Here is a 64,874-nt window from a genome sequence, read left to right on the forward strand (position 1 = left end):
AAGCAAGTCCTCAGAGTCAGTATAAGATCTGACTGAATATGAGAAAAGCTTCTGGATCATAAGAGACTGGATTACTGGTTGGGGCTTGGAGGGGAGGTTACAGAGAATTCCCTGGGAACTCTCTGAAATGAAGCCTCTCCTTTCTCCAGTACATTCTCTATCTGGATAAATTTCAGAGGCTCCTTATTACTTCAGGGTCAAATATATAGTCTGGTATTTAAAGCTCTTCATAACCCGCCCCTTCTTATCCTTCCAGTTTTCTCATGCTCCACCTCCTCCATGAATTCTTTGATCTGGCCCCACTTGCATCCTTGTTATTCCTCATGCACACAAAGCATCATCTCTTGTTCCTGTCCTTTCACTGATTTCTAGAATTATCTCCTGATTTTCCCATCTTCCTTCAGGTTCAAATGCAAACTTCATTAGGAGGCCTTTGCCAGTGATTCTTACCCCAATTCTGGCTTCATTCAATTATCATCTCCAATTTATCCTGAGTATCTTGTGTTTGTACATAGTTGTTCTCATGTTCTCTCTACCATCAGATTCTTCCAAATTCCTCTTTGAGAGCAGAGACTGTATTTGTCTTTTTTTCTTATTTCCAGCTCTTAGAACTGTGTCTGGAACACAGTAAGCATTTGATTAATATTTATTGATTAACTGTGCTTCCCTCTGAGATTATTTATCTTGTAGACATCATTTTTTGGCATGTTTTCTTCTCCATTGTAATGGGAACTGCTTGAGGGCAGTGATGGTATTTTTGACTATCTCTATATTGGTGCAATAGTTGGCAAGAAGGAAGATCCTAATAAATGCTTGTAAAATGACTTATTGTCAAGCTCTCTTGAGACTTACATGGCCTTTTGCTTCAAGGGCTCTCTACCGACACCAACAATGTATGTCCTTCCTCTTCACCCCCACAGCTGTGGTGTTTTAGAGGGCCAACCTTTTATGGCAAAACAATTAAATAGCACAATGCCTTTACTAGCAAGGGGAAAGACTGAAAAACAAATATGATCCAAGATGGTCAGCCCCCTCACTGAAAGCTTGGTAAGGGATGAACCAAACAGGAAAAAAACATATTTTCCCACAGCTTGAGTCTTTGCCATTCCCTCTGACTGCTACAAGTACACAGGAGAAGGGCTGGGCCTCTCCCTTCAGGAACAGGGGTCAGTGACTTCCTCAGAAACTGAAGCCAGCAGCTCAGAGCATTAGGAGTGTTTTTTCCTTCCCCTGAAGCATTGGTCTGCCTTACAATACCCTGGGCAGCTGGAGAATAAACACTGTAGCTTTTTCATCTCTAAGGATTCAGATGCAAGCAAAGTACAACAGTACACTGGACATGCTGGATGATGATGGGGAAACCACCCTAAGTCTGCATTCACAAGCCCTAACCATTGCTCAGAAACCAGGGAGCAAGAACACAGGTATTATCAGCCCCTGCGGTCAGTATGTTTCTTATTAAATAGGCCAGAGATGTTGATACAACATTGTTTATCACTTGGCCAATGCAAAAGAAGAATAGGGAATTCTTGGTGTATATAACCTGGGGAGAGGAAGAAGAAAAGCTTTTGTGAACAGTCATGTTACTATGAGTTCTCTGAAGATGTTGTTAAGAGTTTACTGCTATATGTATTGTTTATGAACCAGTGACATTTTGATTTATATATATATATATGTTCATGTTCATATATGCACATATTCTCATATGATAAAAAATGTAGAACTGGAAGGCATCACTGGGTCAGTTATGTATTTCAGTGAGTGCTTTTTCTCTTTTGATATACTGTGATTTATGTGTATTTGTGCATGTGTATATGTGACTGAGAGAGATGAGGATGATCATATGTCCCATAGTCTGAATTGGTAGAAACTTTTTTGTTTTTCTTACATGAAAACCAAACATTTGATGTCTTATAATGTGAATAACTTGCAAATTATATTTTGAAAGCCACCTCCTACCTGACTTTTTTATCCATTTGGCTTAATAGTTTCAAAATGGAAACATTATCTTTAGCTTTGAAGATAAAAGTAATGTCTTCTAAATCTGGTTCTGCCCTCCCAATTTATAGGCACACCAGATCTGCTAAATGTCTTAATGCTATCAGAATAGGAGCATTTATTCAAGACTCTCTTTCCTTTAAAATGTTAGATTAGTTCTTTTCATCATGTTATTGCTCTTTTCTATTTTTCTAAAATCAAAGATTTCATTTCATTCTTAATTTTATAAAAGAAAAATTGAGATAGGAGAAATTTTATTCTCTACTAGTTTGTGCCACTAACATGAACTTGTCACTTTAATTTCTAGTCTACTTTCAAATATTTCATGCTTAAAGCTAAAATTTTCTTCCATTTTGTAATTTATATTTTCCATTACATTGCAGTTTGCCAAAACCCCCATTTTCCCCCCTTCTCCCATTTCATCCAACTCCCAACCTCATCTCTTCATTTAAAATATCTTCTCCATTCCCTTTATAGCCCTGAAACTTATCCATTTTTGTCCCATAATAATAAAAGTACTTTGGGAGGAATTGGTCCTTTTTTGGGCTCTAGTTGAAATTTCTCCTTTCTCTTCCTGCACTGAATTATTCACTTTTTTATATGCTGTAATGTTATTCCTGGTGTCCCATTTGTAGAAAAATCTCTACACAAGAGCTTCTTCAATACCAATTCCAATTTCCTTTTTTTCTTGAAATGACCTTTGGGGATTTCCAGTCCTCTAGACATTAGGGTGGGGGCCTACTTGATGATAGTTTCTTCAATCATAGGATATGAATGATAGAGTAAGATATTTTTTTTCCCCTTGTAGATCTTACACAGAATTAGATCTGTGGGGAATACTACTATTACTTCTGCTGTTGTTGTTGCTGAAATGGGAAAGTAAGATAGGCCAGTTAGCTCATTTCTTTTGAGCATAGACAACATGATTAAGTGATATAATATCCATGTGAAGTTTGGAGTATTCATAGACTTTCTGTAATTGGTTCTAGTCTCTATGGTGAAAAGAAACTTTTTTAAGTTGGCTATGAAATCAGAAATAGGGTGCATTCAAAAGATACTAACTTGCCAGAGTGATTTATCTTCCTATCTGATGTGTCTTAAAGTCCCATCTATTTACTTTAATGGTAGCTGGATAGGAAAGAGGAAAAGAACTCACTTTGACCAGTTAATGCCTTTTTTTATTAAATTGTTTTGTTATTAAAGATATTATTTGAGTTTTACAATTTTCCCCCCAATCTTATTTCCCTCCCCTCACCTCCCCACGGAAAGCAATCTGTCAGTCTTTACTTTGTTTCCATGTTGTACATTGATCCAAATTGAGTGTGATGAGAGAGAAATCATATCCTTAAGGAAGACACAAGAAGTCTAAGAGGTAACAAGATCAGACAATAAGATATCTATTTTTTTTTTTAATTAAAGGGAATAGTCCTTGTACTTTGTTCAAACTCCACGGCTCTTTATCTGGATACAGATGGCACTCTCCTTTGCAGACAGCCCAAAATTGTTCCTGATTGTTGCACTGATGGAATGAGCAAGTCCTTCAAGATTGAACATCACCCCCATGTTCCTGTTAGGGTATACAGTGTTTTTTCTGGTTCTGCTCATCTCACTCAGCATCAGTTCATGCAAATCCCTCCAGGCTTCCCTGAAATCCCATCCCTCCTGGTATCTAAGAGAACAATAGTGTTCCATGGCATACATATACCATAGTTTGCTAAGCCATTCCCCAATTGAAGGACATTTACTGGATTTCCAATTCTTTGCCACCACAAACAGGGCTGCTATAAATATTTTTGTACAAGTGATGTTTTTAGCCTTTTTCATCATCTCTTCAGGGTATAGACCCAGTAGTGGTATTGCTGGGTTAAAGGGTATGCACATTTTTGTTGCCTTTTGGGCATAGTTCCAAATAGCTCTCCAGAAAGATTGGATGAGTTCACAGCCCCACCAACAGTGTAATAGTGTCCCAGATTTCCCACAACTCTTCCAACAATGATCATTATCCTTTCTGGTCATATTGGCAAATCTGAGAGGTGTGAGGTGGTACCTCAGAGAAGCTTTAATTTGGGTTCTCTAATATTTAATGATTTAGAGCAATTTTTCATATGGCTATGGATTGCTTTGATCTCCTCATTTGTAAATTGCCTTTACATATCCTTTGACCATTTGTCAATTGGGGAATGGATTTTTGTTTTAAAAATATGACTCAGTTTCATATTTCAGAAATGAGTCCTTTGTCAAAATGATTAGTTGTAAAGATTGTTTCCCAATTTACTACATTTCTTTTGATCTTGGTTACAGTAGTTTTATCTGTGCAAAAGCTTTTTAATTTAATGTAATCAAAATCATCTAGCTGGTTTTTGGTGATATTCTCCAACTCTTCTTTAGTCACAAACTGCTCCCCTTTCCATAGATCTGACAGGTAAACTAGTCCTTGATCTTCTAATTTGCTTATAGTATTGTGTTTTTTTATGTCTAAGTCCTGTAATCAAGGAGATCTTATCGTGGTAAAGGGTGTGAGGTGCTGGTCTAATCTAAGTTTGTTCCATACTAACTTCCAATTATCCCAGCAGCTTTTATCAAAGAGGGAGTTTTTATCCCAATGGCCTGACTCTTTGGGTTTATCAAACAGCAGATTACTATAATCATCTCTTGCTTTTGCACATAGTCTATTCCACTGGTTTACCACTCTATTTCTTAGCCACTACCAAACAGTTTTGATGACTGATGCTTTATAATATAATTTTAGATCAGGTAGGGCTAAGCCACCTTCTTTTGCACTTTTTTTCATTAAGGTCCTGGCAATTCTTGACTTTTTATTTCTCCATATGAATTTAGTTACAATTTTTTCTAACTCGTTAAAGTAATTTTTTGGAATTTTGATTGGTAGAGCACTAAAAAGATAGTTTAGTTTTGGTAGAATTGTCATTTTTATTATATTAGCTCTACCTATCCATGAGCAGTTGATATTTGCCCAGTTATTTAAATCTGATTTAATTTGTGTGAGAAGTGTTTTATAATTGTTTTCAAAAAGATTCTGAGTCTATCTTGGCAAATAGACTCCCAAATATATTATATTGTCTGAATGGGATTTCTCTTTCTAGCTCTTCCTGCTGTTTCTTGCTAGACATATATAGAAAAGTTGAGCATTTATGAGGGTTTATTTTATCACCTGCAACTTTGCTAAAATTGCTAATTGTTTCCAGTAGTTTTTTGGATGATTTCTTGGGATTCTCTAGGTAGACCATCATGTCATCTGCAAAGAGTGAGAGTTTTGTCTCTTCCTTCCCAATTCTAATTCCTTCAATTTCTTTTTCTTCTCTAATTGCTGAAGCTAACATTTCTAATACAATATTGAATAGTAGTGGTGATAATGGACATCTTTGTTTCACCCCTGATCTTATTGGGAATGCCTCTAGCCTCTCCCCATTGAATATAATGCTTGTTGATGGTTTCAGATAGCTACTGCTAATTATTTTAAGGAACAGTCCATTTATTCCTACACTCTCTAGTGTTTTTACTAAGAATGGATGCTGTTGGGGCAGCTAGGTGGCATAGTGGATAAAGCTTCAGCTCTGGCCATTCCAGCAGGAACATTTGAAATTCCCCTGGTTCATTGAAAGTCCATCTTTTTCCCTAGAAGAGGACATTCAGCCTTGCTAGCTAGTTGATTCTCGGTTGCATTCCAAGCTCTTTTGCCTTCCGGTATATTATATTCCAAGACCTACAAGCTTCCAATGTAGTTGCTGCTAAGTCCAGTGAGATCCTGACTGTAGCTCCATAATATTTGACTGTGTTCTTCTGGCTGCTTGTCATATTTTCTCTTTGACTTGGGAGTTCTGGAACTTGGCTATAATATTCCTAGGGGTTGTTTTTTTGGGATCTCTTTGTCAGGGGGGGATCAGTGGATCCTCTCCATTCCTATTTTGCCCTCTGCTTCTAGAATATCAGGGCAATTTTCCTGTTGTAATTCTTTGAAAATGATGTCAAGGCTCTTTTCCTGATCATGATTTTCAGGTATTCCAATAATTTTTAAATTGTCTTTCCTAAGTCTGTTTTCCATAGCAGTTGTTTTTTCAATGAGATATTTCACATTTTCTTCTAACTTTTCATTTTTTTTGGTTTTGAAGTATTGATTCCTGATTTCTGGTAAATTCGTCAATCTCCCTGAATTCTATTCTTTGTCTGAAGGATTTGTTCTCCTCAGAGAGTTTTCTTATCTCTTTTTCCATCTGGCCAATTTTGCTTTTTAAAGCATTCTTCTCCTCAATAACTTTTGAACTGTTTTATCCATTTGACCTAAGTTGGTTTTTAGTTTTCTTCAGCATTTTTTGGATTTCCTTGACTAGGCTGCTGACTTCATTTTCATGTTTTTCCTGCATCTCTCTCCTTTCTTTTCCCAGTTTTTCTTCTAACTCCCTCATTTGATTTTCAAAGTCTTTTTTGAGCTGTGTCATAGCCTGAGCCCAATTTCTGTTTTTCTTGGAGTCTTTAGATGCAGGAGCTTGTGCTTCCTCATCTTCAGACTGAGTGTTTTGATCCTTCTTGGGCTCATAGGCAAAATATTTCTCAATGGTGTTCCTCTTTTTCCTCTGCTTACTCATTTTCCCAGCCTAAGCCTGTTTTTGGGGTGCTTCCTGAGCTTTTGGGACACTCCCACAAGGGTCTCAGTGTGTGAGGCTCTGTCCTCCCTCCTGGTCTGTGAATGACTATATGCGACCCCTCTGCCATGAAGCTGAGGTGGGGGGTATCCTGCTGTTCTATGGGGGGGACCCTAGACTGCAATCAGGATCTGAATGTGTTTAGAACCCCGGAGTCCTTTTCCAGGGGCAGAGGACAGAGCTCTGCAGTCTCTCTCTCTTCACTCCCCTCCCTCAGCTCAATGGGCTCATGCCCTGGGGGCTCCTGCTTACTGGCTCTGCCTGCTTATGTTTCCTGGATCTGGACTGTGGTGGCCATGCTGCTAGCTGTGTGCCCTAAGGGCTGGGCTCCAGGTGCTTGCTCTGGCAGAGGTTCCCCCTCACTGTTCCCCCAATTTATGCCTGGTGCTCCCTGGGGTGTAGCTCAGGAAACTCCCCTGCTGCTGTGAGTTGCAGCAGCTCCCAGCTCTCTGGAGCTGCCTCCAGGAGGCTGAAGTTCTTTCACTCTGGTGGGCTACCCCTCTGGCCATCTTGGCTCTGCCTGATTACTAAATCTTTATTGCCCTCCATACTTTCTTCCTTCTGTTTGTATTTTCCCCCTTCCTCCCTTTATCCATATTCCCCAGTATTTTGTTTCTGAATACCACCCCCTGCAGTGTGTTTGCCCTCCTATATCACCCCCTCCCCTTTCTTTCCCCTTTCTCTTTTTCCCTTTTCCCTTCCCTTCCTTTTGTTAGTTCTCCTTTCCCCCCACTCCCCCTCCCTTTCTCCATCCCCCCTCCCATTTTCCCCTTTTAATCCTTGAAAGGTTAGATGTTTTTTAAGTTAACTAAGTATGTGTAAATTGACTTTAAGCCAAGTCTGATGAGAAGAAGATTCAGGTGTTTTTCATCTCCTCCCTTCTTCCCCTCTATTACCATAGGTATTTTGTACCTCTTAGTGTAATGAGATTTACCCCATTCAATCCCCTCCCTGCTCCCATCTCCTTCCTGTCCCCCTTTTTAATGAGGTAGTGTTTTTTAGATCTTTCTATCTGAGTCATAGGAAATTCTGAGTATCTGTCACTTCTAGCTAAGTACATTCTGTCTAATAGAGTTAAAATTCTTGAGAATTATTAGAGTCTTTCTCCCAAGTGGGGTTAAAGCCGGTTACATCCCATTGGATAGCAGTCTTATGGATAGGTCATGAATGTCCATCACTTCTGGCTAGGTATATTCTCTCTGTTAGAGTTAAAATTCTCAAGATCTATGAGAATCTTTTTCCCCATGCTGGAATATAGCCATTTTCCACTTATTGGATAGCAATTTTTTTTACTCCCTCCCCCCCCCTTTTTTAACCTTTTCATGTGTCTCTTGAACCTCCTGTTTGATGTCCAAATTTTCTATTTAGCTCTGGTCTTTTTGTTAGGAACTTTTGGAATTCTTCCATTTCATTAAATGTCCATCTTTTTCCCTGGAAGAGAAGGTTCAGTTTTGTGGGCTAGTAGATTCTTGGCTGCATTCCAAGCTCCCTTGCTCTTCAAAATATCTCGTTCCAGGACCTTCGATCCCTTAATGTTGATGCAGCCAGGTCCTGCATAATATTTTAATTGTTTCTTTCTGGCTGCTTGCAGGATTTTCTCTTTTATTTGATAGTTCTGGAATTTGGCCACAACATTTCTTGATGTTTTCATTTTAGGATCTTTTTCTGGAGGGGATCAATGAATTCTTTCAATAACTACTTTGCCCTCTGGTTCCATGATATCAGGGCAGTTTTCCATCACTAGATCCTGTAATATTAAGTCCAGGCTTTTTTTGCTCTTCAGTGTTTTCAGGAAGTCCAGTAATTCTCCGGTTGCCCCTCCTCGATCTATTCTCAAGGTCAGTGGTTTTGCTGATGAGGTATTTTACATTTTCTTCTATTTTTTCTATTTTTTGGTTTTGTTTAACTGGCTCTTGCTGTCTCATGGAGTCATTAGTTTCTGCAGACTCCATTCTTTTTTTTAGAGAGGAGTTTTCTTCATTAACCTTTTGCAACTCCTTTTCCAATTCTACTTTTGCAACTCCTTTTCCAATTCTACTTTTTTTTAAATTTATTTTTTTATTCTCATTTTGTACAATTTTTTTTACATTAATAAAATATTCTTGTTTACAAGTAAACAAAATACTCCTCCTCCCCCATGAATATAGATAGACTTGCTTGGGCAAAAAAAGTAAAGGGGAGAGAAAAAAATTAAAATTAAAAAAAAAGTAATAGTAATAATTGTAGGTATGGCCAAGTGGTGCAATGGATGAAGCACCCGCCCTGGAGCCACGAGCACCCGAGCCCATATCCAGCCTCAGAAACCCAACAATCACCCAGCCGTGTGACATGCAAGCCACCCCAACCCCACTGCCCTGCAAAAACCTAAAAAAAGAAAAAAAAAGACCCAAAATAAAATAAAATAGCAATAATAGTAGGGGTGGCTGGGTGGCAGACAGAGCATTGGCCCTTGAGCCAGGAACACCTGGGTCCAAATCCGGCCCCCTGACACACAAAGATCACCCAGCCCCACTTGCCCTGCACCCTCCCCCAAATAATAACAAAAAATGTGCTTGAGTCTTTGTTCCAACACCAACAACTCTGTCATGTGTGGATGTCATTCTTTATGGTAAGTCCATCACAAAAGTTACTTCCATATTTTTCCACTGTTGCCATTGCTGATTGCAACTCCCTCCTTTCTTATTTCCTCACTACCATGTACTCTATTTTCTCTCTCCTTTCACTCTGACTCTGCTGTAGGGTCATTGATTGGCTCAGCAGACAGATCCCTTGTCCTGGGGCCAAGAAGCCCTGAGCCCCCATACCACCCCTTAGGCCCAGAATCCACCTGGCCCCATGGTCCTGGGCAGGCCTCCAATCCCAGCCCCTTGCAAGAAGTAAGAAAGAAAATGAATTATATCTGACCACTCTCCCCCCATGGTCTATCCTCTCCTCCTTTATTCACATCCCCACCCCTTCCCCCTGCTCCTCCCTCCTTCTTACTCCAGATGCCTATACCCCATTGAGTATATATGCTATTTCCTCTCCTAGCCATCTCTGATGACAGCAAAGGTTCCCTCATTCCCCCTTGCTTCCCCCCTTCCATATCATTGCAATAGCTCATTGTAATAAAAAAAATCTTACGTGAAATATCTTGGACTATTCCCCCTCTCCTTTTTCTTTCTCCCATTCCATTTCCCTTTTTTCTATTGACTCCATTTTTACACCATATTTTATCTTCGAATTCAGCTTTCTCCTGAGCTTCAACTATAAAAGCTCTCTCTACCTGCTCTATTAACTGAGAAGGTTCATATGAGTATTATCAGTGTCATTTTTCTATGCAGGAATGCATGCAGTTCATCCTCATTAAGTCCCTCATATTTCCCCCCTCTCCTCCAATCTCCATGCTTCACCTGAGTCCTGTATCTGAAGATCAAACCTTCTGTTCAGCTCTGGCCATTCCAGCAGGAACATTTGAAATTCCCCTGGTTCATTGAAAGTCCATCTTTTTCCCTAGAAGAGGACATTCAGCCTTGCTAGCTAGTTGATTCTTGGTTGCATTCCAAGCTCTTTTGCCTTCCGGTATATTATATTCCAAGACCTACAAGCTTCCAATGTAGTTGCTGCTAAGTCCAGTGAGATCCTGACTGTAGCTCCATAATATTTGACTGTGTTCTTCTGGCTGCTTGTCATATTTTCTCTTTGACTTGGGAGTTCTGGAACTTGGCTATAATATTCCTAGGGGTTGTTTTTTTGGGATCTCTTTCTCAGGGGGGGATCAGTGGATCCTCTCCATTCCTATTTTGCCCTCTGCTTCTAGAATATCAGGGCAATTTTCCTGTTGTAATTCTTTGAAAATGATGTCAAGGCTCTTTTCCTGATCATGATTTTCAGGTATTCCAATAATTTTTAAATTGTCTTTCCTAAGTCTGTTTTCTATAGCAGTTGTTTTTTCAATGAGATATTTCACATTTTCTTCTAACTTTTCATTTTTTTGGTTTTGAAGTATTTATTCCTGATTTCTGGTAAATTCATCAATCTCCCTGAATTCTATTCTTTGTCTGAAGGATTTGTTCTCCTCAGAGAGTTTTCTTATCTCTTTTTCCATCTGGACAATTTTGCTTTTTAAAGCATTCTTCTCCTCAATAACTTTTGAACTGTTTTATCCATTTGACTTAAGCTGGTTTTTAGTTTTCTTCAACATTTTTTGGATTTCCTTGACTAGGCTTGCTGACTTCATTTTCATGTTTTTCCTGCATCTCTCTCCTTTCTTTTCCCAGTTTTTCTTCTAACTCCCTCATTTGATTTTCAAAGTCTTTTTTGAGCTGTGTCATAGCCTGAGCCCAATTTCTGTTTTTCTTGGAGTCTTTAGATGCAGGAGCTTGTGCTTCCTCATCTTCAGACTGAGTGTTTTGATCCTTCTTGGGCTCATAGGCAAAATATTTCTCAATGGTGTTCCTCTTTTTCCTCTGCTTACTCATTTTCCCAGCCTAAGCCTGTTTTTGGGGTGCTTCCTGAGCTTTTGGGACACTCCCACAAGGGTCTCAGTGTGTGAGGCTCTGTCCTCCCTCCTGGTCTGTGAATGACTATATGCGACCCCTCTGCCATGAAGCTGAGGTGGGGGGTATCCTGCTGTTCTATGGGGGGGGGGGCCCTAGACTGTAATCAGGATCTGAATGTGTTTAGAACCCCGGAGTACTTTTCCAGGGGCAGAGGACCGAGCTCTGCAGTCTCTCTCTTCATTCCCCTCCCTCAGCTCAATGGGCTCATGCCCTGGGGGCTCCTGCTTACTGGCTCTGCCTGCTTCTGTTTCTGGCTCTGGGCTGCAGAAAGACCAAGCTGCTCCCTGTGTGCCCTGAGGGCTGGGCTCCCCATACTCGCTCTGGCAGAGGTCCCCTGCTGTTCCCCCACTTTGTGCCCGGTGCTCCTCGGGGTGCAGCTCAGGAGACTCCTCCGCTGCTGTGAGCTGAGACTCCCAGCACCCTGGGGCTGCCTTCGGGAGGCTGAAGATCTTTGCCTCTGGCGGGCCCCCCCTCTGGTGGGCCGTCCCTCCGACCCGGGGGAGCAGAGCCTTTCTGCTCTTTTCCAGGTTACCTTGGGTAGGAGAACTGCCTCACTGGGTCCCTTTGTGGGTTCTGTCTCTTGAAAGTTTAGTTAGAGTCCTTAGCTGATGAGTTTTATCAGAGAGCTCCTAAGACTTGATCCCTTCTTGGGCCATCTTGGCTCCGCCCCCAATTCTACTTTTGAAAGAGCTTTCCATTTGCCCAATTGAGGTTTTGAGAGAATTATTCTCATTTTGTTTTTGTCCAGTTGATGATCTGAGAGATTTGCTCTCATTTTGTATTTGTCCAATTGTATTTTTTAAGGATTTGTTTTCTTGTTGCAAGGTATTAATTGTCTCTCCCAAATTTTCCAGTTGATTTTTAAACTCCTTCCTTATTTCTTCAAGGAAGTCTTTCTGTGTTGAAGACCAGGTCGCATTCTCCTCAGAGATTCTAGGTCTCTTTGAGTTAGGGTCTTTCCCTTCCAAGAATTTTTCTATGGATCCACCTTTCTGCTGACCCTTCTTCGTTTTGTTAAGACCTTGAGTTGGGGAGTGGCTGGTTCCCAGGGAGCTTGTGATCAATAGAGGCTTTACTCACTGTGTGCAATTTCTCTGGCTGGTCAGTAGGAGGTGCTGGTCACTTTCTCTGGAGTGTCTGCGACCTTGATTGAGGCCTTCTCCCTTAGCTTGAAGGGAGGAGTTGAAGCTAATGAATCCTGCAATGGAGGCATGGACTCAGAGTTTCTCAGACCAGAGGAGCCCAGGGATGGTGTCCATAGCTCTCCTGCACCAGAACTCTCCCCCAGCCCTGTTGGCAAGCTCCAGGTTTCAGCACACCCCTGCTCCCTGACTCAAGCCCCCACTGTCTAGCCCCATGACTGATCCAGTGGGTCTGGCTCTCAGGCCCTCAGACTCCCCAGCTCCAATTCAGCTGCTAATCTGGCTCATCCGGGGCTGATCTGCCCTCTGTGCCCAGACTCACCCCCCAGAATTCTTCCAGTGCTGCTGAGGGAGACAAATCCTGAGGTAGATGTTCTTTCTCCTGGCTTTTCTTTCTGGGTTTTGTGGGTTGAATTTCTTTTAAGAGGTTTGTTTCATATGCTAGATGGGGAAAGATCAGGAGACTTCAGAACTGTGCCTGTCCTCTCTCTGCCATCTTGGCCAGAAGTCCCAGTTAATGCCTTTTAAATGCAACCTACTTTATTTCTACAACTACAAAAAGTCTCATCTAAATCAGATGGTTAGCACACCTTCTAGAATCACTTACACCAAATTTGTACATGCCCCAAAATCTATACTGGGATTTCATCAACTGGGCATATCATGGTCCTTATAAGGACTCATTTTCAATTGGTGAATCCCACTCCCATTTATAATAGGAAAAACAAAAATATAACAAGAGGGCAATTCAGCTCAATGGATAGAGAACTGACCTTGAAATAGAATTCAAGTCTTGCCCCTGATACACATTAGCTATGTGACCTTAGTTAAGCCACTAAGTCTGTGCTCTTGGCAGATTTCTGTGACTATGACTTGCAGAAGCAGTAGCAGGCTGCAATGAATTTCCTCAAGTGGGAGTTCTCTATGCTGATAAAATCACAAATCCAGTCCCCATTCCTAGAACAATGATTGGTATTTAAAGCATGCTTTAATGTTTAAAAAGCACTTTACATAGATTATCTTATTTGAGACTCACAATAACCTTACAAAATAGGAACTACAGCTATCCTATTTTACAGTTTTATCAATAGTTGCAATAGTATCAGAGGAATATGAATTCAGAGCTTTATGCTTTCAAATCTACTACTGAAAAGAATTAGAATCTCCTGTTATTGAAGGGAAGCATTAGCATTATGAGAGAACATTATGTTCAAATTCCTGGTACTGGGATGACAGGGGTAGAGCAGTAGGAGTAGCAGGGTAGGATATCAGTCCCATTTGAAGGAAAAGGCTAATGAGTCAGGGAGTGGAGGCTAGGGAACATATCTTGAAGACAAACAAACATCTGGACATAAAAACCTCACCCTTGTGTGCCAACAATGAATAATTATATTTCTAAGCTTAGACAATAGTAGAACTATTTGAAGGAAATGATATAAATTTTTTAAAAACTGAAAAAGAAAACAGAATCTAGAAAGAATTTTTGATAAATTTTTTAAAATAAATATATATAAAAAAGAATCAGTTATAAAAATAAGGTTCAGGGATTTCTCTGGGGAACTGAGTATTTATAATAGAACTATTATTTCTGAACAGTTTAAATGCATTATTCAGGATTAGTGTAAAAATTAATTGTAATAGTAATAGAATGAAGTGGTACTTATTCCTTTTGTCATTTAAAAACCAGTAGCTAGCACTTTAAGGCTTGGGAAATACTTTACATGTGTTATCTCATTTAGCCCTTGAAACATCCCTATGATGAAGTTGTTATAATTATTCTCATTTTACAGATGAAGAAATTGAGGGAGGCTGAGATAAGACCAGAAAGTAGACTATACCATGTGGATATCTCATATATTTAGTTATTTGAATTCCTTCATAGGTTCACACATCCCAGTAAAGTAATATTTTTATGATTAATAACTATTTTCCAAATTACAAAAAGTTCAGTGTGAAAGGTAGCATTGTTTCATATAGTTTTGCAAGTCTCTTTAATGACTGGCTTAACAGAAGATAGCTTAATTCTCATATCTGCTTTCTGTGTCTGGTGTGATATGTCATTTTGGTTGAAGTATATGAACAAAATCTCACCTTATGCAAATATGTAGTTGGCAAAGAGAGTATTTTATTAGACAGTGGTGTGCTGGAGCCAGTTCAAATTTAACAAAACTGTTCAGTTGTTAGTATGAATATTTACTTCCCAGAAATTGGCAAATACTACAAATCAGGACTTGACTTATTGCTTTGCTAATTGTCTAGACTTTTAAAAATTATGGAAAAAAATCTTAGTAATACAGATTGAACTCAAAACTGTGGAATCACATCTATTCTTTAATGGTTGTTAAATATTTGACAACCTATCATTTTTAATAGATAAACATCTTAGTATTATGGAAATAATTTTGATTTCACAGATTCCTTGAATGGGTCTTAGAGATCCTCAGGGGTCCATGGACCATACTGTGACAACTGTTGGTTTAGGGAAATAAGAGGAGGAACCATCTGATTTCAAGAAGACAGTTTACACTGGTTGTAGATAAAACTAGTTTGAGATTCAGGCTCAAAAATAATAAATGTATGTACTAGTTTTCCTCTCCATCTCTTCCACTTCTCTCTTTCCACATCTGTCTGTCCTATCAATCTGTGTCCAGGTGAACCCAGTCGTTTTTGTTTCTTTTTTTGAAGTATGGATGTCAAGAAGAAAAGATAGGAAAAAAGATGAAGTTGTTACAAAGTTCAACCAGTATATTTTGCACCTATTGCAAGATTTCTGCCCCTACTTGCAAACAGGTGGCTTATTGAGACTCTAGATGGGGAAGACAGGTGAGGAGGAAATCAATTTCTTCCTTATTAGAATCATCAGAAATTTAAACCTAGAGGAAACAATTAAAACCAAAGCACAACAAAAAAAGGACAAGCTGAGGTCAAAGATTCCTCTGTGTAATGTTAAGCTAATCACTTTAATCTTTCAGTGCCTCATCTCTAAAAAAGAGAATGGGGAATAATAATAATAATAATAATAATAATAATAATAATTAATAATAATAATGACAATAATGATACTAAATAGTATTAGTTTTGCAAAGTTTTGCAAAGCATTTGACATATTTTCTCTCATTGGAGCCTCCTTGCTATGGATTAGGAAAATGAATTAGAATAAAATTAGGAAAACAGCTGGAATTTTTTCTGACTTCAATTCCCATCCTTTATCTTCTATATCGTGATTTCTCTTTTAATTTTTAGATGAGTTCTAATGGTATTTTCAGCTTCAAAAATCATGTGATCTATGAGAAGCTGGTCATATATTGGAACCTTTTTATAACTTTGTCATTGTCATCTATTTAATGGATGTTTTAAGAGGTAAAACCAGATTTATGCTAGCGAATATTTAACAACTGGCTCTCCAGAAAAAATGTACATATGATACACTTTGAAATTTAATTTCCATATTAATATTTTCTGCATCATTTTCTTAGACCATCAGCAAAATAATAATAAAGTTTCTGTAGGCCTTTTTTTCCCAAATCTAGTTCCAGTATGCCTACTGAATAAAAATCACCAAAATGTGAGATAACTTTAGTGCTTTAGAAAATAATTTTGTTTTTATATTTAATTAATTAAATTTATTTGAAAGGAAACCCAAATTGGCATATCTTATAAAATAAATGTCAGTTGAATGAATGAATAATAAAATTGGCTTTGAGGTGAAACATTGGTATGGAGTTTTTGGTTTCTTCCAGATTACAGAAACTGAATCAGGAGCAACCATGGAGGTCATCTAGTTCAATCTTTACAGGGACAGAAATTCCTTTGTCAACATCCCAAATGAGTGGTCATCTAACCTTGTCTTGAAGATCTCTAGGGAGGGGAAAACTCACTACTGCCTAAACAGATCATTTCATTTTTAAAAATGGTCCTAACATTGCTCCTCTGCATTGTTCCTAGGTCTGCCCTCCAGAACCCATCTAACATCTCTTCCACAAAATAATCCCTGCCTTTGGCCCTCTTCTTTTTCCTTTTCCCTATATTATATAAGTCATGGAGGAATTCTTCTATAAGCAATACAAACTTTTTAGATAGAATTTTATGCTTTATTTAGAAGCATATAGAAAGAATGATGATTTGAAACCAAATTTTGATCAGTCTGCTTGTGAGAGCTCAGTGAGACTTGGAGTATATTCACTATATTCCACATATACAGATCAATCTATTACAGAAACATCTTCACTTAGTATAGAATCTATAGGAAATTGTGCTTTACCTGAATGATCTTCTCAAGGTCTCCTTGGTGAATCATGGTGAATATCAGAGTCAGTGGGACTTTGATGAAGAACAATGAGGAAGACCATGAGCATTTCTCCCCATTGCTTTGCAGGCCCAGGTGAACTCTAATGAGAATTGACTACTCAGTTATCAGAAATCTATTAAAATAGTATGTCTTCTATGTCTAACAACTGGACCTTTGAAAGTTTGGAGAATTCTAACTCTGGAATCCTTTATTAATTTTCCCAGATGAACTTTTTTTCATAAATTTATATAAAATAAGATCCAAGCCTCCACCTGTGCAATATTTTTTATTTATAGCATAGGTGGGTAATCTTGCTTTTGCCATGGCCATTTGAATATTTATAACATCATTAGAGGGAGAAACAAAATTAAAAACTTAAAAATTAGTCTACTATATTTGGTCAAACATTTAATTAATTCACCCCTAAAATACTCCTAGATTTATTGAATATCAAGTCCCACCTGAGGTTGCCATGGCACACCAGACCAAATGATTTTGCAGGCTTCATATGGTCACAGGCCAGATGTTCCCTGCCCAGATTTACAGATCTTGCAAGAAACACAAATCACAAAAGCATTTAATGGAGTCAAAAATAAAGAGGGCAGATTCAAGTAACTCTGTCAATCTCTCCTTCCACAACTGTCCATATGCAGATAAGCTAAATTTTCTGATTTCCTGATATAGGCTGGGGGTGGGGGTGGGGGGAACCAACCAAGCAAACCCTTCTGGGGAAAACTTTGGGAGGGATAAATAAACTCAATGTATAGGTAAGTGGGATGGACTAGAGTCCTAGTGATGGACTCTGAAGTTTATTGTAAACCTTTAATTGGCTTTGATTTCAGGTTTGTGCTGCCATCTTTTCCCAGGCATAGCAGAGCTTATGGATCCTTTATTTCTGAAATCTTTGTAACTTGGATAAACTAAGTGCATGTCATGTCAGTATCTCCTGTCCAATGGAACAGTCCTTTAATGTCAAATCATCCCATTATTGTGCTACTATTACAACAATTCAAGATCCCCACCTCCCCTTTCCATATGATTCTTGATTTTATTTCAGCTTCTTAGTCAAATTTTCAGCTTCTAAAGGAATCCTTGTATAAAGGCATCAGTCTGCATAGAATTCTAACATTCTAAATCTTCCTCTATTGAATAGCAGCCTCCTCTTAGATTTCCTATTGTGGTTATTTGAAGATAGTCTGCGGAGGGGCAATGTTGCAAGCTTTTATTATAAAATACAAAATAAGTACACTTCTAAAATTCAAATGCTATTCATTATTTAAAACCTGGGGAAATTATTATACAATATTTAGGCAGAGAGTTCAGATATTCTCATGGTCTTTCACATAGTCCTTCCTTTACTAATATCCCACTCACTCTGCTGCTTACTGATGTATGGAAGTGACCTTGAGAATCCTATGTCAGGAGAAAACAATATTTGTAAGCCCTAAAAAAAAGTGGAAATATTTTTAATTTTGGACCAATGATAGATTTTTTTTAAAGTAATGAGATACAGGAAAGAATTATTTATCTATATCTGTTATTCTTCTTTGGAATGTTTATACCATTTTTAGACCTATCCATATCTCCTTGCCAAACATGCTTCAAGTAAACAGTATGGGAGTTTCCTTCTAAAAAATAAAATCCAATTAAAGCCAAGCCAAACAGAGGCACCTCCCAGGCAGTTTTAGCACATAAAAAGGTGCTTTGTTCCAGGATGAAACCCCTTGAGAGAGAGACCTCATTAAAGTCGAGGGCATTTGGAACAATCTTGAAGAACATTAAATTCAGCCTAAGGAGAAAACACAGAAGGAATTAAAACCATTGTGGGGAGGGGGGAGAAAAATATCAGAGAAATTCTGATCCTAAACTTCTTTCCAAAGACAAAAAAGGTTCTAACCTGAACTAGTATTAAGTCAACTTTGGAAAGCTTCTAAAGGTCATAATGATGAAATTTTTTTAATTGCAACAAAAAGTAGAATGTACTCCAGTTGTAATTAGAGAAAGATGGTTCCCTCCAAATGATCCTGGAAAGTTTTAACCCTCTATGGATAGAACCATAAGATATCCTTTTAACTATCCCAGAGGAAATTCTAAGAAGGGGAATTGTTACTATTGTGGAACATAAATTAAAGATTCCAAGCATCAAGGTTTCATTGCAAAGTAGAAAATTAATATAAATTTCTAGGAAAATTAGGGCAAAATTCTATAATATCAATATTGATCAAATTATATAAATCATTTTGTGTGGTCCTTAAACTGGGATATATGTCTAGCTGGATCAATCTTGAAATGGATGGTCTCCTTCCCTAACTCTAAATTATTGTCTTCTTTGCTCCCAAAGTGATTTTTCCTAAAATCCAAGCATCATAATATGAGTGAACCTTCCTCCCAATTCACTAAACTCCACTGGCTCCCTAATAACTCCATGGTCAAATTTTTTTAAGTCTGCTATTTGATATTTAAAACCCTTCACAACGGAAAAATTCTACTTTTTCAGTCTTCTCACTTTTTATTCTCTTCCATATATGGTACAATCCATTATACTAAGATACTTATTTTTTTTCATATAGTAAACCATTTTTGTCTATGCATTTGCACTATCTTTTCCCCATGTCTGGAATGCTTTCCCTCCTCACCTCTGGTTCCTTACCTTCCCTAGCTTCCTTGAAGACTTAAGTCAAAGCTACCATTTTTTCAAGATTCATTTTCCATCCCCTTCCTCCCTTCCCCCTCTTATCCTCACCATTAGTATCTTCTGTCCAAGATTACCTCACATTTACAATGCAAAAAAAGTATCTTGTCCAAACCAAGTTATCTAGCTATCTCCATGTACCTATGACATGGGATGGTACAAATCTCATGTACTTCTCACTCTCTCCCATGAGAAGGTGAAATCCTTGAGGACAAGGACCTATTTGTATTTTTTACCTTTCTTTGCTGCTGTATCCCTAGACCTTACTTAGCATAAGTATTCCAGTCTATAAGAAATACTTTTCAACTACACTGCCTGGAAAAAAAATTATGAAAGAAAGCTTCAAGTCCTATTGTTGATTTGCATTTCAAAAATTCCAGTATTTTTTGCAATATTTGCAAAGATAATAATAATTCCATTATTGGAACTCAAGAAGCTTGACATACTAACTGAACTAATCGCTATTGAAAGTAATAGATCTTTTTATTTCATTCAAATTATTTCCTTTTTCTTTATTTATTTTTCTTTTAAATTTTTGAAAAATATTTTATTTATATCCTTTTCTAATTGTTTTATTTAGGAAGAATGCCATATGCCTTAAGTACAGACATCCAAAGGATCATGGTATAAGAGGCAAGTGTAACAAGGGAAAAGCATGAGAGTCACAGTTGGCACATTTGAAACTATGATAGATGAACAATCTCTCTCCCTGGGTTCAAGAATGCTAGTGGGAGAGGAAAAAAAAACAGGGAAAGGAGTCACACAGAGAACCCTGGGCATGATGGCTTTCCAGCCATAGTAGAAGAAAGGAATCCATTTGGTTGGTGAATTAGAATTTATTAATACCTACTGTGTGTCAGATACTGTAATAAGCACAATGATCTTTCTAAAGGCTACTGACATTGACACCCTAGTCTCATTCTAAGACTTCTGAGTCCACATTTTTAAAATAAATCAAGAACTGAGTCAAATTTATAAGAATACAAATCATTCCCCCATTGATAAATGGTCAAAGGATATGAATAGGCAGTTCTCAGACAAAGAAATTAAATTAAATTTAAATTTAAATAAATTAAAATAATTTTAAGGTACCTCCTCATACCTATCAGATTGGCTAATATGACAAAAAAGGAAAATGATCAATGTCAGAGGGGATAGGGGAAAACTGGAACACTACTGCACTACTGCATTGTTGGTGGAGTGGTGAACTGATTCAACCTTTCTGGAGAACAATTTGGAATATGCCTGAAGGACAATCCAGCAATACCACTACTAAGTCTATATGCCAAAAAGATCATAAGAAAGTATAAAAATCCCACAAGTACAAGAATATTTATAGCAATTCTTTTTGTAATGGCAAAGAATTAGAAAATTGAGAGAATATCTACCAATTGGGGAATGTCTGCACAAATTGTGGGATATGAATGTGATGGAAATTGTGAGCGATCAGACTTTGGTAAAGCCTGGAAAGACTTGCATGAATTGATACTGAGTGAAGTGAGCAGAATCAGGAGAATATGGCACAATAACAGCAATATTATGTGGTAATCAATTATGATGAATTTGTTCTGGCCAGCTGTACAATGATCAATGACAATTCTAAAAGATTTGTGATGGAAAATGTCAGCCAAATCCAGAGAAGGAACTATGGAGTCTGAATGCAGACTAAAACATATAATTTTCAATTTTTAAAATTTGCTTTATGTTTTGTGTTTTTTCCCCTCCCATGGTTTTTATTCCTTTTTGTTCTGATTCTCCTTTCACAATATAATTAATATGGAAATATGTTTAACATAATTATCCATGTATATTCTATATTAGATTATTTGCTGGCAAGGGATGAGGGGGAGGGAAGGGAGGGAGGAAAAGGTGGAACTCAAAACCTGATAAAAATAATTGTTGAAAACTACCTATGCATGTAGTTGGAAAAATAAATAAATAAATTTATTTCATTTTTTAAAAATCCACTTCTGAGTTCACAGTTAATTATTCATTGCAGACTTTCAGGAATTCAGATAACACTAGTGTTTTAGAGGGAAGGATTGTGTCATTTCATTGGATTTTTTTTTTCTTTGCCTCTGTTGTCACAGCTAAGAAACTGGAAAGTTAGACATTTCTTCTTTGGAAGCTATGAGACATTAGAAAACTCCAGATGTGGAAAGTTTCAGAAAAGAGTCAGGAAGAAGGGAGGAAAAACTAGGAAGGAGGAAGTATAACTAGGGCACATAAGAAAGGTTATACCTTAAAAGATAGAGATCCCCCCCACCCAGTTAATACAATTAAGTTGTTTTTGTACAGTTAAATTCCAGATTCTCAAAGGACAGGAATAATGGCTGCCATTTATTTTGTGAAAGTGTAAGTGAAAACTTACTCCACCCCACTAAAACCAAGCAAGCACAATCTTTGAACAAATCACTTCACTTTCTCCTAATATTTAAGGTCAGATTCACCCTAGGTTCAATTGATTATCAAGCCTCTTAATTCCACTACAACTGACATCCTTCATCCCCTTTCCTTTATCCCTACTCATAGCAGAACCACCCTAGATTAGGCCCTCATTACCCCTTTTCTGTATTATTGTAATGATTTCAACATTTGTCTGGAAATATATACCCTCCCTCTCCAATGTGTTCATACGGCAAGTTAACAAATTTATATTCTTAATGTACAGGAAGCTCAAGAAGCTTCAGTTGTTCTCCATTGCCTTTACATTAAAATATAAACTTCTCAGTTACAGCTTGACCCCAGTCTAATTTTCTAGGCTGATTATATATTGTTCTATTTCATATGCTCTATCTCCCCAACCAAGCCATCCCACTTGCTATTCTTTGCACACAATATTCTGTTTACAGTCTCTTACTTTGCAACAGGATGCCTTCCATACCTGTAATACCCTCTCCTGACTCTAACCTTCCTTGTAAAAGTTACCACTCAAGTTCGATCACTTTCAAGAGATCTCTTCTTATTCCCACCACTTTCAAATTTCCAGTCCTCCCCCACCAATGTATTTTTTTTAGTACTCAATTTATCTGTGAGTCTGAAGAATCCTTCAAATAAAATATAAACTCCCAGTAATCTGGAACCCATTCATTTTTAAATTAGTATTTTCTTTCTCTAATTTAGTTGGGCTTTACCTCAGTGGAACTGAGACCTGTTAAAGACCTTAACTGAAAAATATCAGTCATTCCAATCCATAACTGGCCACTGGGCACAGAAAGTGAGGCTAGTGAATTTGCACAATCCTTCCTCACTTAAATTCAACTCACTTGCATGTCATGGTTCTCTTAGAGAATGAAGGAGAGACAACAGCAACAATAACAACAGCCAGGAATGTAGGAGGCATTTAATAAATGCTTATTGACAGAGCTCTTGTTCTTGAGCCTGTGATCACAGGGCTATGATTAAGTATACAATGTCAGTTTAATTAATGCCATGGAAAGATTTAGCTTTTTGCAGGACTGAAAATGTGTTTGTGTTAGCCTCACTGTACTGAAGCCAGACAATCCAATTACAAAGTCTGTGTCAATATTACTGATGGTTGAGTACCAATTCTACTTCCATTTGTGTTTTTATGTTCCTGACTTTACCAGTGCCTGGCACCTAATAAGTTTGTTGTTTGATTGAGTTTGATTATTGCTGAGGTAGTTCCAGGGCAAAAAGAAAGGTCGACTTTCTTGAACATTGATTCTTTTTTTTAAGTTTTTTTTGGGGCAAGGGTTAAGTGACTTGCCCAAGGTCACATAGGTATGTTAAGTATCTGAGGTCATATTTGAACTCAGGTCCTCCTGACTCCAGGGCCAGTGCTCTATCCACTTTGCCCCCTAGCTACCCTGATTCTTTTTAATATTTAATTTAAATTTTTCCAACTACATGCAAGCATACTGTTTAACAGCCATTTATTGGCAAGGTTTTGAGTTTTCGTTTTCTACCTTCCTCATTTCCTTCCCTTCCCTCTAGAAACTAATCCTGATATAGACTCTACATATATAATCATACTAAACATAGTTGATCATCGATTCTTCTTGCTTCCTTAGGATACCCAACCACTTCTACATCGTGGCGTTTATTTGCTCTAATTCTGTTGACTTTGTGCCTGTTGTTGCTGATTGGTCTGGGAATATTAGGGCTTGAATGTAAGTATATACTCAAACTCAAGCTAGTACTGGAGGTCAAGGGTTTGCCCTGAAATGGGAATGATAATGATTTTTTAGCCTTACTCAGCACCACAGTCCAAGGGGTTTATATTTTTAGATTAATTGTTAAAATTTTAACATAAACATTTATACCTGGGAAATCAGCAAACTTCATTGTTTTATTGATTATATAGACTATCTCAAATTCGGTGTCCAGTAGACACTTAATATGACTAATATGAAAATATGTTTAACATGATTGTGCATATATAACTTATATCAGATTCCTTACTGTCTTGGGGAGGGGAGGAAAGAAGGGAAGGAGAGAGACAAATTTGTTTTTTTGCAAGGCAACAGGGTAAAGTGATATCCCCAAGGTCACAAATCTAGGTAATTATTAAGTGTCTGAAGCCAGATTTGAACTTAAGTCCTCTTGACTCCAGGGTCAGTGTTCTATCTACTGTACCACCTAGCTGCCCTGGAGAAAAAAAATTGGAATCCAAAATTTTATGTTGAACAAAAAAAATGTTGAAAGATATCTTTACATGTAATTGGGAAAAATAAAATACTATTGAGAGAAAAAGTTCATAATATCCAAAACTCATTGCCTTTCTCCCTAAACTCTTTTCCTCAAGCTCCCACCTTCCCTAGTATTGCAAAGAGTAGCACCAACTTCCAAGTTCCTCATACTCCCAACCTAGAAGCCATCCTGGAATCCTCACTATCTTCCCAATATCCAATCTATTTATAAGGCCCAGCAATTTAACCTTTGCAACATCTATCAAATGTGCCCCCTTCTAGACTATTAGAGTAACCTGCAGGTGGTTCTGCCAGCCTCAGGTGTCTCTTCATTCCAATCCATCCTCCATTCAGCCACTAAAGTGATTTTCCTATAGAGTAGATCCAATCATTTTAAATCCTCTTTCCACATCCACCCCCCATATTCAGTAAACTCCAGTAGTTCCCAAATGCAAAATGTTCTATTTGTCATTCAAAGTTCTTCATAACCTAGCCCCCGTGACTTTTCAATTTTAAACCTTACTCCCCAACACATATTCTATCTAAATGATTCCAGCCCCACCACAAACAGGATACTCTTATCTCTCTGTTCTGGGCATTTCCCTCCTTCATTCTCATGACTTCCTGACTTCCCTTGCTCCTTTAAATCCCATCTAAAATCTCATCTTTTACTAAAAGCCTTCCCCAAACCTTTTTTTTTTTGCAAGGCAAATGGGGTTAAGTGGCCTGCCCAAGGCCACACAGCTGGGCAATTACTAAGTGTCGGAGACCAAATTTGAACCCAGGTACTCCTGACTCCAGGGCTGGTGCTTTATCCACTGCACCACCTAGCCGCCCCCCCAAACCTTCTTAATTCTAGAGTTTTCTCTTTACTAATTATTTCCCTTTTATATAGTTTGCTTTGAATATAGTGTCTGCTTGGTGTCCCAAGTTCCTTGAGCACAGGGACTGTCTTCTTTCTTTTTTTTATTCATAGCTTAGTATAGTACTTGTACACAATAGGCATTTAGTAATTGTTTATTGACTTTATTTCTGGATAATGTAATTTTATTTTGTTTTGTTCCAGTTACACATTATGAAAGCTTTTAATATTCATCCTTTTGCATATTTATATAACTCTTCCTTCTCTCCCCTCTCCCCTCAGCGGCAGTCCAGTAAATAACTTGTTCAGCCATTCCCCAATTGTTGGGCATCCCTCAATTCCCAGTTCTTTGCCACTATAAAAAGAGTAGCTATAAATATTTTTGAACACATATTGATTGATTTTTTTTAAAGGAAGTGATATAGAAAAGTGTTGTATGTAAAAATGCAGATTAAATTTAAAAGTGTGCCATGTATTGCAGAAAGTTTTTTATTTAATATTTACCAGTACACCCCTGCCCCAATCACAAATCCACTCTAGAGCACAGGGGGCATTTACTGAAAACCTGAGTCATGCTGGTTGGTAGACAGTACAATATGGAAAACAGAACAAGAAAGCCTATATATATATATGTTTATATATATGTACATAGATATAGATATATGAATACATATCTATAAATATTTATCTATTTATCTATCTAGTGATATGATATTTCTACCACATTTTCTGACCATGTTATTGGATTAGTTTTTCAGATCAACCAACTCTCAAACACCCAGAGAAATATTCTCTCTCAAAAGGAGGAAAGGCTTGGAAACTTTTCTAGACAGCTGCATTCTCTCCAGGCTCAGAACAGGAAGCTCACAGACAGGCTGCAGCACCTGGCTAAAAAACTCTGTCGGGAGCTCTATAATAAAACTGGAGGTAAGTCCCCGGTTATTTGTTGGCCTGATAGAGCTTTAGCTAAAGAAAGTGGTGGGTCCTCTTTAGAATTTCACATGTTGCAAAGGCTTAGCTTGGTGTGGGACTTGGAAGGAAGAATCTTGAAACTTTTTTCCTTCGCCAGTCTCCAAAAGAGACTTTTGTGCCTGCCTAGAGGGGATGCAGGAAGTTGGGGACAAAGAGACTTCTCAAAGATAATGGGACTATGAGCTAGAATTGTATCTATCTGCTCCCTTAAATATTGTTCCTCTACTCTAAAGGATGTAATTGGGTTTCATCTAACATCTGGATTGCTTGGTTATTTTGAATGGGAAGGGAAGCTCTGACCCATTTCCTACTTAAGATAAGTTTCACAGTGAACACAGATAATAGAAAAAAAGTCCAAAATTATCCATATCTTAGAAAAACAGAAATCAGAGAATGTATATTTAGAAGAATATATACCCCATAATATAGAAAAAAGGAGTTTAGCACAGTGTCCCAGTGCTTAGGTTCATAGAAGAACTTAAATTTTTATTAATTATTTGTTGATTGGTCAACCCTCCTTCTCTTGTCTTGTCTTTTAGTTGGAGAGAAGAGTACACTGGAACCATCATCTTCCATGTTTGGAAGTCTTTGTCTTTGCAACAATTTTGTACTGTTTAGCTATTAATGCAGTCTACTTGCAATTCACTAAAACCCAGAGGTTTTTTTTCATATTAATTGTTCCTTCATTTCTTACTAGTTCTAATTTGAAATCAGGAAATTTAATATATTTCTATTAAAATTATTTGTTTTGATTTGACCCATTATTCTAACCTGCTAAGAAATTTTTTTGGATCCTAATTTTTTTATCAACACATTCTTTTGGATTTCTTCCATCTGTAAAGTTACAATCACCTTTATGCAAGCCACTGATAAAAAGGTTTAGTAGTATAAGACCATTATCACCTATACATGCCAGGCATTTTTTTAAGCTCTAGAGGATACAAAGAAAATAATGACCGCCTATGACCTTCAAAACAAAAACAAAAAACTAAAAAAGGGGCAGGGGGAAAGGGAGCATAAGCAACAGAAGAGGAAGGTTAACTGGCTCCAGGTCAAATCAAGTCCTGCAGCTTGCAGAATGATGAGGTTTTGAATATCAGGAAGAATCGGAAGGAAGCAGGTATGAAGTGATGGGGGAATGGAGAGGGTGTTATCTAAGAACTTCTTAGAATGTAATTTCCTTGAGGGCAGGTCCTATTTCACTTATAACTTTGTATCCATAGTGATTATTCACAATAAATAATAAAAACTTGTTAGATTGATTGATTATCCTATTGAGACACTATTTAATTTTGAGAGGTAAGAGACAATCACTTAGTGGAGGAGGAACTTCCTAACATATTTTTTTTCTAAAAAGAAAAAGAAAACCTCTTCCTCCTCCCGCCTCCCTAGAAAACTCCACTGTTAAAAAAAAATGAGGAGTATAATTAAATAAATCAAATCAATACAATGTCTGAATTTTTTCCCAGAGCACAGTTGCAGCCCCTGCCCAAAGAAATGGAAGTGGCACAAGGATAGTTGCTACTGTTTCTCTAAGGAAAGCAATACTTGGCAGGGCTGTGAATACTTTTGCAATACTGAGAACTCCACCCTTCTGAAGATAGAGTCACAAGATGTTCTGGTAAGGTGTGCTTATCTGGGATTTTTTATTCCTAATATCTTTTGAGACAGGAAGAGAAGCAAAGCCTTGAGTTTCAAACCCCATTCCTTTGGGCAGCTTTCACTGAGGGCATCTAAGAGAGACTTTCTAGCCCAGCACCTCAACACAATCCAAATAATATAGTTCCCATGAGGCCTGGAGAAGTCTAGTAAATCTCTATTTCAACCCAAGATCAGATAGCTGGAAGAATGTCTAAGTTTCAAATGTCAGTGGTTTGTTTTTAAGGAAGAAAGAGAATCATAGAATGTGGTAAAAAAGGCAGAATTGTTGACTGTTCTATAAATGCCCACAGCTGTCTTCTCAAATACAAAATTATTGACTTTAAAATATAGACTATAATTGTGAACAATGTAATCATCAAAATATGAATATGATGTTATTAACACTAAATATGGCTTAAGGGGAAAAGTGAGTACAGTTCTGAGAGATTCTTAGGTTGCATACCAGAACAACTGGAAAAATGGTCTCATCTAGGAATTTATAATCTAAAACAGATAGCATTCATATGTGCTAACATAAAGGTATACTGAAAACTGAAAAGATTGGCAAAAAAATAACATTTTTAGAGTTTCTTATTACAAAACATTACTTTTTTTTAATAATGTTCCTTTTCCTTGAGATTCATACCTTTATTTTCTCCTCATGTTTAAGGTCTACAATTCTTTCAAGTCATAGGTCAAATACCACTACTTTTATAAAACTGAGACAAAAAGACAAAACAACATAGCCTGTTTCATTTGCTTTTGTCTGTTATCTTAGAGTCTACTTATATATGTTACTTTTAAGCTCTAATACAGAAGTTCTCTAATTTTTTAGTCTTTGGATCCCTTTTATACTCTTAAAATTTATCAAGGGCTCCCAAAGGTTGTTTATGTAGGTTATTCCTATTGCTATTTATCATATTAGAATTTAAAATAGTATTACTATTTTAAAAGTAATTTTGACCTTGCAGACTTTCAAAAGGATCTTAGGAATCTCCAAAGGTCATGAAGTCAGACTTCGAGAACTACTACTTCAATATATCTACAGATCTTTCAATGTAATGTCATTAATGTGGAAACTTCTAACTGTGCAAAGAGCAAATCATCTATATTTTTTTATTCTGTATGACATGTCTATATCCTCCTCTAAATCCTTCATAGAAAATCACCCAACATGATTTCCTTTCATCTTCTTGTTATATTACATGGGTAACAATCTTTTGCTTTCTATTCACAAATCTGTTTGATGATTTATTTTTTGATCTCCTATGCACAATTCCTCATTATCTTGTATTGTGGGGGGGGGGTTGCAAGGCAATGGGGTTAAGTGACTTGCCCAAGGCCACACAGCTAGGTAATTATTAAATGTCTGAGGCCAGATTTGAACTCAGGTACTCCTGACTCCAAGGCCAGTACTCTATCCATCGCACCACCTAGCTGCCCCCACAATTCTTGAGCTTAACCACATTCATCAATCATTTCTCTAATGTCTTTGGGACATTGATTCTTCTAAGATGATTTCATTAACATTACTATTGACTGTATAGTATTAGTTGAATGTTGATGGTACCATGTTGGTTTTTTGGTTTCAGGAAGAGACTTGGGGCATTAAAAGAACAGTGCAATTCCCCAAATGCAATCTATCCATATGTTTTTCTCCTATTCAATTCTCAGCCCAGTTCATCATCCATATGCAATAACTGTTTGAGATATATATACCCATGGATAAAATCTGTAGGTTGTAAATGTAAGGTACTATTCATCCAACTGCATATTATAGTCTGGACTATAGACATTTTTCATCCACTTAGGTTTTTTCTAGGTGAATAGTAGTTAGGTTAAACATTTTTGAGTGACTATGGATTTCATTTAGGAGGCCCTGCAATGTGTTGAGGTTTGACACAAGTCATCTGGAGGATCTCATCACCTATAGGGAATTTCTCATCTACTTAGTCTCTGAACCATTCTACATGACAGTGACAAACACCTTTGGTGAGCATACATCTCTGTTTTTTTGTCTCATTTGATATTAATAACCAAAAGATCATTGAGCAAAACTATCTCTACTGTTCCATTTCACAAGGAATCTTAAATAATTTTTACATGCATCAGAGACATCTTATTGAAAGAGAGTGACATTTTATAATCCCAAACCAAAAGTTTTATAAAAAAATTAATAATGACAAATAAATCTTATAGTTTTTGCACTAGTCAGCAAATTGTGTGATTGTTAAAAAATCAATTTCTATAAAATATTATGAAAGTCTGTCTAATAAGGGTGCTCTTGATACTTGGGCAAAATTTTCTTGTTTTTGTTTTGTTTTGTTTTAGTTTTTGCAAGGCAGTGGGGTTGAGTGGCATGCCCAAGGCAACACAGCTAGGTAATTATAGTCTGAGGCCAGATTTGAACTCAGGTACTCCTGACTCCAAGGCCAGTGCTCTATCCACTGCGCAACCTAGCCACCCCCATGGGCAAAATATTCTTATAAAGATTTTGTAGAGTTGGGAAAATAGAGTTGGTAACTGTTGCTATTTTTACAATTACACTTTTCAAAAAGAAATATTTGGTAGAAAAGGTAGTCTACATTCATTACTTTGACTATCATACCTCCTCCTACTCATTCTCAATGCTTCACAACCTAGCTTTAGAGCCACTACTTGATTGAACATTAAGCAGCATCTTACACTATTGATTATCCTCTCTCTACACCAGGATATTCTTGACTGGATTTCTCTCTTGGGTCTCCTCCTACCTGTCTGTCTAATCTTCAATGTCTTTTGAAGGATCATCATCTATACTTGGCACCTTATATATTGTAAAGATATGATAAGGGCACTAATCTAGGTCTTCTTTTTATACTTTACAATGTTTCTTTATTATCTCATTATCTCCCAAGGGTTTAAATATCACCTCCTTTTAGGTGATTCCTATATCTATATGCCAAGCCCTCATAGAAGTTTCCTTCTAGATAGCTCTATCTGGCAGTACTACATGCATTTCAAATTCAACATACCTTTAACTTTAATTATCTTTCCTTCTTTGTCCATCCTTTCTCCTATCTTTCTTTTCCTATTAACAACATCACCATTCTTCTAGTTACCTAGATTCATAGTCTATGAACTTATACTTTCCTTTGGCTGTATATGGTTACTTGCAAAACTTGCCAATCTACTTCCACAACTTCATCCTTTGCTCTTCATTCAAGTAACCACCACTTGCTTCAAGCCCTTCTCATCATTTACCTAGATTATTGAAGTATTCTACTATTCATCATTCTATATTCAACCTCTTCTCTTTCCCATCCATCTTACACAAAAATAATTAAAATGATATGATTGGTATGAATATAGTGCTTCCTTATGCAAGAAACTTAATTGAATCTTTATTGCCTTTAGGATAAAAGATAAACTAATATCTTTGGAATATCAAGCCTTTCTCAGTCTAATTCCAGCCCATATTTGAAGGCTCATGCTTATCATATCTTCATACACTTAATATTTCAGTTAAGCTATTTTACTCAACATGCCCATATTTAACTTTTTTCTGTCCCATTCATGCCTTTGCATAATCCTACCTGTCTATCTTTAAAATAAATCTCCCTCTTTACCTCTTGTCATCTCTAGTCTTGGCTCAAATGTTACCTTGGGTAAAAGATCTTTTCTGATTCCGCAGGATGGTAATGTTCCCACTTCAGATTACTTTGTGTTTATTTTGCATATTTCAAATTTATTTATCTATATAAATACATATATATTATCTACATATTATTGTTTTCTACTAGTATATATAAACTCCTTGAAGGCAGGATTATTTTCTTAAGATGCTTGTATATCTTATGTCAAGTATGCTGGTTTTCACCTAAGAAATGCTTGTTGAATTGAGTTAAAATGTTATTTTCATTATTTACTGTTGATATGATGGTTTACTTGGAAAATCTTAGGGATGCTAATTGAGATAGCAATTGAGACAATAGCTTCGGCAAAGTTGCAAGCTACAAAACAATATCATAAGAATAAATAGTTTTTCTATACAATACTAATAAAGCACAAGAAGCAACAAAATGAAAAATTCTGGGAATTGATAAGTACTTAAAAAACTTAAATAAATTCAATTATAAAGTGCTCTTTAAAGAAATGAAGAATAACTTAAATAACTGGAGGAATCTCATAAGTGATCCATGCCAATATAACAAAAATTACACTGTTACCAAAATTTATTTATACCATTATCAAAATTTATAAATTTTAAAGTTGTGCCTCAAATTATCAAGAACATAATTTACAGATCTTGGTAAAATAATAAAAAATTCATATGGGAAAGAAAAAGATCTAAAATAGCAATGATGAAAAGAAGTAGGGAAAAAAGGAAATATGATTTGCAGACCTCAAACCACATTATAAAGTAGAGGTCATGAAAATCACCTAATACTGGTTAAGAAATGGAGAGATAAATCAGAAGAATAGACCAGAGAAGGGAGGATCAGAAAAAATAGAACTTAATAACCCAGCATTTGATAAAGTATTAAATATAAATTTCCTACTTAAAAACAAACAAAATCTATTTGCTTAATTAAAAAGACTACTGGCTAAACTAGATAGTAGTCTGATAAAAATTAGGCTCACTAATACCTTACCCTTTAATCTATAATACATTCTAAATAATAGATTACAATATTAAAGATTATACTATAAAAAATTAGGCAAGAATATATCATATATTTCTCAAAACTATGAATAGAAGATGTATACTTAATCAAATGAGAGATGGAAGCAACTATGAAACTAAAACTTGAAACTTGAAACTAAAAAGCTACTGCTAAATTAATATATCCAGTATTAAGAAAGAAATGGAGGAAATATTTTAAGTTGTATTTTTATTTAATTCATAAATATTTTCAAATTGCATTAAACATTTTTTAAAACATACATCTTTAAGAATCTTGAGTTCCACATTCTCTCCTGCCTCTCACCCCTTCCATACTTCTTCCACTCATTCTGAATCATACAAAACATATTTCCATTTTAGTCCTTTTGCTATACACCTAAACATACACATAAGCACAAAAAATGCAAATAAAGAAAGTGAAAAAAAATATGCTTTAATCATCACTTGGACTTCATAAGTTCTTTCCCTGGAGATGGATGACATTTTTCTTCATGGGTCTTTTGCAATTGTTTTGGATTGTTGTCTTGATAGAGTAACTAAGTCTTTCACAGTTGATTGCAGCTACTACGTGTCATATTCTTCTGATTTTGCTCCTACTCACTTTACTTTTTATCATTTCATATAAGTCTTCTGAGATTTTTCTGAAGCCATCCTTTTCATCATTTTTTATAAAGCACAATAGAATACCATCATAATCATATACCACGACTGGTTCAACAACTTTCCAATTAATGAGCATCCCCTCAATTTCCAATTCTTTGTCATCACAAAAAAAAAGCTGCTATAAATAATTTGTTTTTTAGAAATAGGACTTTTTCCCTTCTCTTTGATTTCTTTGGGATACAGATTTAGAGGTGTATTACTGGGTCAAAAGGTATCCACATTTTTTAACCCTTCGAGGATAGCACCAAATTGTTCTCCAGAATTATTAGACCAGTTCACAATTCCACAACAATGTAATAATGTCCTTATTTTTTTCACATTCCCTCCTGCATGTATCATTTTCCTTTACTGTCATGTTAGCCAATTTGATAGATATGAGATGGTACCTCACAGTTGTTTTAATTTTCATTTGTATAATCTTAGTGATTTAGGACATTTTTTTCAAGTAATTATTGATAGCTGCTGGTTTCTATCCCTTGACCATATATCACTCGAGGAGTGGGTTGTATTTTTTATAAATTTGGCTCAGTTTCTTATATATTTGAGAAATGAAACCTTTATCAAGGAAGCTTATTTTGTTCCCCTTACCCCCATCTCTTAAAACTCTCTATCTCATGATTGGACATAAATTCTTCCCATATCTATAGATCTGACAGGTAAAATTTTCTGTGCTTCCTTAGATTACTTATGATAGCACCTTTTATGTCTAAATACTCATTTTGACCTTATTTTGGTATATAGTAAGAGATATTGATCTGTGCCTAGTTTCTGCCAAACTGCTTTCCAGTTTTCCAACAATTTTTGTCAAACAGTAAATTTTTGTCCCCAAAACTAAATTACCATGGTCATTTTCTACTATGTTCTACTATATTCAATCATTTCAGTCATGTCAAAAACTTTTTAAAGATATTAATGTGGTTTGCCATTTCCTTCTTATAGATGAGGAACTGAGCTAAACATGGTTAAATGATTAGCACAAGGTCACACAGATTAGTAAATGTCTAAGGTCAGATTTGAACTCAGGTAGATGAATCTTCCTGACTCCAGGATTGGTGCTCTCTCTACCATACCACTTAGTTGCCTTTTTCTACTATAAATTGTGTAGCAAATATATTTTATCCATCTACCATTCTATTTCTTAGCCAGTACCAGATTATTTTGATGATTACTGCTTTGTAATATAGTTTGAGATCTTACGTGGGAAAAAATCTTTGAATCAAATTTTCTGCAAAGATTGGATATCTTAGATATGGTAAACTATACACACACACACACACACACACACACACACACACATATGAATAATAGTCACTTCCCACTTTCCAATAGTCAAAGGATATAAACAAACAATCTTCAAAAGAACTACATAGTATTCATAACTAATAATAAGAAATACAAATTAAAACAATCTTCTGGTTTTACTTCACACATAGCAAATTGTCAAAAATAACAAAAATTGACAACAATCCATGTTGAAAGTGTTGTAGAAGGATTAGCCCACTGAGCTGTGAAATAGTACAATTATTTTAGAAAGCAATTTGGAACTGAACCAGAGATTCCCTTTCTGGGATTACATCCTAAGGAAGTGATCAGTAAGAAAAAAGTCCTTACATACTCCAAAATATTTATACCAGAACCTTTTATGATAGCTGAGAATTGAAAACAAATTAATTGCCTATCAATTGAGAAATAGCTAAACAAATTGGGGTATCTAAATGTAATAGAATATAAGTGCTATAAGAAATACTACAACTATGTAATGGAAAACATAACTACACACCAGAAAATTGAAGGTAAAGACAACAAAATTATAAAAATCAACAAGACACCATGAAGAGATATGAGGAGCCATCCCAATTACTTTGAGGAAGTGGGAGGTCCACAGGTGTTACACACTGTATATATTTTATTTTTTTCAATGTATTTATCTGTGGTGCTGATTTTTCTTCCTTTCTATTGGTCATTAAGATATCTTGCCTTTTCTGGGCAAGAAATTACTATGGTGATGTAAGAAATAGAAATTATCAATAAAAACTTTTTGCTTCCTCCCTCCCTTAAAATAAGTTATTTTTCTCTCAGTAAATATGAGAATAGTTCTCACTAAGTCTTCACAATAGTGTTGGGGATAGGATAGATTTTTTTTTCTATCTATACTTGGTTTGATACAGTTGTTCTTGTCTTTGTTTTCTTTCATTCCATTTCTACTTGTTCATGTAAAAAAAATCAGGAATTATGACACTCTTTGCTTTTGCATTAGCCATTCCACAAGAATGGAATGCAAGACTTCCTTGCCTCCTCACAGAATCAGACTCTTCCATTAAGATGCTGCTAAAGCACCATTTTCCACATGAAACCTTTTCTAGTCCCTCAATTACTAATTTCTTTTTTAGTAAACTACCTTGTACTTAGCTACTTCATATATATCTTTTTTTTTATTAAACATATTTATTTTTCATGTGTTCCCCTCCTCCCACTTAGAATGCGATCTACTTGAAAACAGGAGTTTCTTTTCATTTTTTGTATTTTATCCTCATTGCCTAGCTCAGTGTTTGGTGTATAGTAGTTGCTTTAAAAGTACTTATTATTTACTTATAGTCCAAATGTGGTAGTTCAAGTGACATTATTAGAGATTCTTTTATTAGTACATTGCCTTCCTTGCATGATTGATATGCTCTATCAGCACCAAGAGAAGATAAAGAACAACCCAAACTTTCTTTGTCTCCCATATAGGAATTTGTGATGCCTCAGAGCTACTCTCAATTTTTCTACTCCTATTGGACAGGGCTGTCCCGCAATGGCAGTGGCAATCCCTGGCTGTGGATAGATGGCTCTCTTCATACCTCTAACTTGTAAGATTCCAGCCCCCCAAAGACATGGGGAAGGGTGAAGGGAGGAGGGAGAATTCATTGTGAAATGAAAATCTAAGTTTAGGGAAAATGATTATTGAAGAAAGAATATGAAGTTTTGAAATCATTTTATAATATTTTTGCACACTTAAAATAGATGACTTTTACTTCATTTGTTAGAGACTGACATAACTCCTTTCTGGTTGAGAGAATGTTGGTTAATGATGAGCTGGAGACTGGGTTTTGAAGACTTTGTGAGAAGTGATCATAAGAGGCAAACTCAGTCTTTCGAATGGAAAAAAAAAGATCTCCTCTGGAACTTCAGTTTAGTAGGGAAGTGGGCCCCAACATAATCCTTTAGTTTCTATTGCTCTCAACTTAGCAACAGCTAAAAGCAGACTGCCTTTGGTGATGTTCTATTTCTTTTGTGAACCAAGATCTTATCATACTCCCAGGTGAAGAATTCTTACTCTCTGGAGTATTGTCTGTTCTGTTCAATATAACATTACAGATTTCTGTTTCCTGTTTACTTTAATAAATAGGAATATTTTTTTGAAATATCAGTCTGTGCAATCAGATAAAATGATCCTGGGCTTCTCAAAGTATTTACCTCCAGAATACTGTCGTTTAAGGAGTAATGAATATAACTCTAGTCCAGTTCCTCTCTTGAAGTCAAGTGAAGGAAGGGCAAAAGGCTCAGTCACAGTACTTTTCATGCTTTCTACAAAAGCAGAAATTAAAGTCTCCCTAGAAAGTGGTTGGACTCAGTTCTTATGGATATTCTTGCCATTCACAGGTCAAATCACCTTTCTGTTACATTAGTCAACCACATATTTTCTACAAGGGAGAGCTTGTCTGCAGAAATATTTTCACCCTGGTGTTTGCTGGTCATTTCTTTTGTAAGAAATTTTCTTTTCCTTTTGATTAAAAGAAATCGTTTTGTTAATGATGACCTGAGATTGGGTTCTCTGAAACAAAGTGCTTCTAGTGCCACTTTCACTGATAGCTCTCAAGTGGAACCTAGTTCCCTCCCACCAAACACTGATTATACAAATGACCATCATGAATAGCTAGCAAAACTCTTTATCAAAGTAAGCAGTAAATGAAAATTGGAAAAGTTATACAGATTAGACTACACCAAAGACTTTTGTAGCTGTGAGGAAAAGAACTCAATTCACCAAAGAGAAGCTAGGAGGTATAGAGAGTGCCAAGTCTGAAATCAGGAAGAACTAGTGCAAATCTGACCTCAGTTCCCTTTTCTGTCAAATGAGCCAGAGAAAGAAATGGCAAACCATTTCAATATCTTGCCAAGAAAACCTATATGGGGTTATGAAGAGTCAGATATGACTGAAACAACTGAACAACAATATCAAAGAGAAAAATTATCTTAACCAAGTAGAATCTGCTCTTAGTAATATAGAATTGCAAAGGCTAGAAATCAAGAGACATGTTGGGTCCCATCTTCATAAAACCATCAGGGAAGGTTTTATACTGAATTGTCATATTTTATGTTTTGAGGGGATAGAAAGAATAAATGTTCAATCATTCCCATTTTATAGACAAGAAAACTGAACTACAGAGAATTAGTTGATGTCATAGGTCATACAGAAGAAGATGCTGATTCATCTCTTGATTTCAATAGCTAATTCTAACTTATTTTACCTAGGCATAAAGAGAGGATTTGATAAGTGAAATGTGGCAGAAAGTAGAGCTTTCAGCCTTAACCTTTGTGGACTCCATCAGGGTAGTAAGATTGTTTAGGACAGAGATTCTTCTCTATGATTATTTTGCCCTCAAATTCCCCTTCAGTGGAATATTCAAGACTCTATTCAAAGAAGAGGTCTAATAATAATAAATAATACCAAATCAAAGTGGGACACTTACAATAGGGCACATTGGTATGGTGGTCAGATAACAATTCTGAATTCCTTCACAGACCCGCCCCCCCCCCACAAAAAAAAGACACCCTCCCAGTAATGATAGAAATCAGACAAAGGGAAGAGGAGTTATTGTTTGGGCTAGAACTCCAGGCATGCAAAACTATGGACTAAACATAAACCAGTTGGGTCCTGGATGTGTCCTGGTCAGTGTGTTTTCTTTTGGTTTCCATTAATTTTGAATAACATTAAATTTGAATAAAATGGTTTTCATTGATAGGGGTTCCATATTATAATTATGATGATGATGATGATGATGATGATGATGATGATGACTTTCACTCATAGAAATTTTTTCTAGGAAGTCCTCATTATTGATAGTTTTTACTGCTTAAGGGGCTCACATTATGGCTTTTACCAATAGGGACCCCATAATGATCTTAATTCTTTTTGCATGTGTGTGTGTGTGTGTGTGTGTGTGTGTGTGTGTGTGTTTTGCAAGGCAATGGTGTTAAGTAACTTGCCCCAGGTCACACAGGTAATTAATTAAGTATCCAAGGACAGATTTTAACTCAGGTTCTCCTGACTCCAGGACTGGTGCTCTATTCATTGAACTATCGAACTGCTCCTTTAACTCTTTTTTGATCATGATAGTGATTGATTCTTTTTTTTCAGGTTTGATATTGCTATTGACTTCAGCAGCTTAAGGAACTGGGATTGTGTAACAATATTAAATGGAAGGGCTTTCTCAAAGGACTGTAAGGAGCTGAGACGCTGTGCCTGTCAGAAAACAGCAGCTATGGTGATGCCAGAATGGTTGGAATAGTCTTTCTAAAGAATGGATAGAGATAAATGAACCTTCACACATATCTACAAACCAAAAAGGATGTAAGCCAAGCAGAGAAAGGACAAGAATCTCTGAATCAGTGGGATCACTGTGATTAGAAGAGCAGGTCTCTCTGGTCACTTTAAAAAAAGGGGTTCATTTTTATGGAAACTGTCACGGAGTATCAACATCATATACCTGGGTTTAAGCACAAACTTTTCAGTCACAGAGAAATTCAATTTCTATACTTCACCCTGGCCTAGATTCATAATCTTTATAACCTGGACTTGTTTTGAATTCTACATACCCTAATTTTCCCCCATTTATACTGGTTGTTCACATTCCTCTGTTGTTATTCCTACTTCTTTTGAAAGGAAAATGAGAAATTTTTGCAAAAACATTATGCAACTTACAGAAAGTTCTGTGCTCCAAAGAATGACACCCCATCCTTTTTGTTTTGTTTTGTTTTTATTTTATAACACCTGAATATTTTCTTCCTTTGACTATTGCAGTTCTTTAAATTCCTAATGGATTCCAAGAATTTTTCCTCTACCCCAATAATCTCTAAAGAGAAAAGTTTATCTGAGGTCTACAGCAGCCAAGGAAAATTATTTTAGATCACTATGGGAAGGAATAAGACTCATTTCCTCCTTTTGGTAGACTTGGGAGTCTAGAGAAAAGGAAGGCTTCAGATGTCTGTACTTAAAGGGGATTGGTGACTTTTAAGCTCCTTTTCCCACTAAATAATCACCTTCAGTCCTTTCAGGCACTTGTACAAGAATAAATGTGTGTATGTTTGTGTGTAGGCTATCTGCAAGGTGTGTTTGCAGTTGTATTCAGTGCTCAATGCCAAGACCTCTGCTGTGAGGGAAGGGGGGTCCCATGACAGAGTATCAGGGACATTGTAGATGAATTAACTTAGACGCAAAGGGAGTAAATGGTTTTTTTTTTGCCTAGCTCATAGGAAAGGTAAAAAGAATCCTTGAGAATGAAGACCAAGGTCCTACATGAACAGCATAGAAGGTCACATGTAGAGGCAAGTCAAAGGACCTTGATCATGGTCTCAAAAGGACCACTTACAGCCCTGGGTATTTCAGGTCAATTTTCAGTAAAAATGTTGAATGGTGGTAAGAACTCCATAACTTACTTAGAACTCAGTCAACAACTTCTTTGTGTTTACCTGGTGATTGCTGGTTATGGTATTACCTAGAATGATGAACACAGAACAATTTGCAATATCAGCACTATTATACTAACTGTTCAGATATATACTGGAGCAACAGATTGAAATTCTGAGGGAAGGGTTAAAATAAATATTTTAGCCCCCATAGGATCTCCTGAGACATTGGTAGAGGTAAAGAAGCTACAGAAATGTGGGGAAAGTCCTCCCCAAAGGACTTGTAGACACCTCAACAATTTTTGAAGTACCTAGATTTTTTGGTTAAGGATCAATGAAATTGCCAGGACATGGGTTGATGCATGTAAATAATAGCATCCTACAAATGTGAATTGGATGTGATTATCCTAAGAGAAAAGTTTAATTGTGAATTAAAATAAACTTAAACCTACCTGAAGAAAGTATGGAGAGTTAATTTAAGGAAGCCAGGAGAGTTTGTATAATGATTTGCAAAACAGAGATATGATATTTATTCTTACCTCAGTCACTGACATTTTCTTTGACCTTGCACTAGTTACTCTTCTTTATTGTAATTAACATTTAATAAGAGGACTCACAATATTAGCCTGTGTCCTGAAGGATAGAGGAGGAAAAAGAGAGTAATTTTTTCTTCAAATAAATTCTGATAAGATTAGGGAAAAGTTGGCTTAGCAAGAGTAAACCTCAGTAGAAAATACAGAGAAGTAACAACTAACTGGAATTAGTTTTAAGACCTCTGCTTCTCTGAGAGCTTCCTGTCATCATTTGTGAAGATAACTTTGAAGAAATTGCAAGGGAACAGAATTACTTCTGAAAGACTAAATATATAATACAAGCTCTTTCTTTTTCTTAGGACACAGAACCAGTAATTAGGTTTTATCAGCAGGATACAGGAGGTAAACATGGCAATAGCAGGAAATGTGCTATGGTTCTTTGACCGTAGATACAAACTGACTCAGAAAAAGTAGGAGGGATCTAGACCAGTTTATCTGAAAGAGGCATTGAACAAGGAGATCTTAGCATTATCAAAAAAAAGGTTGGCCCAAAGCACTCCTTTTTTTTTTAAGTTTTTTTTTTTACAAGTCAGTATGGTTAAGTGACTTGTGACAAGTTCACACAGCTAGATAATTATTATGTCTGAGACTGGATTTGAACTCAGAAGCCCCTGACTCCAGGGTCAGTGCTCTATTCACTGTGACACCTTGCTGCCCCCAAAGCACTCTTAAGGGATTTTTATATTCTTAAAATTAGTATTTAATGTTGTTTGTCTTTTGATTTTGAAGAAGGCCAATGCCATACAAGGTGACATCTTGACTCATGCATGGATTAGATTTAAATGAGTCAGAGTTGCACAAAGTTTTCAGCTTCACTCTTTTTTTCACTAGCAAGGCAAAAGTCAAGATGACTGGAAAAAGTGGCTGACCTTGCTGTCTTCAATGTTTGACCAAACTCCAGTTGCCTTCCAGTTGGAATGAATTGTCCTTATTTTCCTGTTCTGCCAAGGGAAGCCTTCATATTCTTGGCCTATATATTCACCTAATTCACTGAAAAGTCTGAGGTCTGTAAATTACTCTCAACTTCTCTGTTGAGATGGTTTTACCTGGGTATGATACAGCTTCTTGGAGCCACAGATGAGATTTGGATGGCAGAGAGATGAGCAGCCCTAAAAAGGACTTGGCAAGCCTTCACATCAGAAGTGCCAGTCCTTCCTGAATACCCCCCACACCCCAGGGTTTAGTATACTAAGAAATAGAATGATATTTCCAATATTCAGTATTTTGTGGTTCCTTAGAGAGAGGTCCATTGGCAGAAGTTGCTAACATTCACTTTTCCGGCACATCTTGACTACTGACAAAGGCAAGCAAATATATGTATATGTATATATATGCAAGCAAAAACAAATATATGTATATATATTATATGTATACATCTGTATATATAATTAAGGGAACTCCACATTCCCTTACCTCATGCTGATCAATATAGCTGTGAAGTTTTAAACGTATAAACAAGATGATCTCTTTAAACAAAGGTCTTTGGCTCAGCAAAGAAGTCAACTAGTATTTGGGGAAATTTAAAAGTAGCTCAAGGACTTTCACCAGTGGAAGCAGTGAAATCAAATTAGCCAATGATTCCAAGTTCAGGAAATGAGGATCCCTGGAATGAGATCAATCTTGGAGGGAGGAAAGTGTTTTTATTCCTATCCCCTCCTCACTCCCTTCTCTATTACCCTCCTGTCTCCTTTTTCCTCACACAGAATATTAACTATAGTTAGGTGTCACAGTAGATAGAGTGCCTGGCCTGAATTCAGTAATGTCAGAATTCAAATCTGACTTCATACATAGGCAAGTCACTAAATCTTGTTTGCCTCAGCTTCCTCGTGTGAAAATGAACTAGAGAAGGAAATGACAAACCATTCCAGTATCTTTGCCAAGAAAATCCCAAATGGAGATATTCAATCCATGACTGGATTGAAATGACTCAACAACAACAACAACAACATCAGCACATTATCCATGTCATCAGGGAATCAGTAGCAAAAAGAGGAAAAAGAGAAACTAGTAAGAGTCAGAATATCTAGTCAGGGAAAGATAATCATTAAAGGAGACAGCAGGTTTCAGGAGTGTGACACCTATGATCAAAGAAGATTGCTGGCTATGAAATCCAAGAAGGTCTTGGAGAATATTAAAAAAAACATTCATTGTAAGTTGCTTTCTTGCTATTAGAGTAAGTATATCTTATGAATATGCTTCACTGCTACCATACTCTGTGAGTTGACTCTTCCCATGGACCTATATGTATTTGTAGTGTACTATACACTAAGATTATGGAAGGAATTTTTTTTAACTTAATATATCATCTTAGTAAATATATTTTCTAAAAGTTAATTGATCAAGGGGTGGCTAGGTGGTGCAGTGGATAAAGCACCAGCCCTGGAGTCAGGAGTACCTGGGTTCAAATCCCATCTCAGATATTTAATAATTACCTAGCTGTGTGGCCTTGGGCAAGCCACTTAACCCCATTTGCCTTGCAAAAAAACCTAAAAAAAAGTTAATTGATCAAACTGATTGTTCATAAGAATATAGATTTAAGGTTAGGAGGGACTTAGAGACCATCCAATCCACTTTCTAATTTAATAAATAAAGAAACTGAAACTGAGATTAAGTAACTTGCCCAAGTCAGTTGGTAAGTGTCAATGACAGGATTTGAACTCAAGTCTTCTGACTTTGGAACTCATGTTACTTCTACTGTAGTAGGCTGCCCTAGGTCAGGAGATTAGGGGACTATGAATAAAAGTACTAGAAATCAAATCCTACTTTTATAATTCTGGGAATAAATAACCAGCTTCTCTTTTATGATCTGGAACTTCAAGTGTGATTACCCAATTAAGGGAGAGGCCCAGGAGAAACATTATACATATACATGTTCTCTCTCTCTCTCTCTCTCTCTCTCTCTCTCTCTCTCTCTCTCTATATATATATATATATATATATATATATATATATATATATATATATATATATATATTTAATTTTCCAACTACATGCAAAAATAGTTTTAATGTTCATTTGTTTTTCATGATTTTGCATTTCACATTTTTCTTTCTCCCTCCCTTCCTTCCCCCTCCTCCATGGCAGTAATCTGATATAGGTTATTTATGTCTCACTATGTTAAACATATTTCCATATTAGCCATGTTTTGAAAGAAGAATCAGAACAAAAGAGGGGGAAGCCATGCAGGGGGAAATGATAAAGCATAAAACAAAATTTTTAAAAGATGGTACGTTCTGGACTGCAATCAGATTCCATTGTTCTCTGGCTAATGGATGGTATTTTTCATCACAAGTCCTTTAGAATTGTCTTTGATCCTTGAACTGCTGACAAGAGCTAAGTCTATCATATGTGATAATCATATAATGTTGCTATTAATGTATACTATTTTCTCCTGGTGCTGCTCACTTCACCCAACATCAGCTCATGCAAGTCTTTCCAGGCTTTTCTTAAGTCCACCCCTTCATTTCTTACAGAATAATAATACTCCATCATACTCATACCACAATTTGTTTAGCCATTCCTCAATTGAGGGGTATCCCCTCAATTTCCAATTCTTCACCACTAAAAAAGAGTTGCTATAAATATTTTTGCACTTTTGAGTATTTCCCCCTTTTTTATAATTTTGGCTTTTGACTGATCCTTATTTTTTTAAAGCATAAGTATATTTTATTTTATTTTTCTAATTACATACTTTGGTAGTTCAACATTCATCCATTTACAAATTTATAAGTTACACATTTTTTTACACCCCCCTTTCACTCTCCCCTCCCCTTGGCAGCAAACAATCTAATAAAAATTGTACATGATATTTTTGTTCAACATATTTACATATTAATCATTTTGTGCAAGAGGACTAAAGGAAAAGAAAGAAAACCGTGAGATAAGAAGGAAAAACAGGAGAAGTTTAAAAAATATGAATACAGGGGCAGCTAGGTGGCATAGTGGATAAAGCACTGGCCCTGCAGTCAGGAGTACCTGGGTTCAAATCTGGTCTCAGACACTTAATAATTACCTAGCTGTGTGGCCTTGGGCAAGCCACTTAACCCTGTTTGCCTTGCAAAAAAAACCTAAAAAAAATGTGAATACAGTATGTATTCAGATTCTGTGATTTTTGGTTTTTTATGTTTGCTTGTTTGCTTGTTTTTCTCTGAATGTGGATGGCATTGTCCACAACAGGTTCCCAGCTTATACTTTATCTCTCAATTGATGAGAAGATCAGCATCCACAATGTTGTTGTTAATGTGTACAGTGATCTCTTGTTTTCTGCTCCCTTTACTCAGCATCAGTTCATGTAATTCTTTCCATGCTTCTCTAAAGTCTGATCACTAATACATTCTTATAGACCAATAGTACTCCATGACATTCATATACTATAATTTGTTCAGCCAATCCCCAATTGATGGACATCTACTCAATTACCAGTTCTTTGCTACTGCAAAAAGAATATTTTTTGAATAAGGGGATCCCAAAGGATATACACAGTTTATTGCCCTTTGAGTATAGTTCCAAATTGCTCTCCAGAATGGTTGGATCACTTCACAACTCTACCAGCAGTATATTAGTTCCCCAGTTTTCCCAGATTCCCTCCAATATTGATCACTTTCTCTTTTTGCCAGATTAGTCAATCTGATAGGTGTCAGGTGGTTCTTCAGATTCTCTCTCTCTCTCTCTCTCTCTCTCTCTCTCTATATATATATATATATATATATGTATATATATATATATATATATATATATATATATATATATAGTAAGGCAATGGGTTAAGTGGCTTGCCCAAGGCCACACAGCTAGGTAGTTATTAAGTGGCTGAGGACAGATTTGAACTCAGGTACTCCTGACTCCAGGGCCGGTGCTCTATCCACTGCGCCACCTAGCTGCCCTACTCTACATATATTTTAATGAGCTCAGAGTGCTTGAATTATGTCAGTAAATAAAGTCTTTCTATATTTTTAGAAAGAGGCAGGGTAAATATTCTTCAAATTTCATAGAATATGTGAAGAAACAAAAAAAACAAAAAAGAAATAAATCACCTAAGATTTTTCTAAATGTGAATGAATGATAGAACTTATGAATGCTGTTTACTGAACACAAGTGCCAAAATTTGACTTCTAACAACTCAGAAAGGAAACTTTATATTGCAGTGCAAAAAACCTTGAATTTGCAGAGCAACGGGGTTTGAACCTTGACTCTGTCATATGATACTGTGTGACTATGGACAAATCACCTGTCCTTTTGGGGAATTAATTGATCTATCAGTAAAGTTGGTTGTAGAGAGAGGGAGTTAGAAAAGAGGGTTGAAAGACATGGCTTCCAAAGTCTCTTCTCATTTTTGAATCATTTATCATAAGACCCAGGAATTTTGACCCAGATGTGAGCTACAAGTAAGAGTATCCCATGCACCTGCACAGTAAGTAGTTGATAATAATGAAATTCCCAGGAGATAAGGTCATCTGGACCAAAAAAAAAAAAACCAAAAACCAAACTTCTCATTCTTCCAGGGCTATATCAACTGGCAGGGAGAAGACATCTGCAAGAGGTTGTTATTATCCCTTGCCTCATTGTACTGTGGCTAAGAAGAGTTATGAGATCTTCCTGTTTTGGAACTATACTTAACCCCAGTTTGTAAAAGTCTTTGAAGACTTCTGGACATTTCTGTCTATTACTACTTGCTAAGAGTGGCTATTATCCCTACTATACTCTATTATATCCCTACTATACCAGCAGGACAATGGAACTCGGAGGGCCCATCAAATAAAGCCCCTTCTTTATAACAGTCTGTATTATTCCTTCCCAGATCCTAGCATGAAGAAGAGCAGTAATCCTTGAAAATAACTTCCCTCCATCTCATTTCAATATCAAAGGTGATTTTTTTAATTAAAAAAACCCCACAACTTGCTCTGGGACTGTGTTTTTCCACAATAGACTTGTAGATTCATTTGAATGTTTTACACTATCAACCAGTTCAACACTATCAACAAATTCAACATTATTATTTATGTACTGGGCATTGTTTTGGGTCTTGTGGATACAAGGACAAAAACAAGACAGTTCCCATCTTCAAAGAGATGCTAATATCCATGAATAAGTAAATAAAAGGTTATTAAGAGAAGAGAGGATTAAGAAAAGAGTATCATAAAAGACTCCACAGAGACAAAAACTGAAATAATATTGTCTCAGGAGTACACCACAGATTATGTAAACAGAAAGAGGAAATGTTCAAAAGTAGATTCCATGGGAAGGAAAGAGGCATGATATGTTGTTGATAGGAAATTTCTGGGATATCCTCTGAATTATTGGAGCTCTTTCTTTGTCAGGCAAGTCAACAAATATTTATTAAATGCCTCCAGGCACTTGTAGATACAAAGAAAAGCAAAAAGATGTTCCTTCCCTTCAAGGTACTCACATTCTAATGGAAAGGCATTATGCAAACAACTATATAATATAAGATCTTTATGGGTAAATTGGAGGAAAACTGAGGGAAGGCACTAGCAGGAGAAAAGAATGGGAAAGAATTCTTGCAGGAGGTAGGGATTGAAATTGAGATGAATTTTGAAGGAAGATACCCAAGCCAGGAGGTGGAGATGAGAAGAAAGAGCAGTTCAGTCATAGTGCAAAGTTGAGAGATGTGATGTTATGTGTGAAAAATATTAAGAAGGTCATTATTATTGAATTTGGAGGGAATTAATTAGTAAGAAGACTGGAAAGGTAGGAAGGGGTCAAGTTTGAAGTCAGGCAGATGGTTTTGAATTTGAACCTAGAGATAATAAGGAAACACTCCTTTATTGAAAAAGGCAAGTGTCAGATCTGTACTTTAGGAAGATTTCTTCAGTATTTGAACAGAGGATGAACTAAAGTGGATAAAGTCTAAAGGCAGGTAAACCAGACAAATGATTACAATATTCAGACTTGAGGTGATGAAGGTTTGCACTGGGATGGCCAAAGCATAGTAGCTAATAATTTTGACTTGATTTAAATGAAATTTCAAAATTCCAAAAAACATTTATTAAACACTTATTGATAGGCACTATACTAAGCACTAAGAATGTAATTAATAAAAAGTAAAACAATTTCTGCCCTCAAGGAGCTTTCAATTTTAAGAGGATGACAAACCATAAAAGGAAACAGGGGGATACCTTAGACGGGAAAGCTAGATGGAAAGGGCCAAGGGAGGGGAGGAGAGACAGGATACCAAGGGATACCTGGCACAGGTGTCTTGTTCAGTGGAGCTGAAACCAGGTAGGGAAGTATATGCAAAGTAGAATGAGGTGAGTGCAGTCTGGTACTCTTTCTTCTTAACCCTCTAATCAGAAATGAGAGAAGGCTGAGGGAGATGATGTTAATCAAGGTTTGAGTTAGTCCTGTGATGTTGAGTTTAGAAATAATGAGTTTATCTAGGGAGGAACATCTTGGAGTTGAAACTAGGCAGGGCAGCAGGAGCAAAGTGAACTGAAGAAATGAAACTTTTATTCTAGCTCTTGTTCATATCAGCTTGGTGCAACTGGTGTCTGGTTTAGAGATGAGGGGATCAATTCAACTTAGAATTTGATATGGAGGAGAGAAAAGCCATAATATGATATGATATGATATGATATAACATGACATGGTATGATATAACATAACATAACATCACATGATATGATGTGATGTAATATAATATAAAATAATATAATATATAATTAATATAGTAATATATAATAATATTAATATAATATAATACCACAATAATTATAATATAATAATTCCATGTGCCCTGGAATTGAGGAAAACAGATTTCAAGGGTTCAGAAAAATCTCCTTTTCACTTTTTTTTATGTTTAGCAATTGGGCTACAGATTCCATCATGAAACTGAAATTCCAGAGACACCAAAGATCATGGTTGTTGAATTCAGTAATCTTTTCTCAGTCCTCATCATTCTTTACTTCCAGCATTTGATTTTTTCAACCACCCTCTTCTTTGGAATATTTTCTTCTTCCTGAATTTTCATACCACCACTGTCTGTCTCTCATGATTCTTTTCCCACTTATTGAATTGATTAGTCTTGGATTGGTTTGGAGATGCATTACACATGACCTACATATGGGTGTGCCCCAGAGCAGTCAATTTAGGAAGGAGAGAGAACTCTTGGATGAGACAGAGTGGAACAGTTCTGAGGAGGAAAGAAGGAGATGATTTTCCAAAGCAAATAGAAGAGTTGTAAATGTTTTCAGATTTTTGAAGGGTCATTAGAGGAAAGAGGAATTATATTGTTCTCTTTGACTTTATGAGCAGAACTAGGAAAAATGTGTAGGAGTTTCAGAGAATTAAATTTAGGCTTATATAAAATAGAAATTCCCTAACAAATAGAAAAATGAAATGGGCTGCTTCCAGGATGCCATGGCTTGGGGAGAACTTGTTCAAAGTTTTGTAAATTCTTATTCAGTTTAGGATTGATCTAAGGGGACTCAAATGTTTTTAATCTTAATTTTCTTAAATTCTGTAATTTTGTGGTAAAGTGGCAAGTGCTTCCTCATGGTCTTTTGTACATACAATATGAGAAAAAGAGTAGAGAGCATTGATATTGATATGTGTGTCTTAAAGCAACATACAGATTTAAGTGAGTGCTATAGGATAACAATGATAATAATAATAACAACAATCATATTTATGTAGCTCTTACTATGTCCAGGTATGGTGTTAAGAGTTTTACAATTATTATCTTGATTCTCATAACAATCTTGGCGAAGTGTAGGTGGGGGCTATTGTTAAACCCATTTAACAGAAGAAGAAACTGAGGCAAACAGAGGTTAAGTGACTTTTCCAAGATCACACATCTAGTAAGTATCTGTGTCTGAATATGAACTCAGGTCCTCCTGACTCCAGATCAACATTTTATCCACTGTGCCATCTAGGATGCTTTTGATAGAAACAGTGTTAGTTGAAGAAATTGTAAAGAAGGAGATAATATATTAAGAAAAGAATTCCACATTAAAATAGGTTTAAAAAAAAGAAAGGAGTAGAGACTAGAAAGGTTTGGATTGAACCTGGGAGAGATAGGAGTGTGAGAAAAGTTTGAGGTGGAGAATGATTTATGCCTCATTAGACAGAACTTTAAATCATAGAATTTTGGGAATATGAGAAAAATGCAATGAATTTCCTAAGAGGACAATATTATTTTTTACCTAGCAGTGATTCTCAACCTGAGATTGATTAAGTTTTAAAAGAAATTTCACAACTGCTATTTCAGTATAAGTGATTTCCTTTTCTTTTGCATTTAAAATCATTATTCTGAGGATCCACAAAGCTTTTCCAAACTGCCATTGTGTCCATGACACACAAAAAAGGTTAATGAAGATGTACAACATATATCAGATTCCTGGATGTCATGGAGAGGGAAGGAGGAAGGAAGGGAGGATAGTAGAACAATGTGGAACTTGGAAACTTACAAAGAGAAGAATGTTGAAAACTATTTTTGCATGTAATTGGAAAAATAAAGTAATTTTTAAGGAGAAAAAAGAATTCTTGTTTTAAACCAAGTGAATTATACTTTGCTTCTTAGTAACTTTTATTCAAAAATAGATGTAAGGTATGTTTTCCTTTTAAGATAAATAGTGATGAAAAGGACAAAAAAATTTGTGCAAAGAAAGAGATTTTTATTCATTTGAGGTGGAGAGGATATTTTTTTTTATCAGGGAAGGTTTCAAGAAAGAAATTGTATTTACATTTGTCCTTGAATGGTAAGCTCAATTTTGAAGGAAAGGAAGGCCATAGAAGGGTCAGCATTAAGGAAAAAACCCAAAGCAAGAAATTGAATAAAAATAAAAAATTGAATTAAAGTTCCCTTTCTGATCTCTACATGTCTATGTTTTCTTCCCAACAATATACCCTCTTCATTCATTGTTTTATATACTACTCTCCTATCTCCTGAACCTCTCTTTTATCTGTGTCACTCAATGCTCTCATTCTGTGTTTAGGCTGTATAACTTGTCACCTCATTCTAGCTTCAAATGAAACCTACCTCTATCCCTTTTCTAATAGCCCAAAAAGTATGCCAATTTTTAAAATTAATTTTTTTCAATTACAGCACCTTCCCTTTCTCCCTCTCACTCATTACACCTCTCTCTGCAAAAAAAAGCAAAACACATTCTCACATCAGCCATGTTGAAAAATGGGAATATCACTCTACATAATCATCTGACCTCTGAAATCGATTGTTCATTGTGTTTGAAATTAAATAATTAACACTTAATTAAATAAATGTGAAATTAATTCATTTTTACAATGTTGTTGTTATAGTATAAATTGTTCTGGTTCTACTCACTTTACTCTGCCTCAGGTCAAGGTAAGATTCAAGTGGTTCCCAGTTAGTCCCATACTTTCTCATTGGTATTATAAATTTCTACTTGTGACCCCCATTATAAGTTCCCCCCTAAACTTTGACAGTTGTATAGAGAAGGAAGGAGGAGGACCAATTAAAAGGCTCTGGCCTGAATGAGAGTGAGGTTTGGGTAAGCAGAGAAAAGGAGAAAGATGTAAAAAATGTGGCAATTGATTGGAAAAATAGGGTTAGAGAGTGTGGATTTGAAAATTATTATACCAAGATTTTGAGCCTGACAGTTTAGAATAATGTTGTTACTCTGATTAATAATAGGGAAGTTTAAATGTAAAGACTGGCAAATTGCCTTCTGTTGGGGGTGGGGGGAGGGAAGACAGATTAGGGGAAAAATTGTAAAACTCAAAATAAATAAAATCTTTGTAATTCAAAAAACATAATAGGGAAGTTCAAAAAATATAAGGCTTAGGATAGGGGGTGGGGTTGAGGTAATGTAAGGAAGTCTGTATGACAGATCACAATCCATACATTCCTTTTCATAGTGAGCAATTCATTCAGTTCTACTTAAAATAGAAAGGGGGAGGTGAAGCTCTTACCTCTCATTGCCTGATATTTTTGAAGGGAGCATGCATCAACCAAAAGTTGATCTCAAGAGCAGGGTGGTTCTCTAGGTAGGTTCATTCAAAGGCACCTGCACTGTTTCTTTGGGAACCTTGGTGGAGGTTAGATTATAAATTATAACCACCATGAAAAGACAACATCTTGCCCAAAAGGGAAGAAATTGAGTGCTTACAGGGAAGACAGGAGCATGTTGAGGGAACATTAAGAGATAGAGATGCCCTTGGAGATATCCCACTCTGTATTGTGGGATAGAACTCATCTTCTTAGTCAGGTTAATTGATCACACATCCCATAGCTGACATGTTAAACCACAAGTCTCTTCCAAGGGGCCACATCTCTTCTTTGGAGAATAATGCTCCAGAGGAGCAACAAGAAGTGGACATTGATTTCAACAGAGGTCTCCAATGCCACTTAAAATGCTGTTTTCCCAGGTAAGGAAGTCCCACCCCTTGGAGGAGGGAACAAGGACAAGTTTCCATTCTGTTCTCTACATGCTCTACATAATGAAAATGTTCCTTTGTGTTCAAATGCTTATCTGAAGCTTGCTGAGTTTCTGGGAGATAGAATAAGAAAGGGGGAGGAAGAAAATGAAATTTTTATATTCATTCATATCCAGGGACAAAATGTGACTTGGTGGGAACAAGCCTAGATCACATACATTATCATTAGAGAGAAGCCCTCAAGTTTCAACTTGGTCAATGAGCTTCAATGAAAAATGGATTATAACTTTGAACTGGTGGACATATGCTACCTCTAAGGCAGTGGGGAAGTCATGTAACTTCATTGAATTTCAGTTTCCTCATCTGTAAAATGCAAATAGTAATACTTAAAGGGTCCAGGTTATATGTGTAAGATCCTAAGGATAATACAAGACAATAAGAGTTTATTGGGTAGAAAGGGATTATTGAGGGCAGCTAGGTGGAATAGTGGATAGAACACTGACCCTGGAGTCAGGAGGACCTGAGTTCAAATCCAGCCTCAGACACTTAATAATCTAGCTGTGTGACCTTGGGAAAATCACTTAACCCCATTGTCTTGTTAAAAAAAAGAAAGGGATTATTGTCAGATCTACTATCTTTTAGGAAAATCATTTTGGCAGCAGAATGAGGGGGGGATGCAGTAGGGAAAGGCAGGTTAAGGTAATTATATGAGTGAAAGGTGATGATAATCTGAGGAAAGGTGCTGGCTACAAGGGTAGAGGAAAAGGGACCTATTAAAAAAATCTGGAAATGTCAAAATTGGTCAGTTAATATAGATATAAGGAATTATTGAGAGTGACTAATTGAGGATGTCACTGAGATAAACTGGTAAGAAGATAATTTTGATACTACTAAGTTTAATCAGTATTTACTCAGATCATTATGTTATAATGAGTATGAGTGACTGTATTAATGAACAAAGTAAAATAGGATTAAGTTTGAGTTCTGTTAGTTAATCTGTGAGAATAAGATTTATGATTAGTTAACCTGCAATGTATTGGTGATTATATTATGTGTGACTGATTTATAGGATAGATTTATACTGGATTAGATGATAATATTTGTCCTTCATTTTTTTTTAGGTTTTTTCCTAGGCAATGGGGTTAAGTGGCTTGCCCAAGGCCACACAACTAGGTAATTATTGAGTGTCTGAGACCAGATTAGAAACCTGGTACTCCTGACTCCAGAGCCGGTGCTTTATCCACTGCGCCACCTAGCTGTCCCCTGTCCTTCATTTTCAAAGAAGACCAAGACCATGACAAACACATGAATTTGATTTGAATGAGGGGGTGCTGTACTAAGTCACCAGTCTCACTTTCTCCTCCAGAGTCATCTGGGTCTAGTGGCCAGATAACTATATGAAATAGGTCTATTATAAGAATTTAGTTTGACTAGTGCTGCTGTATTAGCACTGGTTTCACTACTCATAAGTAGATCATGCTTAAAATAAGGTTTATAAGGCTTGTGGAAAGATCAAATATCAGTGATTAATGCCCAAAATACAAATAAGGCAGTAGAAAGTCTATGCTGAGATGGACTATAAAAGACCCAAAGATGCTGTTAACTAAGTTAACAAAGGACTTCCGGCCAAGATGGCAGAGAGAAGCCAGGCCCTGTGCTAACTCCTGATCTTCCCGCATAAACAATATGAAATAAACTACTCTTAATGGAAGTCTTAAGGACACAACCCAGAAAGAGAAGCAGGAGAACAACACGTACCTCAAGGTCTGTCTTCAGGGATCAGGGGTGTGGTGAGTGCAGAGCACTGGCAGCCAGTGGGGGAAGGGCGAGAGCAGGACTAATCTAAGAGCAGCCCCCAGGGCTTTCGCTGTGGGAACCACTTTGTTGTGGGAACCAATCATCTGTGGGAACCACTTCACTCTGAGAAACAACTGGAGAGTGGAGGCGTGGCTGTGGGACTGACAGTCTGGGATTTACAGCAAGGGCTAGGGAGTAGGTTCCAGCTCTATCACCTCCTACTAGCCAAGAGGAGATATTATACCCAAGGAAAAATCCTCCAACACCCCCTACTAGCCACTCAGTGAGCAAAACCTCCAGCTCCCCCTACTGGCCAGCTGGAGATATTATACTCAGTGAGTAAAGCCTCTAAGGATCTCAATATCAAACCTCTGTGAACCAGCCCCCTCCCTCAACACAAGATCTTAGGAAAATGAAGAAAGGCCAGCGAAAAGGAGGGACCATAGAAAAATTCCTAGAAGGAAAAGACCCTAATTCAGAGAGACGTAGAATCACTGAGGAGAATATGATTTGTTCTCTAGCACAGAAAGATTTCCTTGAAGGAAGAAGTTTAAAAATCAATTGGAAAAATTGGGGCAAAGAAGCCCAAGAGAAAATTAACACCTTGCAATAAGAAAACAAATCCTTGGAAAATACAATTGGACAAATGCAAAAAGAAAATAATTCTCTGAAAACCTCAAATGAACAAAGGGAAAATTCTAACAAAAATAGAATTGACTAGTTGGAAAAGGAGTTGCAAAAGGTAAATGAAGAAAATTCTTCCCTAAAAAAAAGATGGAGTCTATGGAAACCAATGACTTCATAAAACAACAAAAACTGGTTAAACAAAACCAAAAAATTGAAAAAATAGAAGAAAATGTTAAATGCCTCATCAGCAAAACCACTGACCTCAAGATCAAGGAAAGATAACCTAAAATTACTGGTCTTTCTGAAAACACTGAAGAGAATAAAAGCCTGGACTTAATATAATAGAATTTAGTGATGGAAAACTGATCTGATATCATGGAACCAGAGGGCAAAATAATTATTGAAAAAAATACATCAATCCCTTCTGGAAAGGGATCCCAAAATGAAAACACCAAGGAATATTGTAGATAGATTCCAGAACCATCAGATAAAAGAGAAAATCCTGCAAGCTTCCAAAAAGAAACAATTTAATACCAAAGAGCCACAGTAAGGATTACACAGGGCCTGGCAGCATCAACATTAAGGGATCAAAGGGCCTGGAATGCAATATTCCAAAAAGTAAGGGAGTTTGGAATTCAGCCAAGAATCCAATATCCAGCAAAACTGAGCCTTCTCTTCCAGGGCAAAAGATGGACATTTAATGAAATAGGAGACTTCAAACTTTTCCTGATGAAAAGGCCAGAGCTCAGTAGAAAATTTGGACTTTCAACAAGAGACTCAAGAGACACATGAAAAGATAAATTTTCAAAAAAGGGAGGGGGAAGGGGAAAAACTGTTATCAAATAAGATGAAACTGGCAATATCCCTACCTGAAAAAAAGACTTTAACCACTCTTGAGAATTGTAACTCTATTAGAGATAATTTAATTAGTCAGAAGAGATGGATATGTATGTCTTATTTGAGAAACTATTATCTAATAAGATGAAACTGGATATATCCTTACCTGGGAGAAAAACTCTAATAGCTCTCAATAATTGTAATTCTAGTAGAGAGAATAGTTAGAAGTGATGGAAACTTTTGACCTTTCTGGGATTCAGATAGAAGGATTTAAAAATGATACCTCCTTAAAAGGGAGGACAGTAAAGAGATGGGAGGATGGAAGGGACTGAATTGGGGTAAATCTTATTACAATAAGAGGTACAAAGGACTTATTACAATAGAGGGGGGAGAGGGGCAGCTAGGTGGCATAGTGGATAAAGCACAGGCCCTGGAGTCAGGAGTACCTGGGTTCAAATCTGGTCTCAGACACTTAATAATTACCTAGCTGTTTGGTCTTGGGCAAGCCACTTAACCCCGTTTGCCTTACAAAAACCTAAAAAAACCCCCAAAAGACCAATAGAGGGGAAGAAGGGAGGAGGTGAGAATTGCCTAAACCTTACCCACATCATACTCATGCACATGCTCAGTTAACTTAAGAAACTTATCTTACCTTTAAAGTATTAAAAGGGAAAAATGGGAGGGGGGAGGAAAGGGGAATCAACAGAATGAAGGGAAGAAAGAAGGGGCAAAGTGAAAGGGGGAAAAAGTGGGGAGGGGATTTAGATATAGGAGGGCAAACACACTGAAGGTGGTGGTATTCAGAAACAAAACACAGGGGAATATGAATAAAGGGAAAAAAGGGGGGAAATACAACCACAGGGATGATAAGATGGAAGGCAATAAAGAGTTAGTAATTATAAATTTGAATGTGAATGGGATGAACTCTCCCTTAAAATATAAGTGAATAGCAGAGTGGATTAAAAAACCAGAATCCTACATGCTGCTTACAAGAAACTCATCTGAAGCAGAGAGATACATACAGAGTAAAGGTAAAAGGTTGGAGCAAAATATATTTTGCTTCAGCTGAAGTGGAAAAAAGCAGGGGTAACAATCCTTATCTCAGACAAAGCAGCTGCAAAAATAGATCTCACTAAAAGAGATAAGGAAGGAAATGATATCCTCCTAAAAGGTACCATAGACAATAAAATTTCAATACTAAATATGTATGCACCCAATGGTATAGCATCCAGATTCTTAGAGAAGTTGAAGGAGCTACAGGAAGACATAGACCACAAAACTCTACTAGTGGGAGACCTCAACCTCCCTCTCTCAGATTTAGATAAATCTAACCATAAAATAAACAAGGAGGAAGTTAAGGAGGTAAATAAATTGTTAGAAAACCTAGACATGATACATGTATGGAGAAAATTGAATGGGGCTAGAAAGGAATATACTTTCTTTTCTGTAGTACATGGCACTTACACAAAAATTGACCACATACTAACTAGGGCATAAAAACCTAATAATCAACTGCAGAAAAGCAGAAATAGTGAATACATCTTTCTCAGATCACAATCCAATAAAACTCATATGGAATATTGGGCCAGGGAGAAATAGAACCAAAACTAACTGGAAACTAAATAACCTCATTTTAAAAAATGAGTGGATCAAGTAACAAATTATAGAAAGAATTAATTATTTTATCCTAGATAATGACAATAATGAAACAACATACCAAAACCTATGGGATATACTCAAGGCAGCTGTCAGGGGATATATCTTTAAATTCTTACATGAATAAATTAGAGAAAGTGGAAATCAGTGAACTAAATATGCAACTAAAAAATTAGAGAAAGAACAAATTTAAAATCCCCGGTTAAATATCAAATTAGAAATTCTAAAAATTAAAGGAGAAATTAATAAAATTGAAAGCAAGAAAACTATTGAACTAATAAAAAAAAACAAGAGCTGGTGTTATGAAAAAACAATAAAATTGATAAACCTCTGGTTAATTTGATTAAAAAAAAGAAAGAAGAAAACAAATTTTCTCGTGTCATAAATGAAAAAGGTGAACTCACCACCAATGAGGAGGAAATTAAAGTAATAATTTGGAATTATTTTGCCCAACTCTTTGCAAATAAATTTGATAATCTAAATGAAATGGATGAATATTTACAAAAACATAAGTTGCCCAGGTTAAATGAAGAGGAAATTAAATACCTAAATAATCCTATCTCAGAAAAAGAAGTTCAACAAGCCATTATTGAACTCCCTAAGAAAAAATCTCCAGGGCCAGATGGATTCACAAGTGAATTCTATTAAACATTTAAGGAACAACTGGTTTCAATTCTATATAAACTATTTGGAAAGATAGATGAAGATGGAACTGCCTAACTCTTTCTATAACAGCAATATGGTGCTGATACCTAAACCAGGAAGAGTTAAAACAGAGAAAGAAAATTATAGACCTATCTTCCTGATAAATATAGATGCAAAATCTTAAATAAAATCTTAGCAAAACAACTACAACAAGAATTATCAACAAGTATTTTCACTAGGATAATACATTATGACCATGTAGGATTTATCCCAGGAATGCAGGGTTGGTTCAATATTAGGAAAACTGTCAGTATAATTAATTATATCAATAACAAACCTATCAGAAATCATATGATTATATCAACAGATGCTGAAAAAACTTTTGACAAAATACAGCACCCATTCCTACTAAAAACACTAGAGAGTGTAGGAATAAATGGATTGTTCCTTAGAATAATAAACAGTAACTATCTGAAACCATCAACAAGTGTTATATGCAATGGGGATAGACTAGAGGCATTCCCAATAAGATTGGGGGTGAAACAAGGATGCCCACTATCACCTCTACCATTCAATATTGTATTAGAAGTATTAGCTTCCGCAATAAGAAAAGAAAAAGAAATAGAAGGAATTAGAATAGGGAATAAAGAGACAAAACTCTCACTCTTTGCAGATGACATGATGGTATACCTAAAGAATCCCCCAAAATCATCTAAAAAGCTACTAGAAATGATTAGCAACTTAAGCAAAGTTGCAGGATATAAAATAAACTCCCATAAATCCTCAACATTTCTATATATGACTAGAAAGAGCTAGAAAGAGAAATCCCATTCAAAGTAACTTCAGACAATATAAAATACCTGGGAGTCTACCTGTCAAGGCAGACTCAGAAACTTTTTGAAAACAATTACAAAATACTTCTCACACAAATAAAATCAGATTCAAATAACTGGGAAAATATCAACTGCTCATGGATAGGCTGAGCTAATATAATTAAAATGACAGTTCTAGCAGAATTAAACTACTTGTTTAGTGCCCTACCAATCAAAATTCCAAAAAATTACTTTAATGAGAGAAAAAAATTGTAAGTAAATTCATATAGAGAAATAAAAAGTCAAGAATATCCAGAGATTTAATGAAAAAAAGTGCAAAAGAAGGTGGCCAAGTCCTAGCCAATTTAAAATTATATTATAAAGCATCAGTCATCAAAACTGTCTGGTATTGGTTAAGAAACAGAGTGGTGGATCAGTGGAAAAGAGTGGGTACAATAGCAGGAAATGATTATAGTAATCTGCTGTTTGATAAATGCAAAGAGTTCAGCTATTAGGATAAAAACTCTCTTTGATAAAAACTGCTGGGAAAATTGGAAGTTTGTATGGAAGAAACTTAGATTAGACCAATACCTCACACCCCATAGCAAGATAAGATCAAAATGGATGCAGGATCTAGACATAAAAAAAGAAATTATAAGCAAACTAGAAAATCAAGGAATAGTTTACCTGTCAGATCTATGGAAAGGGAAGCAATTTATGACCAAGGAAGAGATGGAGAACATCATTATAAACAAACTAGATAATTTTGATTACATTAAATTAAAACGCTTTTGCACAGTCAAAACCACTGTAACCAAGATCAAAAAAATGTAGTAAATTGGGAAACAATTTTTATGACTACTTTTTCTGACAAAGGACTCATCTCTAAAATATACAGAGAACTGAGTCAAATTTTTTTAAAAAAAGACAATCCATTCCCCAATTGACAAATGGTCAAAGGATATGTAAAGGCAATTTGCAGAGGAGGAAATCAAAGCAATCCACAGTCATGAAAAATTGCTCTAAATCACTAATTATTAGAGAAATGCAAATTAAAACATCTCTGAGGTACCACTTCACACCTCTCAGACTGACCAATATGACCAGAAAGGATAATGATCAATGTTGGAAGGGATATGGGAAATCTGGGATGCTAATACATTGTTGGTAGAGCTGTGAACTCATCCAACTTTTCTGGAGAGCAATTTGGAATTATACCCCAAAGGCAACAAAAATATGCATACCCTTTGATCCAGCAATAACACTACTGGATCTATACCCTGAAGAGATTATGAAAAAGGATAAAAACATCACCGGTACAAAAATGTTCATAGCAGCTCTGTCTTTGTGGTGGCAAAGAAATGGAAAGTTAGGGAATGCCAATCAAATGAGGAATAGTTTAATAAACTGTGGTATATGTATGTGATGAAACACTATTGTTCTATTAGAAACCAGGAGGGATGGGAATTCAGGGAATCTTGGAAGGATTTGCGTGAACTGATTCTGAGTGAGATGAGCAGAATCAGAACACTGTACACCCTAACAACAACATGGGGGTGATAATCAAACTTAATGGACTTGTTCGTTCCATCAGTTCATGCAAGTCTTTTCAGGTTTTTCCGAAATTTCACTTGTCACTTCTTATAGCACAAAAGTATTTCTTTACATTCATATAACATAACTTGTTGAGTCTTTACCCAGCTTTGAGGTATCCCTTCAATTTTCAATTCTTTGTCATCACAAAAGGAACTGCTATAAATATTTTTGTACATGAGGACATGAGGGTCTTTTTCAATTTTTTTATATCTCTGGCATAGAGACCTAGTAATGGATAAAAAATGGATTAAAACATGCATAGTTTTATAGCTCTTTGGGCTTAGTGCCAAAATTTTCTCCAGAATGGTTGGATCATTTCACAATACCACCAACAGTGCATTAATGTTCCATTTTCCCCACATCTCTTCCTAATTTGTAATTTTTCTTTTCTGTCATATTAGTCAATCTCTTAAAACAATCTCAGAGCTGTTTAATTGACATTTCTCTAATCTTTAGTGATTTAGAGCATTTTTTCATTTGACCATAGATAGCTTTAACTTCCTCATTTGAAACCTGCCTGTTTATATCCTTTGATCATTTATTAATTGGGGAATGGCCTATTCTTATGTTTGACTCAATTTTCTAATTTGAGAAAGAAAGTCACAGTTTATAAAAAAATTGTACCTAAGATATCTGCTTTCTTTCTAATCTTGATGTATTGGCTTTGTGTAAACACTATTTAATGTTATCAATTTACAATTCATAATTTTCTCTCTATCACTTGTTTCTCCATAGATCAGACAGGTAAAATATTCCTTGTTCTAATTTGCTCATGATGTCACCATATATGTCTAAATCATTTTGGTACCCATTTTGGTATATGATGTGAGATGTTCATCTATGCCTAGATTCTGCCATACTATTTTCAAGGTAGTTTTTGTTAAATACTGAATTCTTATCCCAGAAACTGGAGGGTTTCAATTTATCAAACAGTAGTTTACTATAGTCATTTACTACTCTGTCTTGTGTACCTAACCTATTCCACTGATCCACCATTCTATTTCTTATCCGGTATTAAATAGTTTTGATGATTGCTGCTTTATAATATAGTTTTAGATCTGGTATGTCTAGGTCACCTTCCTTTGTAATTTTTTTTATTAATCCCATTGATATACTTCACTTTTGGCTCCTCCAGATGAAGTTTGTTATTATTATTATTTCTAGCTCTATAAAATACTTCTTGGTAAATTAAGTAGAATTATCATTATTATAAATAACAGAATATTAGTTCAGTCTACTGACCCATGAACAATTGATATTTTTTCTATTGTTTAGATCTGACTTTATTTATATGAAATATGTTTTGTGATTGTGTTCATGTAGTTCCTAGGCTTGTCTTGACAGGTACACTCCCAAATATTTTATATCATCTATAATTATTTTTAAAGGAATTTCTGTCCATCTCTTGTTTCTGTGCTTTGTTGGTAATATATAGAAATGTTGTTGATTTTTGTGAGTTTCTTTTATGTCCTCTACTTTGCTAAAGTTGTTAATTATTTCAAGTAGCTTTTTAGATGATGATCTAGAATTCTTTAGATCTCCCAGCATATCATCTGCAAAGAGTGAGTATTGTTTCCTCAATGTTTATTCTAATTCCTCAATTTCTTTTTCTTCTCTTGTTGCTAAAACTAATATTTCTAGTACAACATTGATTAATAGTGATGTTGCACACTTAATCTTAATGGGAATGCTTCTAGGTGGTTTCCATTACATATAATGTTTGCTAACAGTTTTTTGACACATATTATCATTTTAAGGAAGACTGCATTTATTTCTATGCTCTCTATAGTATTTTTAATAAGAGTGAGTGCTGTATTATGTCAAAACCTTTTCTGAATCTATCAAGATAAATCACCTGCTTTCTCTTAGCTTTATTTTTGATATGATCAGTTATATTGACAGTTTTCCTATTGTTGAACTAGTCCTGCAATCCTAATACAAATCCCACCTGATAATAGTATATTATCCTGGTGATAAATGGTTGTAATCTCTTTGTTAATATTTATTTAAAAATTTTGCATTAATATTCATTAGAGAGATTGGTCAATTGTTTTCTTTCTCTGTTTTGGCTCTTCTTGGTATAGATATCAGCACCATATTTGTGTCATAAAAATTAGTAATACTCTTTCTCTGCCTATTTTTCTAAATAGTTAATATAGAATTGGAATTAATAATTCTTTACATGTTTGGTAGAATTCACTTGTGAATCCATCTAGTCCTTTAGATTTTTTTTCTTAAGGAGTTCATTAGTGACTTGTACAATTTCTTTTTCTATAATGGGGTTATTTAAGTATTCTATTTCATCTTCTGTTAATCTGGGAAATTTATATTTTTATAGATGTGCATCAAATTTCACTTAGATTATCAGAATATGGCCATAACAGCCTGGTAAAATAACTACTAATTATTTCCTTAATTTCCTCTTCATTGGCAGTGGATGTAAATTCATGTTTTCAGTTTTGTTACTTATAATTTGAATTTCTTCTTTCCTTTTTAAAAAGGTTCATTTAATTTATTGTTTTTTTTCCTAAAACCAGTTCTTAGTTGTATTCAATATTTTGTTCCTTTCAATTTTTTTCATCTCTCCTTTGATTTTTCAGAATTTCTATTTTGGTATTTAATTGGGACATTAACTTCCACTTGCTCAATTCTAATTTTTAGGGAATTACTTTCGTTAATTAGTTTTTGTGACTCCATTTCCATTGGGCCAATTCTACTTTTTAAAAAAATGAATCTTATTAAGATCTTTTATTATTCTTGTTTCCTGTATTTTTCTTTTGCAAGGTAATGGAGTTAAATGACTTGTCCAAGGTGACACAGATAGGTAATTATTAAGTGTCTAAAGTCAAATTTGAACTCAAGTCCTCCTGACACCAGGGGCAGTACTCTATCCACTATGCCACCTAGCTGCCCAGATTCTATTTTTTTTTGAGGTCACCAAAAATCTGTTTGCTTTTTATTTTTGAAATTTTAATATTTTATTTTCCTCAATTACATTTTTATTTTATATTTATTTATTCTCTTTTTGTACAAATAATTTTTTATACATTAATAAAATATTCTTAAGAGTAAACAGGATACCCCCTCCCCCCACAAAATATAGACTCACTTGAGTGATAAAGTAAAGGGGAGAGGAAAAACTAAAATTAAAATTAAAAAATAATAGTAATAATTGTAGGTATGGCCAGGTGGCACAATGGACGGAGCCCCAGCCCTGGAGCCAGGAGTACCCGAGCCCATCTCTGGCCCCATACACCCAACAATCACCCAGCCATGTGTCATGCAAGCCATCCCAACCCCAATGCCCTGCAAAAACCAAAAAAAGAAAAAAAAGACACCCCCCCCAAAATAAAATAGTAATAATAGTAGGGGTGGCTGGGTGGTGGACAGAGCATTGGCCCTTGAGCCAGGAGCACCCAGGTCCAAATCTGGCCTCAGACACCCAAAGATCACCCTGCTATGTGGCTCCAGGCAGGCCACCCAGCCCCATTTGCCCTGCACCTTCCCCCCCAAATAATAATAATAATAACAAAAAATGTGCTTCAGTCTTTGTTCCCATATCAACAACTCTGTCGCGGGTGGATCACATTCTTTATGATAAGTCTATTGCAAAAGTTACTTCCATATTTTTCCACCTTTGCCATTGCTGATCACAACTCCCTCCTTTTGTATTTCTCCACTACCATGTACTATATTGTCTCTCTCCTTTCACTCTGACTCTGCTGTAGGGTAGCTGAGTGGTGCAGCAGACAGATCCCTGGCCCTGGGGCCAAGGGGCCCTGAGCCCCCATGCCACCCCTTAGGCCCAGCATCCACCTGGCCCTATGGTCCCGGACAGGCCATCCAATCCCAGTCCCTTGCAAGAAGCAAAAAAGAAAATGTGTTATATCTGACCATTCTCCCCTTATGGTCCATCCTCTCCTCCATCACTCACATCCCCTCCCCTTCCCCCTGTCCACCCCCATACCCCATTGAGTAAATATGCTATTTCCTCTCCTAGCCACCTCTGATGAGAGCAAAGATTCCCTCATTCCCCCTTGCCTTCACCCCTTCCATATCACTGCAATAGCTCATTGTAATAAAGAAAAAACATATTATATGAGATATCTTGGCCTATTCCCCCTCTCCTTTTTCTTTCTCCCATTACATTTCCCTTTTTTTCTATTGACTCCATTTTTGCACCATATTTTATCTTCAAATTCAGCTTTCTCCTGTGCTTCAACTATAAAAGCTCCCTCTACCTGCTCTATTAACTGAGAAGGTTCATATGAATATTATCAGTGTCATTTTTCTGTGCAGGAATACATGCAGTATATCATCATTAAGTCCCTCATATTTTCCCCTTCTCCTCCAATCTCTATGCTTCACCTGAGTCCTGTATCTGAAGATCAAACCTTCTGTTCAGCTCTGGCCATTCCAACAGGGACATTTGAAATTGCCCTGGTTCATTGAAAGTCCGTATTTTTCCCTGGAAGAGGACATTCAGCCTTGCTGGGTAGTTGATTCTGGGTTGCATTCTAAGCTCTTTTGCCTTCCAGTATATTATATTTCAAGCCCTTTGAGCTTCCAATGTAGTTGCTGCCAAGTCCTGTGTGATCCTGACTGCAGCTCCACGATATTTGAACTGTGTCCTTCTGGCTGCTTGTAATATTTTCTCTTTGACTTGGGAGTTCTGGAACTTGGCTATAATATTCCTAGGGGTTGGTTTTTTGGGATCTCTTTCTCTGGGGGATGGGTAGATTCTCTCCATTTCTATTTTGCCCTCTGCTTTTAGAATATTAGGGCAATTTTCCTGTAGTAATTCTTTGAAAATGATGTCAAGGCTCTTTTCCTGATCATGACTTTCAGGTATTCCAATAATTTTAAAATTCCTTTTTCCTAAGTCTGTTTTCCATATCAGTTGTTTTTTCAATGAGATGTTTCACATTTTCTTCTAATTTTTCATTTTTTTGATTTTGAAGTAATGAATCCTGGTTTCTCGTAAATTCATCAATCTCCCTGAGTTCCATTCTTTGTCTGAAGGATTTGTTTTCCTCAGAGTTTTCTTAGCTCTTTTCCCATCTGGCCAATTTTGCTTTTTAAAGCATTCTTCTCCTCAATAACTTTTTGAACTGTTTTATCCATTTGACCTAAGCTGGTTTTTAGCATGCTATTTTCTTCAGCATTTTTTTGGATTTCCTTGACTAGGCTGCTGACTTCATTTTCATGTTTTTCCTGCATCTCTATCCTGTCTTTTCCCAGTTTTTCTTCTAACTCCCTCATTTGATTTTCAAAGTCTTTTTTGAGCTCTGTCATAGCCTGAGCCCAATTTCTGTTTTTCTTGGAGTCTTTAGATGGAGGATCTTGTGCTTTCTCATCTTCAGACTGAATATTTTGATCCTTCTTGGGCTCATATGCAAAATATTTCTCAATGGTCTTCCTCTTGTTTCTCTGCTTGCTCATTTTTCCAGCCTGAGCTGGTTTTTGGGGTGCTTCCTGAGCTTTTGGGACACTC

General features: G+C 36.2%; 1 protein-coding gene across 2 annotated transcripts; it reads left to right on the forward strand.

Annotated features, from left to right (window-relative positions):
- Nucleotides 1–1,160: 1,160 nt before the first annotated feature.
- CLEC1A (C-type lectin domain family 1 member A) lies at nt 1,161–42,998 on the forward strand. 2 transcript variants are annotated; one of them, XM_074194590.1, is made up of 7 exons: nt 1,161–1,424; nt 23,357–23,455; nt 25,587–25,763; nt 27,278–27,429; nt 35,509–35,627; nt 36,421–36,523; nt 38,177–38,257. In XM_074194590.1, exons 1-7 carry the CDS (start codon nt 1,310–1,312, stop codon nt 38,180–38,182), a joined length of 771 nt encoding a protein of 256 aa, XP_074050691.1. In that variant the 5' UTR covers nt 1,161–1,309; the 3' UTR covers nt 38,183–38,257. The 2 variants fall into 2 exon arrangements, with proteins under 2 accessions (XP_074050691.1, XP_074050690.1); XM_074194589.1 differs by lacking the exon at nt 36,421–36,523 and having other exon boundaries at nt 1,164–1,424; nt 38,177–42,998.
- The last annotated feature ends 21,876 nt before the right edge of the window (nt 42,999–64,874 follow it).

Source organism: Macrotis lagotis, chromosome 7 (assembly GCF_037893015.1).
Source record: "Macrotis lagotis isolate mMagLag1 chromosome 7, bilby.v1.9.chrom.fasta, whole genome shotgun sequence".
NCBI lineage: Eukaryota > Metazoa > Chordata > Mammalia > Peramelemorphia > Peramelidae > Macrotis > Macrotis lagotis.

Bases quoted from the DNA above. Each gene is read 5' to 3' on its own strand.
- CLEC1A (XM_074194589.1), top strand. From the start codon at position 1,310: ATGCAAGCAAAGTACAACAGTACACTGGACATGCTGGATGATGATGGG. The intron at 23,456-25,586 runs GTAAGTATATAC...TTATTGGATTAG, and splicing joins GGGAATATTAGGGCTTGAAT to TTTTTCAGATCAACCAACTC. The intron at 35,628-38,176 runs GTAAGATTCCAG...CTTTTTTTTCAG, and splicing joins TCTCTTCATACCTCTAACTT to GTTTGATATTGCTATTGACT.